The sequence below is a fragment of the Danio rerio genome, chromosome 11 (genome assembly GCF_049306965.1).
Source record: "Danio rerio strain Tuebingen ecotype United States chromosome 11, GRCz12tu, whole genome shotgun sequence".
NCBI lineage: Eukaryota > Metazoa > Chordata > Actinopteri > Cypriniformes > Danionidae > Danio > Danio rerio.
The window spans coordinates 11875096-11937129 of NC_133186.1; the positions used below are offsets into that span (position 1 = coordinate 11875096).

The 62034-nt window shown below is 37.0% G+C and overlaps 2 protein-coding genes across 3 annotated transcripts; one reads left to right on the plus strand and one right to left on the minus strand.

The window, feature by feature from the left end:
* The first annotated feature begins 19152 nt into the window (after positions 1-19152).
* krt98 (keratin 98) lies at positions 19153-33663 on the plus strand. 2 transcript variants are annotated; one of them, XM_005155731.6, is made up of 8 exons: positions 19153-24083; positions 26447-26529; positions 26615-26771; positions 30333-30491; positions 32342-32467; positions 32876-33093; positions 33209-33219; positions 33333-33663. In XM_005155731.6, the coding sequence occupies exons 1-8, from the start codon at positions 23760-23762 to the stop codon at positions 33428-33430; spliced, it is 1176 nt and encodes a 391-aa protein (XP_005155788.2). In that variant the 5' UTR covers positions 19153-23759; the 3' UTR covers positions 33431-33663.
* Positions 33664-35463: 1800 nt separating this feature from the next.
* On the minus strand, positions 35464-38157 carry krt15 (keratin 15). The gene is given in 7 exon segments (NM_213523.2): positions 35464-35681; positions 35766-35986; positions 36553-36678; positions 36791-36952; positions 37039-37195; positions 37288-37370; positions 37575-38157. Coding segments are annotated over 7 exon segments (1383 nt in total). The 5' UTR covers positions 38076-38157; the 3' UTR covers positions 35464-35548.
* Positions 38158-62034: the final 23877 nt, after the last annotated feature.

Sequence of the window (62034 nt, forward strand, 5' to 3'; positions counted from 1 at the left end):
AACTGTCCACTAGGCTATGAGCAATTGTGTGGTTTGTTCCCAACACTGTCAATCAATGTATGCAACATCTCAAAAGGATTGTGAAATTCCCAAATGCTTTGAATCGATTTTGTAATGTGACTTGTGTTGTTTGAATCATGTTCAGGAGCAGTATTTCAAAATATCTTTGCCTTCCGATCGCCACACTGTGTCAAAAAGTCAGTTTCACATCAGCCATTCATGTTTGTTGGACTACCCGTTTTGTCTCGCCTTGGATGTTGTTTATGACCTAGTCTGTTTTGACTACACTACTTTTAATAAAAACTGCATTTGGATCCTTAACTTTGTTTTTACACTGTACGTTACAAAAACATATTATCACAAGAATATTACAGGTATATTACATACTCAGTGGTGGAAAGAGTACTGAAAAATCATACTCAAGTAATAGTACCATTACTTGCCTAAAAATGTAGTGCAAGCAGAGTAAAAGGGTCTGTTGTAAATATTGAAAGTATGAGTAAAAAAAAGCCCTTTTAAAAGTACTTAAGAGTAGTGAGTACGATGTGAAAAGCTGATGCGTTTACAAGCAGTTTGTGCAGGGATGTGTAAACATAACATTCTGTAGAGCATTTAGTGATCTTCCTATATTCGTTCATTCCCTCCAATTTTACTTCTATTGTTTGTTTGTTTGTTTGTTTGTTCGTTCCTCCCTTCCTTCATTCTTTCTTCCTTCCTTCTTTCGTTTGTGTTTTTAATTCATTTGTTCCTTTCTTTGTACCTCTCTTCATTTGTTCGCTCATTCATTTGTTTGTTCATTTAGATTTTTGTTCCTACATTCATTCATTCATTCATTCATTCAGTCAGTCAGTCAGTCATTCATTCATTCAATCATTTATTCATTTATTCATTTGTTCCTTCGTTCCATCGTTAGTTTGTTCAGTCCTTTCTCGAATCTTTCCTCCGATTATTTTTTCCTTCTTTCATTCATTTGCTTAGTCATTCATTCATATTTTTTTCCTTTCTTCATTAGGACCTTTGTTCGGTTATTCATTCATTTGTTTGTCCTTCTTTTCTTTCTTGGTTTGTTAAGTCCTTTTTGTTCTTTCCTTCATCAGGTCCTTTGTTCGTTAATTCATTAATTTGTTCCTTCCTTCCTTCCTTCCTTCCTTCCTTCCTTCCTTCCTTCCTTCCTTAGTTTGTTTAATCCTTTCTTGAATCCTTCCTTCATTTATTTGGTCCTTTCTTCATTTGTTTGCTCATTCATTTATTTGTTCGTTCATTTCATATTTTGTTACTTTCTTCATCAGTAGGTCCCGTGTTTGTTCGTTCCATCCTTTCATCCTTCTTTAGCTTGTTTAGTGCTTCCTTGAATTCTTCATTCATTCGGTCCTTCATTCATTAGTTCAGCCCTTTTTTCGTTCAATTCTTCCTTCCATTCGTTTAGTCTTTCTTTCATTTGGCTCTTCCTTCCATTCCTTATTTGTTCCTTTTGGTGATTGTTTAGGCTGTTTGGTGATTTCAGTCATCATACAGTTGAGTTGACATCCTTCATTTTCTCATCAGTTACATGCAGTCTATAAAAAGTCATTGCGTGTAAAGATTTTGAACATCTTGGACATTTTAATGCCTCCAAAAGGTTTGCTGCAATTATATATCGCTCATGTCAGCATGAGGCAATTTACTTGTAAACTTTAAAGTGGTGGAGTAAAAGTACCGATCCTGCAGTAAAAATGTACTCAAGGGAAAGTTAAAAGTACACATTTAATAAAACTTATTTAGTAAATTACAATTCCTAAGAAAAACTACTCAATTACAGTAATTTGAGTATTTGTAATTTGTTACTTTACACCACTGTACATACTGTACAACAAAATCTTGTGGTAAAAATTAAAAACAATAACAACAACAACAAAATCAACAACAAGAGAGTACTACTCAATTATCATTGTGGTTTTGTGTGATACTTTTGATATTTCATGATATGATTACCACAGGCGACGCAATGGCACAGTAGTAGTCGTGCTGTCGCCTCACAGCACGAAGGTCGATGGGTCGCTGCTTTGAAACTCGGCTCAGTTGGCGTTTCTGTGTGGAGTTTGCATGTTCTCCCTGCATTCGCTCTGGATTTCCCCCACAATCCAAAGACATGTGGTACAGGTGAATTGGGTAGGCTAAATTGACCGTAGTGTGTGTGTGTGTGTGTGGATGTTTCCCAGAGATGGGATGCTGCTGAAAGGGCATCCACTGCAAAAAAATGTGCTGGCTGAGTAGGTGGTTCATTCCGCTGTTGCGACCCCGGGATTAATAAAGGGACTAAGCCAGTGGTTCTCAAACTTTTTTCATCAAGTACCACCTTAGCAAAAAATTGTCTCTCCAAGTACCACCAAAATGAGCAGTATTGAAATACAGTAGCGTAGTAGGCCCAGTAAAGCAGCTACAGCTCTGCACAGTTAAAAAACCTGGCAGATTACCTCAGAAATATAGCCTATATATAATATATGGCATATTATATACATCATTTTTAATAAATTTTGAATTATTTGTAGCATGTACATGAGATATTTCATTCCTCCATGTACCACTAGAAGGAAGCCCGCGTACCACTTGTGGTACACGTACCACAGTTTGAGAACCACTGGACTAAGCCAACAAGAAAATTAATAAATGAATGATTACCACAAGGCATTTTTGTGAGAAACTACCATTTCGGTTTTGTTCATTCTTGGTTGTGTGGCAGAACCTTGACACTTGTGTATTGTACTGTACATGTTTGGGTGTGTGGCTTGAAGTTTGCTCTGGTCTTGTCTAGTTTTGTTACAGTGTCTTTTGCTGCCAATACAGAGTAAGTGTTCAGATCCCCACAGTTGGCTTTGTTTTTGCTTGTACTTTACTGTCTCTTGTCCATCTAATTATTAGTTAATTGGCCCCACCTGTCGTTCTTAGTTTTGTGTCTGGGTTTTATTCTCTCACTGTGATCTGTGCCAAGCTGATTCAGTTTAAGCTCCCTGCTATTCAAAGTCAAGTCAAATCAAGTCAAATGTATTGTTAGTTTTTTACTGCACTGTAAAACAATCCTGGTTGCCAATATCGTTTTTTTAGGCCGAATCAAATTACCCTTATGAGTCATATGCTCTTTTTGGCTTAGTCCCTTTATTAATCTGGGCTTGCCACAGCAGAATGAACCGCCGACTTATCCAGCACATGTTTTACACAGTGGATGCCCTTCCACCTGCAACCCATCACTGGGAAACATCAATACATTCACATACATACACTACGGACAATTTACCTTACCCAATTCACCTGTATTACATGTCTTTGGACTTGTAGGGGAAACCAGAGCACCCAGAGAAAACCCACACGAAACAGGGAGAACATGCAAACTCCACACAGAAATGCCAACTGACAACTGACCCAGCCGAGGCTTGAACCAGCGACCTTCTAGATGTGAGGTGATCATGCTACACACTGTGCCACCGTGATGGCCACCTAATGAGTACATTGAACGTATATTATGTTAAACTTGTTATACTGCTTGCATAACTTTTAAAATTAAGTTAGAACATTATTAACTTAGTTTAATGTTACAGTGGTGGAAAGAGTATTGAAAATCATACTTAAGTAAAAGTATCATTACTTGCTTAAAAATGTCGTGAAAGTAGAGTAAAAGCATCTGTTGTAAATATTATTCAAAGTGTGAGTAAAAAGTAGCCCTTTTAAAAGTACTCAAGAGTAGTGAGTAGTGAGTATTACGCTGTAAAAGCTGATGCATTAACATGTCATTTGTGCATGCATGTAAACGTAACATTCTGTAGTGCATCTAGTAATTGCCCAGCAGGCACACAATGTCATAAGACATTAATATTAGGTTAGGTTTAGGGTGTGATGTCAGGTGACCAAAATTCAATGTCTAGTCAGCGTCTATAGACAACATTATTTTGATGTCCAATGACGACGTTGAGATTTGGATGATTTTGGGTTGTGTTAGTAAGTGACCAAAATTCAACGTCAAGCCAACATCTTAAGCAAACATCATTTTGACAATAAATACTGACATTTATTTGTTAGATATGGCAACCAAAATCCAACATCTAATAGACATCATAGTGGTAACGTCCCCACAACATCAAGTTGTAACATCCTTATTAGACATTGATATTTGGTTTTTAGGTTGGATGGTGGACATTGGTGTTGGCCTGATGTTGACTTCTGACATCAACTCGATTTTAATTTCCAAACATAATGCAACGTCCCCACAACGTTGGGGTACAACATCAATCTGACATCATGTTGACGTCTTGTGCCTGCTGGCTGTTTAAGGCCATATCGGTCAACTTACAGTAAACATCCGTCATCTTCTCATCAGTGATAGGCATCTAAACCGTCTCTGGGTCATTGCATGTGACGATCTTCTTGGACACTTTGTAAAGTTTATTCATAAACTAATTTCGAGAGGATCACGTGCTTATGATTTATCACGGCCGGTCTCGCATTTGCTAATCACTATCTTCCAATCATATGAGCCCTAAGCTACTATAAATAGCCACAGTTTTCAGTTCATTTTATCTTTGTTTGGAAGAAACCCCCCTCCTCCCCGATTCTTCTCCTTTACCTCTGATTGGGCGGCACGGCGGCCCAGTGGTTAGCACTATGAGCCCCACAGCAAGAACACTGCCAGCCCTGGTTCCACAGGACCGGTGGGTGTTTCTGTGAGGAGTTTGTATGTTCTCCCCGTGTCCGCGTGGGTTTTCCCCAGGTTCTCCGGTTTCCTCCCACCTTCCAAAGACATTCAACATACATAACAATCAAGCTTTATCTAACCCCTTGTGTTCCCTTAGCTACCGGAGCAAGGGAGTTCCGAGATCCACCGAGCTCAGGCTCCCCTCTCGCTCTGCCAACGGGAGGAAGCCCCGGGCTCGAAGAGCCCTTAAGCTCGGGGCTCTCTCCCGGGACAGCATGCCAAACAAGCTTTTATAAATCATCAGCTAAGTGTGAACTCTTGAATAATGCAACAGTTTTCTGCAATAATAAATCACCAATATCTTAGTTCATTATGATGTGGTTTATTTGATTGGACAGGAATCACAGGACTGATTTTTCTAATCCCCATAGACGGGAAAAAATAGTGACTGCAGGTTAAAGGGCCATGACACCCCCCACTTTCAGTTAAAGTCTACTTCAGAATTTTTTCAAAAGATGCATGATTAATGGGCGTGGAGCTCCGCGAGCATCGGGCAGGAGTGGGCGTGGCCAGCAGGGAAGAAGGGGAGCGAACGAAGCTAGCTCACAAAATGAGACAAACCGTGAGGAGACGCATGAGTTTATAGTTTACAAAGTTAAAATGCAAAGAAATAAACAGTGATTTAATGCCCTGCTACATTTGTTATTCGTAATTTCATATACACATAACCACAATTTATATAATTATAAAGATAAGTGTGTTCATGTAAACCGTATAAATGGGAACTTCTCCCTCAATCCCCTTATCCAGCAGACTCAGTGCAGCAGTTCTCCTGACCTGTCTATTTTAACCATTAGCCCTGCTTGTAATCTGGAGGATTTAGGCAAACACAGCAGCACAGTGATGTGTCTGAATGTGAACGAACTCCTGATAAAAGACAGCGTCCGCCATTCTCTAATTCTCGTGCTGCTCTCCCGACAAAAATGCTAGCAGCACACACACAGCTTTGCTGTATGATCGGCCCTGACAAGATCGCGGGGGAAAACATGCAACAAACCCCGTAGATCATGGAAACAAACGCATATGAGCCTTCATGAACGGCTAAATACTGTGTGCCCGTGGGTCCGTGACACAGCTCGTGCTTGACTCTGGCAGGTCTGGCAGGTCTCATGAATAATTAAGCAGCCGGCTCTTCTCATAGGATAAGAAAACTCCGCTATGAATAATAATGAGAAACCGACGCGTCATCATTGCACTTGCAGTTCTGCGCTGCGTCGCCGATTTTGATCCCGCCACAAAAATCATTTTAAAACCGGAAGCTGAAATTAGCTGACGAAAGCTCAAAATTATCCAGTTTTCCCCACAATTAAAGCTGACAGGTGCTAACATTGTCTTAACTGATGCTCAACACACACAAATCTGTTAATATAAAAAAAAAGTTCTCCAGGGTGTCCTGAACCTTTAAAGGAAAGTAGTGGAGTAAAAGTACAGATACTGCAGTAAAAATGTACTCAAGGGAAAGTAAAAGTACACATTTATAAAATTACTTACTAAATTACAATTTTTAAGAAAAACTACTTAATTACAGTATTTGAGTATTTGTAATTTGTTATTGTTATTTTTTCCCCAATTTCTGTTTAACGGAGAGCATATTTTTTCAACACATTTCTAAACATAATAGTTTTAATAACTCATCTCTAATAGATTCTAGATAGATTTTTCATATCTTTGCCATGATGACAGGTAATAATATTTGACAATATATTTTTCAGGAAACTTTTATGCAGCCTAAAGTGACATTAAAAGGCTTAACTAGGTTAATTAGGTTAACTAGGCAGGTTAGGGGAATTAGGCAAGTTATTATATAATGATGGTTTGTGCTTTAGACTATAAAGAAAAAAAATATAACTTAAATGGGCTAATAATTTCGTCCTTAAAATGGTGTTTAAAAATTAATAACTGCTTTTATTCTAAAGGAAATAAAACAAATACGATTTTTTCCAGAAGAAAAAAATATTATGAGTCATTCTTTGAAAATTTCCTTGCTCTGTTAAACATCATTTGGAAAATATTTAAAAAAGAAGAAAAAAGTTCGAAGGGGGCTGATAATTCCGACTTCAACTGTATGTCATTCATTATTCAATAGAAAGTAATCAAATAATCTATAGTTAAAACCACTCAACTTGAAGAAAAATCTACTGGTTATGGTTGTAAAATTTGTTTGTGCTTTTCTCAATATCAGCTGTTTGTTTATATTTAGTAATTTAGCATATGCTTTTGTCCAATGCAACTTACAAATGAGGAGGGATTAAGATATTCAACAGAAAGAAGCTATACACACAAGAAGTTGTACTTACGCAAAGGCTTAGAGAATTTTGTGCAAGAGTAGGGAGAAAGGAATTTATTGATTCATTTTATTTTCTGGAGTACTTAAGCGCTCATAAGAGAGATGGATTTTCAGTTGCCATTTGAATGATGGTTTTTTGAGAAAGCTCTGCCTTGCTTTCTTTCCAAAAAAAAATGAAAAGAAAGTCCTGTTAAATAGGTGGGTAAGACTTACACAGACAAGCCTTAAATCCATATTAATAATAGTTTGGTATTAACCGCAGATTACAGTGTGCATGGTTTAGGTTTATCTTTCTGCAAGAGCAAATGAAAACATTTCATTCCTATTGCTTGATCAATCTCTCATTTATCTCTGTTGTTTTTGCAGTTTATTTGGCCTACTGGATTGTTCCTTTTGTTCAAAACCACTTAGACACTGGACTAAATGCTTACCTTTGTGATTCATACAAACTTCATAACATGTATTCTGCTGTTTTTATTCATATTCTTTTTTTTTCTTATTATTTCTTTTATCACTATGAAGGGGTGAGATTTCAAATACAACCAAATGTTTACGGACCTATTGATACTTATTTTTGGAATACAAAAAAAAGATACAAAAGGTCTATTGCTGGCCTGAACAATCAACAACACATGGCGCCAATGAATGCCAGGAAATATGAAGTGTTACTCCCTCATTTCTGTTACCTCAGCTTTCCTTTCTGGACTGTAAGTGTGCATAATGAAAAATGCTTTATCTTCATTAATACTCTATGAAGGATTTTTTGGTGTTATTGTTGATAAATTTCTTGTTTTAAAGAAAGTTATTATGCATGATTACATACTTTTGTGTTTTGCATCTTGTTTGGTTGCAGATAAGCTTAAATTTATATGATACCTTTATGCTATAGGATCATGAATTACAAAGAAGCAACAACAAAATCTACATTTTTATCTAAAAACAAACAGCAACAAAAAGCATACTTCCATTCACAGAAATCCATGTAAAAAAAAAAAAAAAAAAAAAAAAAAAAATATATATATATATATATATATATATATATATATATATATATATATATATATATATATATATATATATATAAACAGAAATCTTTTTCTGAGACGTCACTGTGTCCAATGTGTACTTTAGTTGTTTTTTATGCATGTATTAGCATTCGCTCACCACACAGTTGAATGCACAAATCTTCCAAACTATACCCCATGTGATACGCTAGCTCAGATGCATGCACAATAGAAATATACTTGCTTGTTAGTGTTTCTCCATATAAAAGTTATGATTGATTAGACTGTCTCTTTATTCATTAAGGATTTGCTGATTTCTTTATGCCCTCACACATACATTCATCTTTGTGGACATCTGTTGGTTTTTCGTTGTGTTAAGTAGATATTGTAGTTCTTTTTGGTCTCCTCTGTTTATTTCCCAACTGTAAAACTACTGCTGAATGCCATGTCATGATTACTGTACAATCATGTTTTTAAATGGCTATATAAGTGCTCTAAAAATCGCTAAAAGTTGTAAATATGAGTTGTAGGAGGTTGTGAATGTTTTACGAGTTTCACTAGTCAGAATATTGTAATTATGGTAAAAACTGTTAGTGTTGCTATGGAAAAATCATGCTTCCATGTCAGAGGACATGAACAGCTTCAAGTAGAAAACTGCATGTTGTCATCTCGAAATTATGTTATTTGTTACATGGTATAAATGCAGCTGATGACCCAGTCCAGTGTTGGTGGCTTCTGAAAAAATAGCCAACAGCAAAATCAATTCAAAGTGCATGTAAGCTGTGTGTTACGATAACCAGCAATCGTTCTCCGGAGATCGCTGGTTTCCACTATAATCATGAACTTCACTTCCGCATTTCCCAGGACTACACATTCATACATGCACTTCTTCCAAACACGCACGCCTGCTCATTCATCTCGCTTGATTACACTCACCAGCTGAACCTTGTCAAAGACTGATAACACACCATACTTAAGCCATTCATGAACCCATCCAGTTTGCAGAGTCTTGTTTACTGTTAAGTGACATTACAACGCATTTCTCCCTGGGCCTGTTTCAGTAAGGAGGTTCAAACAACTCGGAGATTAAACTTGAACTCTGAGTTGATTTACCGAGAGATTAAAAACTCAGAGTTTTCGGTTTCAGAATAGCTGATCTGAGCTGGGTCAATCAACTTTGAGTAGACCAACTCAGAGTGAAGAGCGCACACCGTGACTATAAAAAGGCATTATCAATAGAGCGTAGATATTACGAGTGACTATGGCAACATCTTAAAAAAAGAGATCACCATTTCTTTCTCCAGCTGAACTTGATCTGCTCATGCAAAGTTATAGCAAATATGAGCGTATATATTTAAAAAGAAGCAACCATCAGTGAAACAGAGACAGTTAGCGTGGGAAAACAACTGCTCAAGTTAATGCGTAATTTTTAATTTTAAGTATTTAAACATTTAAGTATAATAAAATAAGTAATGTAATGTGTGACATTTATACTTTTTAAAAAACTTTTATACACTTTTATCGGTTTTAATAGATTTAACGGTGCACTTGTTGTGGGTCTGCTTTTTATTGATCAAGTGATAGAGGTTGATATAACATTAAGAAGGTAAGCAGTAATAAAATAATTTTTAGACAGAAGAATAATCCCATCAATCTAGTAACAGTACATGTCGAAGGTTAAGCTAATTATTTATGAAAAAAAGGACAAGCCTCATACGTGACTTTGTTCTGTGTGTGACAAAAATGTAGGCAATAGCTATGTTTCCATCAAAATATAGGCTATTACATAAATTTGTGCAAAACTGGAATAACGCCTAAAAATAAAGCAGCGTTTTTATCCAAAGATTCGAAGAGAACACAATCGTCACTTCCTGATTAACTTGCGCCAAATATCAACAGTAAAAACAGAATTTACTGTGGTAGAAGAAGCTGCGTCAATGATTTTTTATTTAATTAATGTACTTGCACCTCAGAAGACAATTGACACACAATGAACACGTGGGAAGTGTTTGAAGCCAGACGCGGAGATCTTGACACGCTCCAGACGCGAGGTAATTAATAATATACACTAATACTGAAACAGTTGGGGCATTTTAGAGTGACTAAAACAACATTTAAGGTGTTCCGCAGTGTGCTCAGTCTGCTGGTTTGTCCATTCACACACATTTTCATCATCATCTCTAACAAACCTTTTTTTAATGCACATACTGTAATTTGTTAAGTGCACTTAGTAGTTTATGTGCATCTTATCAAATAAAAGTTTGACCTACTCAGTTATGCACATGTTTTATTATGCGTATTTCAAAAGTTATGAGAATCATGACGTTTCCATCAATCATTTTTATGGGCATCTCCAAAATGAGCTCTAAAATAGGTGTGTGGAAACGTAAGGCTAAGGCCAGAAATACGCTTCATCTTTAAAAAAGGGGAGGAGACCAACAGAAACTCAGAGTTTAGAGAATAAAACCTGCTCCGGACCAGGTTAGATTCACAGAGTCAGTTACCACGGTAACTGACTCTGAGTTAAAGTTAGCTTTCTTTCAGAAACAGGTTTGACTTAACCTGATTTCTTGAGTTTGACAAACCTGCCATTTTGAAACGGAAAACCCAGAGTTTCTCTCATTTCAGGGTTAAAATACTCTGAGTTTTCACTTAACCTCCGTTCTGAAACAGGCCCCCTGTCTTGTTTCTCCGTGTTTGAACCTAGCTTTGTATCCTTGTTGTCTTGTTTAGCCGCCAGCCTTTCAACCTATTGCCTGTACCTTGATTACGACTCTGGATTTGCCCGCACATACCTGTTCATACCTGATTTTGACCATTGCTTGCCTGACTGTGAATAAACCTGCATTTGGATCCTACCTTCTGTTGTTGGTGTCACTCCCCGATGTTACACTGTGCATACTCTATACACAGTTACATAAATCCAAAATCTTTTTATGCACTGGCAATAGATCCATAATATAATGGATATATTTGGGAGGGTTTATCTAAAGTGCCAGTGACTTCACCAGGGGTGCGTTTCTAAAAAACCATCGTTAGCCAACTAAAGTTTGCAAGTTACAAACATAGTTTCACAAGTTCACACTAACAGATATTTGACTGAATAGAATATGCGTATTTGGCGTGCTGTCCGGGGAGATGGCTCATGAGCTTTTATCAGGATAAAGAGAGATAGGGTCCGAGCACAGTGTCTAGCCCGAATACAGAACGCTCCCCCCTCAGATTTAAAGAGGTATCTGGTTTAACAGTGTGGAGTTGGGGTGGTGGACAGACGCTGAAGTCGAGAGAAACGGAGGTATGACGTATTTGACTATTTATAGGGGTTTGCTCTTAAACTGATAGGATAATAGAATGATTGTGTGTAATGAACTAGCCTCGTCAAAGAGTGATCGTGATCCTCCCAAAATTTGATTATAAAACATCACTTGTTGATTTGGCGTTTCCCAAATCCATTGTTCTGAAAGCAAACTTTTTTTTTTATTTTTTATAAGTGTTTACTTTGCCTCTTTTATGAAAAAGACAGAATAATATAAAGCAATGAAATATTGGCACTGGCTTTCATCAGACAATAGGCCTATATCCGATGTAATAAATTAATAAATAAGCACACAAAATAAAATAAGGATGCTATAGCCTTCTGTAACTCAGAAGACCACAATATTTTCGATATTAGAAGCATGGATTTTAATTATATCCTATCATTAGTAGGGGTGTCACGATTTCGATCTTTAGTCGATCAAAATCGATCGAAATTTATGCACAATTTCGATTATCGAATCAAAAAATAGAGTCGTCGATGCTGCCACGCCCCCATGTCACGTCAGCTTGTCTTGCCAAGCGGGAAAAAACAGGCTTGTTGAAGTGCTTGTTGAACTGCAGATACAGGAGACCCGTCGACAGAGCTTAAATCCTCTCCTCTTTTAATGAAGTCGCCGGTGTGTAAGCATTTTGGATTTCCAGTGAGTTATGTTGACAACGTTTGTGTTGGCGACAAAAAAAAACACAGTTTTGCAAGCTCTGCTATGTACGTATTAGGGTTTGTCCGATAGACAACACCGACATTGCGATCCTCCGCCCGCCCCTATTGCAAAACCGCTCGCGAAAAGTACACACTCAGGCCCTGTTTACACTGTCTTTGTTTTTAAATGGCATTTTAGAACAACAACGATTTGACATCCACAGTGGCGTGTAGCATTTCGGAGCAGCCCTCCTTCCTCTCTACCTCTGACACACACAGACACAGACGCACACACACAGCCATGGGCTCGAGACAGCGGGTTCAGGCAGTCAGAGGATCAGTAGCGTAGACTAACCATTTTCCGTACACTTTTCGCTATTCAGCGCACTCAAACGACCACTCCTCCGTCATTCAAAGCCAGATAAGCATGCTTGTGTGTTTATTCTCTGGGGGAATACCTATTGCACAATTCAAATCTTGATTGATGTCTTTTGGACCAGTAGTTTTTGAGAAAAGATGGGACAAGTACCGCCTTCGCATGTGTATGGAAGATGATAAATATTAACGGTGTTCTGTACACGACTAAAATAGTGTTCCGTACAGGGCGCATAACTTTAATTTACTGGCAAAAATGGGCATTGTTTGAAGTCTTATTAAAATCTTATGTCAGAATATACTATTATTGTGTTTAACTTATAGTTAATGATAGAAGTTAAAGATATATTCAATAACTCTTTTATGAAACTTTGAAATGAAAGAGCCTCAAAATCATTTACTTTTTATATCATGTTTATTTTATTACAGCATGACAATTTAAAATATTAAAACATTAAATTTGTGCAGATTAACGCTAACTTGACAGACCTTTTATGAATATAAACATCATCACTGCAAAAGGAGGATCCAAACAGCGTTTGCAGCCTGTCTCTCAGGCAGAGAGTTGCGACATGCGGTCATCATCCACAACTGATGCTTAAACATTCCCATTTCAAAGCATTTATCCAACAAAAGATAATTTATTTAACAATTTGTAATAACATAATATTAATTCATAAGGACTGTAATACCATGTGATGCATAAATTAAATGCAAAAGCATATTGTCGGGGCTTTAAATGTCTCCCCTCCCAGGCGACACTCGCACTTTAAGCTTGCCCACTTTCTATTTTCAAGCGCATTAGGTGGACGTAGCAAACTTACTGATTTTACTCGGAAACATATAGTAGGAATGTCTCTGTTGTGGTTGGAGCTGAAAGAGTGAGAATTAAAGATTACACAGATATATAGCTTGTCTACTACCCTTAAGTATTTATACAGAGATTAACGTTAAAAGGTCATCTGTACGGAACATCGTTGTGTACGGAATATGGTTAGTCTACGTTAGACTGCTTCAATCTTTCACTCGCTTGTACTTAGTCATTTTAGCAAACACCTCAGACACTCTTGGCTGGTTCCTGTTGGTTGTGCCTCTTTTATTCACGAGTCCTGCAGAAAAAGTGATTGACAGGTGGTAATTATGTGCGTAACTTATCTTTATTCATTTACTGTATTATTTGTTTATGGGTAAAACAAAGACCATGCAAGTCAGGTAGTTTAAACGGTAGGCTACAAATAATTAATTGGTCATTAATTAGTTAATTATTCATAAACGGAAATCGAATCGAATTGTGCCTTTAGAATCGAAAATGTAATCCAATCGAGGATTTGGAAGATCGTGACACCCTTAATCATTAGGGATTTAAAATTTCTAAAGAACCTTTTAAAGGTAAACCCCTATTTAAAGCATTCATTATAAAGCACTAAGTTAGGAAAAAATGCAAGTGTTTTTGTTTTGCTGATTTTGGCAGCCTGTTTGAACTTTAAAGTTCATATTATGTCATTATTGAATTTGTATAACCTACTTGCATGCCTAGTTTAATAAAATAGAAAAATATATATATAATAAATATAAATCAAATGGTGGAAAATTAGATAATAATATTAATTTGTAAATTATTAATAATACTAATATTAATAACAAGAACAACAATGAACAACAAATTATATAATTCATTTAATGAATTAATTAATTTATTTTTTGTGAGGTAAAAAAATAAAAGGGGGCATTTGGATTTGCTATAGCCCCAGGGCCCAAAGTGTTTTTAATTCGACCCTGAGCATCAGCCAATGAAATTAGTCAGCAATAGGCCACTGTCTGAGCTGGTGTATTTGCATACAGCAACCTAATTAGCTGAGGCTTCCGTTGGCGCTTGAAAAGTTGAGCAAGTCCCAACTTTTGCAGCAAGCAATGCCTCTGAATCGGATGCAGTTCGGCTACGCCTGACGTCACCCATTTAAAGTGAATGGGAAGAGTTGAAGCTGACGCCCCGTGTGAATGGGGCGTAACATATTCTAAAGAATGATTCAAATAATATTTGCCACAGCCATATCACCCTGCAGCACAAGAGCGATTAGTCACTGAAGCTATGTGGGGCTGCCTTCAGTACCTGGATGGTAGACCACATGGGAAACTAGGTTGCTGTTAGAAGTGGTGTTAATGAGGCCTGCAGGGAGCACTCAACCTGTGGTCTGTTTGAGTCCTAATGCCCCAGTATTCAATTCTCCTTTATTTCTATAGCGCTTTTGCTATATAGATTGTGTCAAAGCAGCTTCACATAAAAGATTATAGTGATTTGATACAGTGTCAGTTCAGTTTTCATTGTTTAAGTTCAGTTCAGTTTAGCTCAGTTCAGTGTGGTTTAATATTCACTGCTGAGAGTCCAAACACTAAAGAGCAAATCAATCGATGCGCAGCTCTACAGGTCTCGAACCAAGCAAGCCAAGCAAGGAAAAAACTTCACCAATTGACGAAACCAGGCTCTGTTGGGCACAATTATTTCTCCTATGGCCAAACGTCTTGTGCAGAGCTGCAGTCTTGGCGCCGGAGGCTGGACAACGATGGACGTCAGTGAAGACTCGTCTGTCTCTGGAACGTCACAGGAATCAGTCTCATGCTCTCCACTCCTCCATGACCACCACAGCAGCTGCTCAGGATACGGCCTGGTTCAGGATTATAGAAATCTTGGGGTCATCTTGACACAGATCTTGCATCAGTGGCACTGCATAGTCTCTGGGGGCCTCAGGATGAGGATCATCAGGTGAAAATAGAGAATAAAGAAAATAATTAGTGTGGCTGCTGTTCATAGTGTATATATACGAGATCCAAAAACCTGCGTGGAGCACATTCATGCGTCATACCGGTAAGTGATGCACTGAGTGTATGCTTTACTAAAAAGATAGGTCTTTAATCTAGTTTTGAATTGCGAGAGTGTGTCTGAGCCTTGGACATTATCAGGAAGGCTATTCCAGAGTTTAGGAGCCATAAATGAGAAGGCTTGACCTCCTTTACTTGACTTTTCTTTCAGTATAGCAAAGGGGACACTATACTGTCAGTTAGTCTTTCGGATGAGACTCTCTTTGTAACCCATGGCCAAATACCCTCCATTGGCCCTCACCCATAATGGCCTACCAATCATTCCAACCCGGGCTCATTGTGGAAACGTAGCCCCGCGGACGTTTCTGCGGACCGCGATTTACGTCCCGGGAGGTACGTATTCGAGGGTTTTTTGTTTTCGCGGATCCGCGAGAGGCCGCTGTGCGCGCTTTTTCGCGTCTCGGGCGCCTCTCGGGAGAACGCCCATGCCATTCTCGCGCGAAAAGCCGCCGGATCGGCCGACTCGGCCGCCCTTCTCTTCCCCCTCTCCTCCTCCTTCCCTAAACCCGAGCGACGGTTCGCAAACGCCGTCCAGAAAAAAAAAAGCAAAAGCCCTCGTCTTCGATTTCAACCGCGTTTTTGGATCCCGCCGCATTCTCGCCCTTATTTTTCGTATTCCGTTTTTCGTCTTACCTGATTTCCGGAACCTGCTGTTCCTCGGACTCGATCCCGGTTGTCGTCCCCACGGCCGGCTCCTCCTTCTCCGGGGCCTCCGCTCCGCCGACGCAACGCTGTGAGCTAAGCGGACAAACTGGTTGCATCGGGAAAGCCCTCCACTTGGAGGCGAGCCGTCGGCCGGCGAGCGCGAAGAGGAGGGGCGGAGCGGCGCCACACCGCCCCGCAGCGTTCGCTTGAAAAAAACTAAACCGTAAATCGCGGTCTCCAGAAACGTCCGCGGGGCTACGTTTCCAGAATGAGCTTGGGTTGAATCATTCCCATCCACTGAACTGGCTTTATTATTGTCTCTCCACTCCATCAATAGCTAGTGTGTGGTGAGAGCACTAGCGCTGTTGTCCTGTGGCTGTCGTCACATCATTCAAGTGGATGCTGCACACTGGTAGTGATGTGAAGAGACCCCATCCCTCATGATTGTGAAGTGCTTTGGTTTATGGCCAAACATGATAAATGCACTATATAAATACACACATTACAATACTTTAAATTACATAATATGACCCGACATGAACCCAATAAAGCATTTTTTATTCAACTTGGAAAAGCAGACTCACACTGCACAACCACTCTGCAATGTATGGAAACCAGAGCTCCTGATGTTGATATCAGAGTACTAAATAAGACCTATTGCCACCTCACAAAAAACAATGCCTTGTTTTATTACTGCTGTTTTGTGGACCACAGGTTTTACTGCTTTTTAGGTGGCCATAATGATATGTCTGATTAGTGTTTTGTTAGAAAAAAATATTTTATTATTATTTTCCATAAATTCTATTTATATTCTTTTTTTATACATGTATACCTTAAAGGGAACCCAAAGTTAATTTTATCAATGTATGTGCTTCTTAATATAATCACATGCTCAACTGTAGTTTTCAATCAGTTAAATGGCTGGAATGTGCCAGTAGCAGTAATATTGTGCTGCCAGTTGAGTATGATCAATAGGATTATGCTAAAAAAGATTTAGACCAAAGATAAAAGGCAATACTTCATCATCTGTTTGTAAGCCTATATAAAACTGGCCTCGAAGGACTGTTCCTGGAGCAACCAGAAAAAAAAATCTTTCTGTGCTTTTTCTGTATTGTTCCCTTGCTGCAACATTAGATATTTGAAAATTAATCTTCCTGGGTCTTGGGATAATTTTTGCTCCTGACATGTATTCATATACACTGTGATATCTTCATTTTAGTCTGTTCAGAATAACTGGTTACTCAAAAAATCTATTTAAGAAAGGTTAATTTCAAACCTTGAATATAACATTATAAGCATCCTTTAGGCTTTCATTGTCAACAATGTTGTTTTCAGATAACTCCCTCCATTAGCTGCGCAACACCCCTCAGTGCTTGTGCGAGCATCACACTATTCAATAGCAGTCACAAAGTGGATGTTAACACCCATGTTGTCCTCAGAGACCGTGGCTTGAACTTGTCTGTGTGTGTAATCATCTCCTATTCATACACTAATACCATGACAACAAGGTAAAGTGTAAACATTAGCTTGTGGATTTTTGCTTGGTGTGTAACATCTGATTTCTTCTATCTGCAACAGTCCCCCTCTTATTGTTTCATTCTGGATATGTCAGATTCCTGGTTTACGGGTTTCTGTCATATGTCTTATTGCATCAGAGATGGCTGGCATGCAGACAGATACTGTGTACCGTTCTCACGATGCCAAACGTCTGATGACTTTTATCTGCAACCATGTTATCACCTGTTGTGGAAGGTGTGACTACTGATGGGAGTGTGATGTGAAAAGACAAAGGTTGTCTTGTTCTCTGTAGCTGGCAGCACTTACTGTAGTAGCCTAGTGCACATGCACTGTGTGTTTTTATTATTGTAGTGAGAGAGACTTTTTATAGCTATATCCTGTTGGCTGACAAATTAGTATATCCCCTGAGGAGACAGACAGTTACATTGTCTCTTTATTTTGCTGTGGTTAATGCCTTTTATTTGTTCTGAATTAGTACCAATAGAAGCCAAGAATGGATTGATGTCTGTATAATTGGTTCAATGCTTTTGAAAAAAAAAAAAAAAAAAAAAAGAATTAACTTAAATTTAAATGTAGTTTATTTCTTGGATAGCAAAGCTAAAGTTTTCAACTCTAATCTTCAGTTTTAAGTGATCCTGCTGAATAAATATTTGTAACTAACTGCAAAAAATTATTTTCTTATTTAGATCTTTAGTCCAAATACCTAAAAATTCTTAAATCAAGAAGAATTTTCTAGACAAGCTAAACTTATTGTTATGTTTTAAGAAGTAATATGCCAAAATTGAGTTTTTCTTAAAACAAGCAAAATAATTTGCCAATGGGGTAAGCAAAATAATCTTAAGGAAGAACAACAAACTTTTAATTTTTTTATTTTTAGATATTTGGACTACAAATGAGACAAAAAAAAACTAAGTAAGAAAAGCATTTTTTTTGCAGTGTCCTTAATGTTATATTTCTTCAATAATTTATTTATTCATTTTCCTTTAGCTTAGTCTTAGTCTATTTTAGAGGTCGCCACAGCAGACCACTGAGCCAAGCCGCCTATAGTTAACATAATTTATTTTAAAAGAATTTTGATAAGTTTATGCAATCATATACCTTAAACCTTTTAATGGCAGTCTACATACACTTTAATTTACTATAGTTTATTCAATATTTATATATATATATGTATAAAAAAGATTCCAGCTGCATGTTTACTTTCTTATATAAAGGTGTTCAAAAGCCAGCAGAGCTGTTTTCATAGTAAAGAAAATTAGAACTTTTAGGGTGTATTTCTCTTCATATGTAAAAGCATGTCAAAATTAAGACAAACTAGTCAAAGCACCTCTAGCAAAATATTAAGATTAAACAGACAGTTTTTTAAAAGCCACTCTTATAGCCACCCCTGTGTGATATTAATATCTTAAACTAAAACTATATGTTTATATATATATATATATATATATATATATATATATATATATATATATATATATATATATATATATATATATATTCTAAGCATACCTATTTTTACTCTTTTAATTGGATGGACTAATTTTTTTTTTCCTATATTGTTTCATTCTGACCCAGTTTCAGAGACAAATGAAATATTACTTCAAATATTCTAAAAATACACTTAATATACACATAAATTCACTTAAAGATCAAATTAAATACATCATATAAACTACTTGTGCATTTAAAGTTTACTAATGTTACTTATAGTTATAGTACACTTAGATTAATTGTACTATATACTAAAAGTGGGATTTAGTCCCAAGTAGTAATCAGTTAGTACACTGACAATATTGAATACTTACTTAGGCAGTAAAAACTTTAATATTACTTCAGTATATTTTTTTCGTAAGGGCATCAATGACCAAAAATATTCAATGATAAAATCTCAAGAGCGTAGATTCGCTCTTGACATTGGTGGGGCCATACATTCCCAGAGCGCATGCATTTAACAGCAGAAATTCAGTTTTGCACTTAAAAACATGAATAAAGAACTTAATATTATAAAATAAACGCTTCCTAATATAAATAACAATCACGTCCCATGCTGCAATAGTCAAGTTGATTTGACTGCAGTCGGGCTTTGAGGAGGTAAGAATGTTGAGAAATTTAGAGAGGTGTGTGACGCAATTTAACAGTTTTATCTCGATTGTTGATTTTCATAATTATGGAGGCCAAAATCAAAACCGAATTTAGATTAGTTGATTAATAGTATTATAATGAACTCGTAGTGAACTTGACTTTGTGCACGTGTAGGTTACTAAGGGTTAACGGAGTCATTTAAGTCAATTAATTATTGGTAGGGACATTCAGTAATTGGTGGTTATTGGTGGGGAAATGTCCCCTCGGTCCATGCCAATTCTACGCCCTTGATAAACCTCTTTTAGTGATATACCAAATTTGACCCCAGAAGCCAAAGTTTTGCTGCTTAGTATGTTTTAGTGTGGTATATTTGCATTGCATTCTAACAGCAACAGAAATTATATTTTCCAGCAGCGACACTCTCCATCAGGTCAGTGTTTGAATTTAAGCAGGAAAATAAATGATTGTGACATAGCATCACCTGGTGGCTAAACACCTTTACTGTGGCATCAGCCACTTCAACACAAACATTTTACACTGTTCACAATCTGTGGATTTAAGCCTGTTTTTCCCCTTTTGTCTTAAGCTTTATATGCTGGATTTTCAGTTCCTTTTATTGTTTCTCATTATTCATAACTGAATAGTTGTTTGATCAAAGCTGACAGAAGAGGCATTTTTATCGAAACACACCCAGTATGTGGCATCCACCTTAAATCCTAGAATGAATCACAGTGACACCTCAAATACACTCCGGTTCATGATCAATGATCTGTGTGTATGACCTGTTCATGCTGAACTAGATTTGTTGTTCTTTCTTGACACTTGTTTAAAGGTATAGTTAATATGATGGCATAATTCACTCAGACAGATAAAAATTACTTGCTTTGTTTTGTGGAATACAAAATGAAAAATATTGAATGAAGGTCTTTTTAACCCAAAGATTTTACCCAAATTTGGCTGGAAACAACCCAGTGTTGTATGGTAAATAAAGTTAAAAGCTTAATGAACCTTTGTTTTAAAGAGTGTGCTAGCTGAAACAGCTGCTGTATGGTTTCGTCATACATGAAAACTGAACGTAACCTGGCTTTTTGAGCTCCAAAACTGGCTTACAACAATGTAAAAAATAAAAATCTGAATAAAAAAATAGCATAGCATAGAAAAGATGTTCATATTGGTCAACTTAAGAATAAAGCATGTCACATCATATTATGCATGTAACGTCATATTATGTTTAAGATGATTATTATTATGGCCATTTTTACAGACAACTGTGCATTTTATTAACTTTACCATACTAATGCGCTATACTGTTTTTAAATTTAAAACCACATATGAAAGTGGCACAAATCAGAATTAAAAAGATTATATTCAATGCTTGTTCACACTGTCTTGACAAAAACAGACGGGATGTGAGCAAAAAAAAAAATTGTTGTCAAATGGCGGATTGTTAAAAACAGTAGACGTACATGACAAATAATAATGTCAGATTCACAGTATTACCCAGATGAGCTATGACTGAATTGGACACACAATGGATTTCTCAAAGACAGTAGAAGCAACACAACACTGGTAGGTAACATGATAGTGATGGATATTATTACGTATATTTGGAATTCATTCTCATCTTCATACAAGATCATAGCATTTTTGTATTTTTAAACTATGTACATATTCAAAATGAGTACCTATGAAGTGTGTAAATTTAGACAGAGCCTTTATTCTAAGCAATTGCTTTGTTTTTCAATGCTTTGTTTTTGTTTCCTAAGTTTTGTTTGTTGTCATAGTTACTGATTAAGTAGCACAGCTGTTTCTTGTTGAGTGTGGTTTTCTTAGCTCAGTGTCAGGTATTTATCTTTGCATGTGTTCGAAAATCATAAATCTCTTGCATTTTACTCTTCCAGTTATCCGTTTAACATGTAGCCATCATTCTCCACAAAAGACTACAGTGCCAAGCCCAGGTACAGCATGTTTAGGTCTAATCTTTTCAGTCATCTAAATCGTATGTTTGCTCTCTCATATAAATGTTCTCGAGCTCTTGCAACATATATTCTAGCAAAAAAAAATACGTCAAGATGAGATGATAAATCTGGAAAAGCAGCATTCTGATGTACAAGCCACCTTACAAAAAGCAGTTTTAATGTTTTGTTTTATTTTCAGATTAAAAGTGAAACTAACTTGGTTAATAAGATTGTACATTATGAAGAATTCAAAAATACACATTTCACATGTTTAAAAAAAACAAGAAATAACAGAGAATAGAGTAAACTGATAAGCATGTTACATGAGGAGAAAATTAGTTTGTTGTTGTCATATTGAACACTGTGAACTTCTGGTGTGAGAGTCATTCTACACATCTCATTAGAAACACACACTTGTTTACCTACTGGTGTCAGTTGTTCAGGTATTTCTTTCACATAAAACTTGTCACATCAAGGAGACATCATACATCGATATAAAAGTAACTAAAACCTTGTTTTTATGCCATGTGACTTTCACAGCTCTATGCTCCTAAGATGTTCATAAAAACAGCCTATAGACAAGACGGCCACTTTATTAGGTACACCTGTCCAACTGCCTATTAACACGATTTTCTAATCAGCCATTCACGTGGCAAAAACTCAATGCATTTAGGCATATAGACATGGTCAAGATGATCTGCTGCAGTTCCAACCAAGCATCAGAATGGGGAAGAAAGGTGATTTTAGTGACTTTGTTGGTACCATACGAGCTGGTATGGGAATTTTAGAAACCACTGATCCATCTCTAGGGTTTACAGAGAATAGTCCAAAAAAGAAAAAGTATCTAGTGAGTGGCAGGTCTGTGGGCACAAATGCCTTGTTGGAGAATGGGGAGAATGGCCAGACTGGTTCGAGCTGATAAAAAGGCAACAGCTACTCAAATAACCATTCGTTACAGCCAAGGAATGCAGAAGAGCTTCTCCGATTGCACAACATATTGAACCTTGAGGCAGAGGGGCTACAGCAGCAGAAGACCACACCGGGTGCCACTCATGTCAACTAACAGGAAACTGGGGCTACAATTCACACAGGCTCACCAAAATTGGTCAATAGAAGATTGGAAAAACGTTGCCTCGTCTGATAAGTCTCGATTTCTGCTGCAACATTCGGCTGCTAGGGTCAGAATTTGGCGTCATCAACATGAAAGCATGGATCCATCCTGCCTTGTATCAACAGTTCAGGCTGCTGCTGGTGGAGTAATGGTGTGGGGAATATTTTCTTGTCACTCTTTGGGCCCATTAGTACCAACTGAGCATCCTGTCAATACTACAGCCTACCTGAGTATTGTTGCTGACCATGTCCATCCCTTTATGACCACAGTGGACCCATTTTCTGATGGCTAGTTCCAGCAGGATAATGCACCATGTCATAAAGCATGAATCATCGTAGACTGGATACTTTAACATGACAATGAGTTTACTATACTCAAATGGCCTCTACAATCACCAGATCTCAATCTAGTAGAGCACTTTTGGGATGTAGAATGGGAGATTTGCATCATGGATGTTCAGCCGACAAATCTGCAGCAACTGTGTGATGCTATGATTTTAATATGGACCAAAATCTCTGATGAATATTTCTGGTACCTTGTTAAATCTATGCAATGAAGGATTAAGGCAGTTCTTAAGGCAAAAGGGGGTTCAACCAGGTACTAGTAAGTTGCACCCAATAAAGTGGCCGGTTTGTATTGTTGCTTAGATGTGTTTTGAATTGCACATTGTATTTATTTATTTATTTTTTATCTAATTTTGACAGAAATGTCTGTGATTTCAACAAAAAATACATGGATGGAAGATTTGTAATTTTTCTACTAAATTATTTACTTGCACAACTACTTAGAGTAAGATGCCATTGCTAATTACAGGGCATAATTCAAGTAAAAGTCCTTCACTAATTCTCTAGGCCACAACAGATATCTAATTTGTTGACGCACAACAAGACATTTGACCGAGTCCCACACCTGGGTGTGTTTGTTTTAGAGAAGCATTTGATTTTCCGATAAATAAAAATGCGATGATAAGAATTCTTGATAACTCAGTCCAGGGCAGGAAATGTCACAGTTTGATTCTAAAGAGCATAAAAATGTTGCCATTCGGGTTCTGAAGGACAAGCGTTCATACCCACCTGTTCCTGGGAAACAAAATGTCCTCTCCCCTCCCCCAAAGACTGGCAGGTATTTATAGATTTTTGAAATCTGACAAAGTCACAGTCAAAAGCTTGAGTCGTTTACTTGTCTCCCACTTTGGCGTTTCAGTTTGACCAGGACAAAACCATGTCTTTCACTTCTAACTCCAAAACTCTCAGCGTGTATGGAGGAGCTGGTGGTCGGGGAACCCGAATCTCATCCCCCGCCGGGTTTCTTAATTCTTCTCCAAGAGGCTTTAATCTGGTTGATGGCTTAGACTTATCTGCTGATAAAAAGGCCACCATGCAGAATCTGAATACTCGTCTGGCCTCCTACTTGGAGAAGGTACGCTCACTGGAGAAAGCCAATACTGAGCTAGAGCAGAAGATCAGTGACTGGTATGATAGTCACGATGACGTCACATTCGACCACACAAACTTCCAGGACACCATCCAGGATCTGAGGAATGAGGTTAGTTATTATAAAACTTTCTTCCACCATGCATTCATATCTGCAACTGATCATCAAAGCTGGAAAAGCCGTTGCTAACTCAAAAACGTCACTTTAGAACTTAGTATTTTAATTATTTCAATGCTCTGTATTGTCTTTATTTTGTCTGTTTACTTTGCCACATCCACAAACCAAATATTGCCTTTAGATGTACCAAAAAATTAATGATATTGCACATATAACTAGAGACATCTATCAGACTCCAAAATACTGACATTAGGCACGGTTTCCTTAAATCAACCCCAAGCTAAATTGTCCCCCTCCCCTCTACCCCGATGGCCCACACTCACCCTGCATTTATACCTTCCAGCCTGAGAATTCTTACATCATAGAGGATGCAACTGTTTAGTTAAACAGAAATGGAAGTGCTCTCACTCACTCACTTGTTTTGCATCATTTTAAGTCGCTTGGGATGCACATATTAGGAGGTTTGCTGAAGTTGGCAGATGAAGTGCAGCATGACTCTATAACTGTTTGTGTTACTTGAAACTAAGAATGAGTAATAAATCAATATGAAGCAGTCCTTAAACATCGTGTTGTTTCTTCAGTTTTATGATTGGGCAAAGTCAACAAAACCATGCCTTGGCCATTTAAAAAGCAGGTAGCACATTTTGATGACCAGATTTTGCTACCAGTATAAATTTTATTGACCTACCTAATGCCTAACCCCAACCTCAGACCCATTCAAATACAGTGTTGATAGCATAATCAGATAAGTAGGATAAAATGTCAGGACACCTGCTAATCAAAGCACTCACAATTGGAAGATGAACCAGGATTTGGGGATTAAACATAAATGGATCAGATAACCAAGTGTGTGTACACCCAAGTTTCCATCAGAAGGGTCCTTATGCTACGCACAGATGAAGAAGCTGCAACAGTGCTGATACTTGTTGAATACTCGTGGCCAATCAGATTTGAAAAACAGAAAGAATTGTTGTGTGTACATATACACAACCTGACAAAAGTCTTGTTGTCGATCATAGTTGAAAGAGAAAGGTTGATCATTTGGAAACATAGCAGAATGTGGATTTTTCCAATAAATCATGTTAAACTGCACCCAAATAATCGCAAATACTGCAAAAGACCTATTGGAACCCACATGGACCAAAGATTCTCGCAGAAATCAGTCAAGTTGGTGAAGGAAAAATCATGGATTGGGGTTACATTCAGTATGGGGCGTGCAAGATATCTGCAGAGTGGATGGCAACATCAACAGCCTGAGGTATCAAGACATTTGTGCTGCCCATTACATTACAAACCACAGAAGAGGGCAAATTTTTCAGCAGGTCAGCAGTCCTTCTCATACTTCAGCCTCCACATCAAAGTTCCTGAAAGCAAAGAAGGTCAAGGTGCTCAGGGATTGGCCAGCCCAGTCACCAGACATGAACATTATTGAGCATGTCTGGGGTAAGATGGAGGAAGAATTGAAGATGAATCCAAAGAATCTTGATGAAATCTGGGAGTCCTGCAAGAACGCTTTCTTTGCCATTCCAGATGACTTTATTAATAAGTTATTTGAGTCATTGCAGAGATGTATGGATGTAGTCCTCTAAGCTCATGGGAGTCATACACAATATTTATCACTTTATTTTCTATACTGGACATTATTTCTTTTACGTGATAAGACTTTTGTCTAAGCAAAGTCAGGCCTTGCTGTCCTATCTAAATAATTAAAAATCAAGACATGATCATGCTTTATTTAATTTCATATAAGCTACTTTTGATACCAAATGATCAACTAAGTTATTATTTGTTTTTCTAAAACTTGGACTTTTGTCAGGTAGTGTATATCAGCATCAATGCCAGTTCCTTGAAGAACCTTACATTGGAGAGGTTTTAACACAAATTTTTTTATGATCTGAAGAACTTTTAGATTATAAAAAATTCCTTTTGTGGATTAAAAAATGCCAAATAATACTACATTTTTAAGAGTACAGCACAATATATAGAATACTGCTTTATATGCTTAGTATGACTAAAACTATGAAGCAAAGTAACGTAATAGCTTATTAAGTACATACAGTATTTTTTACTTGGCAAACATGTTCAGAAACAGACTGAACAAGATTTTATCAGGTTTGTGGCCTATGCTGAATTCCACAGACACACAGAAAACTGCTCTGAAAATAAAACAACTCTAGGTGCCAGATAATTTATTGCGTAACAAGACAAGTCATTAGGAATTCAATGTTGCGGGGGCATATTTTCTGTAAACTCCCAAAAAGACTGACAAGTCCTTGGCACATGCTGTTTAGAGTATGTAGAATCATTTGTGTTAGGCAGTAAATATCCTTTTACTATATTTATATTTTACCTGGCAGTTTAACACACGTTCCCAAGACAATGCCAAACTCATCCTGGAAGTGGATAATGCCAAACTGGCTGCTGATGACTTCAAACGAAAGTGAGAAACTGAATATTCATGTCTTGGAATTGATTTAACTGATCATTAATTGGTAAATAAAATTATGAATCATCATCATTCTTAGATATGAAAATGAACTGGCCATGCGTCGGGAAATTGAAGCTGATACTGGAAATCTGAGGAAAATCCTGGATGAGTTTAGTTTGAGTCGTTCGGATCTGGAGTTGCAGATTGAGGCTCTGAAAGAGGAATTCATCGTACTGAAGAAAAACCACAAGGAGGTACGATATATCACACTTATTTCCCATCTTAACCTGCATCTGTGAAGAAACATCAGTGGGGCTTTATGGTTCAATTTGTAAAAACTCTTTTTTTAATTTCATCCAATTACACATAAGTCACTTGACTGGTGTTTAGATCAACAGTGTTTTATTATATACTCTTTAAAAAGAAAAATCTAGCACTTATGTTACCATGACAGGAATTCTATTCGGGGCATTGAACATGAGCATGGTCATTCAGATATTCCACCCACAAATTGATTCCTGTTTTACACAAAGCTGTTATGTAAGCCCAAAGACGGAAACATTTCCACTGCACTGTATACAGTAAATATCACCATGGTGAAGTGGTTTGGTGATGTGGTTTGTGTGTAAACAAAGCATATTTTGTGTCTTTCTTTCCATTACATTAAAACTAACAAGTTTGCCAACCTTTTTATTATTCATTTTTTTTCCCTGACTAAAGTATATTTTAAATATAGAGTTAAAGGCAAGATTATAAGCCTTCCTTTGGAATTTGGATTATTTTTAAAATACGATGTTAACATAGTAAGAAAATTTGCAAAGTATTACTATAATATTGTTTATTCGGAAAAACAATGGTTGCTCATAGTTTGGCTGGGGGGGGGGGGGGTGACTGAAAAAACTGAATCAATATTTAAAGGGAGTATTGTTAAACCCCTTGGGTTGGCTACAGCAGGGGTCCCAAACACGACACCTAAAATAGCAATGCCAGTGACTCCCGACCCCCAATATCTTCTGAGGGGGTTATAAATACAGAAACCTTGCATGCAATGGCGCGCACACACCAATAGCCCCAAGTCTATTTTTCGTTGAGTTTTTTTGTAATATGTGAGTGCTGTAGATGTGCCAGACATTTTAACCTGGTGTTATAAAATCAATCTGCTTCAACTGACGCTATTGCTTTGTCTTTAATATAATGTAATTACCCCAGGGGTTGCAATCCAAAAGAACAAGTAACTACAAGCTATAGTAACTATATACAGGAGTGTATTGTAACTATAAATGACTATTTTTTCTTTTCAGTAGGTTATGGATAAAATATTGTAATTATTATGGTTTAATAAAAATAAATAGATTTTTAGTAATCACCAGGCAACCACCCCCCCCCCCCCCCTCATTGTCCTGCGACCCCTCGGGGGGTCCCGACCCCCACTTTGAGAACCTCTGGGCTACTGAACAGTCTAAAGATTTGCCTAGTTATAATCTAACTTGCATAGTTAATCTAATTAACCTAGTTAAGCACTTTAATTACACTTTAATCAAGCAAAATAACTAGAAAATATTATATACTATCATCATGGCAAAGACTAAATTAATTAGTTGATAGAAATTAGTTTTTGGCACTCTTGTGAATATGAATATGTGAATGTTGTTGAATAAATGTCACTGTTAAACATCATTCGGCAAATGTTTTTTAAAGTATACAAATTTCACAGGAAGGCTAATAATTTGTACTTCAACTGTATGCTATTATATATAATATTTTGTAACTGTAAGGGTCAATAAAATAAATTTTTAAATAAAATAATTTCACATAATAAATATTTTTTTCTAAATATGTTTTAGTGTATGCTTAAGATGAAAATATGTTAAAGGTTTTGATTTAGAAGAAACAAGTTGAGAAATAGCTTACAGAACAGAGCAGCATAAATGTAACTAATATATAACTTTTCAAATAAAGCTGAGATTTTTGTCTAGATGTGTGACAATATTTGTTTTTCGCTTGTTTAAAGTAGACAGTTTAGAATCCAAATAAAGATTTTCCTAAAGGATCTTAAATATATGTTAAAGTATTTTCTTAGAAAAATGTAGGCAAATCCATTCTAAAGGCTTTTAAATATTATTGTTAAAATATATTTTAAAAAATACAAAAAGAGCAAAAATGTGCTTGTTAAAATTTTTTACGGTATTTGCAACATATTCAGTTTTATTTTATTTTATTTTAAAAGAAATATTTAAAAATATATTTTTTGCTCTAATGGATTGTTTTATGTTGTTACTTATCTATCATAATTATCCAAATTACTTTTCACAGCTACAAATGGTCGTTTTAAATATTATGTTTATGAATTGCTACATTAGCATTCGTGATCCATGAAATTTTCTACAAGGGGATACAAAGTAGCACAAGGCTGATCTTGGAGTTTGTACTTTTGAAAAGTGACATTCAGTTGCTTTGTCATGACAAATTAGTTCCCATAGACAACACTCAGCAGATAGCAGTACTGCTCAGAGGGAGTTTATACCTTCTGAAAAATCTCAACTCAACTGAAAAGTAAAGTTATGGATCGTTTCCTAAAGTGAGAACTCCTCAAATACCAGCCCTCCAACAAACAGACAGAAACACACCCACACAGAACACAGGACAAATCCTCCGGAAATTACAGACTCGTAACTGATATCTAAGTACAATATTGACTCATATTGATACACAATATTGATAACAGTAGCACTCAATCTTTAAAGCTGATACTTTTAGATTTCAGTGAATGCTGCTAAAGCACAGATAAAAGTGTAAGGAGTCCTTCAACAGTTCAAAAGAGGCTTTTTTGCTGTTGTTTTTAGAATTCACATACACATTTCAAAAAAAAAAAAAAGATTTTGTACAAGAGTATTTCTCTAAACCTGCTGTAGATGGAAAGAACATTTATTTTTCTCCCCTTATAAAAACATGTGAAAGACAGATTGGTTAAGGTTAAGTTACTATAGCGGCCCATTCTGTTAGTGGCCTTTTCAGAGATAAGAGTTTCCACACCAGAAAAACACACACACAGGGTCATTAAGAGTGTTTCTTCCTTCCTTCGATTTTCCCTTTTTCCTTTGGTTCTGCTGCTGCTGCTCTGCTGGGGATTTCCGTTCCATTACATCATTATAAACTAAACAGTATTATCACTTGAGCTTCACGGGTCTACAAAAGGTCATCCATCATTCATGTATAAACAAAATTAGACACATACACATAAAACTAAAAAGCTTGATTTAATTGCCAATGTATGGAATTCTTCTATAAAATCAACAAATAGTGATATTGTTAAATTACACTTAAAGGGATAGATCACCTGAAAATGAAAATTTACTTACATATTTACTCTTCTTCAAGTGGTTCCAAACCTTTGTGAGTTTTCTTTTCTTCAGTTGAACATAAAAGAAAATATTTTGAAGGTAAATAAAAACCTGTAGCCATTGACTTTCATAGAAGGAAAAGCAAATATATAAAAACTCAATGGTAACATTTTTCAAAATATCTTCTTTTGATGTTAGAAGAAATAAACTCACAAAAGTTCGAAACAAGTGCGAGTAAATGATGACAAATTTTGGGTGAACTATTCCTTTAAAATCTCACTTGAAGTAAAGATTAGATTTCACTCTTCTGAAATTGTTCAAACATGTTCGGGATTAAAAGACTAGCTCATCCCACCACTCCCATGGCTTTTAAATTGATTTTAATCTAAAGATAGAACATTAGTAGCATGTCTGCATCATATTACAATCCATCTCAGAGCCAAATCACACACTTTCTGACTTGTGCTTTTACAGAATATCACCTTGACTATTGAGACTGGCGGTCAGGTGAATGTCTCTGTGGACGCAGCGCCCTCTATGGATCTGAATCAGGCCATTGATGAGATCCGACAACACTATGAGACTGTGACACAGAAAAACCGTGAAGAGCTGGAGTCCTGGTATGAAAGCAAGGTGAAGTAAAAAAAAAAAAAAAACTCTTGCACTCAACTAGTTTGAATTTTTTTTTACTACTACTACTTACTACTATTTAATACTAGTATTTGGTTTTACCACTGCTACTGCAAAAAGTTTTTAATTAAACCATGTCAACCACAAATGAACCACTGATAATTAAATGTATAATTTAACCATGGTGCTTGTAGTAAAAGGTATGGTTATACAATTTTTGTTTGTTTGTTTTTTTTAGCAATTGTTATTATTGTTATGCAAAGAAAGAACACTTTTACAAAAAAAAAAAAAAAAAACTACATCAGGAACAAAGAGGGTTAAATAAGTTCAAATCACAGGAAAGGATGTACGTTTATAAGACTTACCCCCCAAAAGGACTCTTAATATGCAATAGAATTTTGAAAATTTCATAGAATTCACATACACATCAAAATCTATTCTGAGAATAAAAATTTGTTTTTTGTGTGTGTGTGTGAAATTTTAAGGTAAAATTTAGTAAGACAAGGCAATAAATTAATAATATGTTAATAATGAGAAGTGTCTAGTTTCAATATAGGCATATATATAGAAGTTGGAAGTTAGAAGACTAACTTTTTTTGTATAAATATAAAATGCTTCACACTGTTTTCCCACTATAAGTTCCATACTTTCTCCATTAAATCAAAGTTCAATACCCATTATTTTACTTAAGTCTATTAAACTACAGGTGTGAAAATAATAGATTTGCTGAATTTGAGTTTTCAGTTTAACCCCATAGATTTAGTCACTCATCCATGATTAATAAAATAAAATGGCTTTGTAGCCCTGCAAAAAAAAAAAAAAAGCACCTTCTTACTTTGAGTTTTTGTCTTATTTCTCATCCAAATATCTAATATCTGATCATTCTTAAGTGAAGAAGTATTTTCCAGACTAGCAAAATAATCTCTTGAGTAATAAATCAATAATAAATCAAAATGAATTGATTTTTATCTTAAAACAAGCAAAATAATCAGCCAGTGGGATAAGCAAAATAGTTTCTTGTTTTTCCTTTGAAATAATATTATTTTGCTTACCCATCAATGGATTGTTTTGCTTGTTTTAAGTAAAAACGTACCTCATTTTGTCTTAATATTTCAGAAACAGACAAAACAATTAACTTTTCAAGAAATGCTTCTTGATTTAAGAATTTTTACATATTTGGACTAAAAACCAGACAAAAACAAGCATGGGAAGCATGTTTTTTTTTTTTTTTTTTGCAGTGAGTGGAATGCAGTGCACATGTTATTATACAGTTAGAAGTCAGAATTATTAGCCCCCTTTGAATATTTTTTCTTTTTTAAATATTTTTCCAAATGATATTTAATATAGCAAGGACATTTTCACAGTCTGATAATATGTTTTCTTCTGTAGAAAGTCGTATTTGTTGTATTTCGGCTAGAATAAAAGCAGTTTTTATTTTTTTAAAAACCAGTTTAAGGTCAAAATTATTAGCCCCTTTAAGCTAAATATTTTTCGATAGTCTTCAGAACAAACCCTCATTATACAATAACTTGCTTAATTACCCTAACCTGCCTATAGTTATCCTAATTAACCTAAGCCTTTAAATGTCAATTTAAGCTGTATAGTAGTGCCTTGAAAAAATATCTAGTCAAATATTATTAACGGTCATGATGACAAAGATCAAATAAATCAGTTATTTTTTAATTACTCATTTAATCAATGAGTAATTAAAACTAATATGTTCAGAAATATGCTGAAAAAAACCTCTCAGTTAAACAGAAATTAAGGGAAAAAATAACAGGGACTAATAATTCAGGGGGTTAATAGTTCTGATTACAACTTTAGTTTTTTTATCATTTTTATATTAACCACAGATGGCACCAATGCAACAGGAGGTGAGCAATCATAATGAAGAGCTTCAGGACAGCAGAACTGAGCTAAAGGACTTAACAAGCACCTTACAAAGACTGCAGATTGAGCTGCAAACCCATCAGAGCATGGTAAACCTGTACACACTTACAAACACACAATTGATTTTATTGCAAAAGAAGAAGAAGAAGAAGCAATGCAGCATGGTTAAAAGTCTGTGGCAACATGTCTAGGCAGAACGTACTGTGCCAGGCTGTTTCAACTGTCCGTGAGTTCCAGCCTCACCCCTTTTAGTTCGCCAACCAGAACTTTGCCAGCTGTACAGCAGTCAGGGGAAATGTGTTGTAATTTCCTTTGCTTACTCATTTGGAAGGACAAGAGATAGACTGTTCAAACAGGAGATAGTGTCTACAAAAATATCTGTTTTACAGTTGCACCAAATAACATTAAACAATGCTGCGTGTGAATTTTGCTCAGTAAATTACAAATCATTCATTATTATTATCAATCTAAATATATGCATGTATATAAATTCACAGAAGTCAAACCTTGATGGGCAACTAGAGGACACAGAGGCCCGCTATGGGAACCAGTTGGCTGGGCTTCAGACCACTGTTTCCAATCTGGAGGACCAGCTTAGCCAGTTTCACGCTAACATTGCTAACAACAAAGAAGAGTACGAAACCCTGCTGGACGTAAAGACCAGACTGGAACGTGAGATTGCAGAATACAGGAGACTGCTGGATGGAGAAAAGAGGTGATGCTTGCGATATTCATTCATAATAATCTTATGATTTAATGGATGCTGACTTTTGTGGAAAGACATGTTTAATTAATGCTTTACTAATACTATCTCACAATCTGTTTTTCAGTGAGAACCACAGTAAGTGAATATCTATAGTGAGTAAAACAATGATAAACAAGGTATGAATGCATTATCTGACTGTGAAGCATTGGAGTGCACTGCTAATTAGACGTTTTCTCACTGTCTTTTAGAACTTCTCACCAAAACCATCACAGTGATGGAAACCGTTGTGGATGGGAGGATTGTGGAGAGCAGCGAGACTGTGGATGTTCATGAACTTGATGACTAATCTAGACTAATCTTTTCAAAAACGCAGTTCAAATGAGGACATCATTTGTATTACTAATCCTTTCTGTTCAAACCCAGGGTGCTTCAGCTGTTGCAGAAGACATACCCTTCACTGACACTGAACTGACACTGTTTTAATTCACTATAATCTTCTATGTGAAGCTGCTTTGACACAACTACATTGTAAAACTGCTATAGAAATAAAGATTAATTCAATTGAATTGAACAAAGGTCCAGGATTTGTCCCATAATGAGCTCATTTGTCCTATTTTAACTGCTATGCCATCATAAATAGTAAAAATAACCCATCAAAAAAGAACAAGCGGAATCCTATGTTGGCTGTGATTTCAGTTAATTAGATTTGGTCAATGCTAATAAATATTTGTATGAGTCCAACATCCAACTGTCTTTCGCTACTGTATTTTAAAATAGATGAAGCATTTTACAAGTAACTTTTATTCTAAATTTCTTAGCAATATTTTTTATTGAAATGGCCAAATTCCGACTGAGGAAAGTTGAATGTGCTGGTCAGTTTGTTATTTTGTTTAATAACTGACAATAGGCCGCAGTTTTTAATTTAAAACTTTTTTTCTAATGATATATGATAATAAATTTGTATTTTAAAAATAAGTATTTTATATATTTTTTTACATGTCTTTATTCTAAATGTTTAGGAAATATTTTTATACTTTTATATTATATCAACAAATGTGGTTATGATGACCATCCAACAAGCCAAGCCAATCACACAAAATTAGGAAGAAACCGGAAACTGAAAAGATGCGTGTACATGATAATTTAAGAGCGTTTTGGACGTTAAGATGAAATGTTAAGTTTTACATTGTTGAAAACAGTTATTCAAAAGTATATATTAAATGTGAAATATTTTTATTTGTGAATATATAGTCAGTGAAACATTTTTCAGTGTTTATTTAACTCATTTGCTCATTATCTCATTCATTCATTCATTTTCTTGTCGACTTAGTCCCATTATTAATCCGGGGTCGCCACAGCAAAATGAACAGCCAACTTATCCAGCAACTTTACGCAGCAGATGCTCTTCCAGCCACAACCCATCTCTGGGAAATATCCACACACACACATTCACACACACACACACACTACGGACAGTTAGCCTACCCAATTCACCTGTACCACATGTCTTTGAACTGTGAGGGAAACTGGAGCACCCGGAGGAAACCCACACAAGGGCAGGGAGAACATGCAAACTCCACACAGAAACACCAACTGAGCCGAGGTTCAAACCAGCAACCCAGCAACCTTCTTGCTATGAGGCGACAGTACTACCTACTGCGCCACTGCCTCACCCTTGCTCATTATCTGTTTTCTTTTAAAGTCTTTAAATTTGATATTAAGACTTGAAGGGCAAATAATTAATTTAATGTATAGGGCATATCATTCAATAAATATAATTCAATAAATATCACCTAATTAATTACATAAATTAACATCTGCACTGAACAAAATGTTTAGCTCAGCCTTGTTTGCTTAATTTGAACAAGAAAAAAAAATCATTCTAAAACATTAAATAAATGTTATAGAAAGCAAAACTTTTACTTTCTTAAGCATCAACAAGTTGTTAAAACACCAATTATTTTTTTGTGATTGTATTTCTTTACAAATAATGCTTCAGTTAATGATCTGCCAGATAGAACCACATAATTCTAGGTAGAAAATGACTTTTTAGAAGTAAAAGTTTCTTTCTGCATTTGCCTTGTTTTTTTTTAACCCAATTTGTATATTTAAGGGAATTTGGATAATTTACATTTAGAGTACATTTAGGGTCTCTGTCATGTTAATGTTTGAAAGAGAACTGTTGGACGCATATTGTTTGCTGTATGGAATGCAAAACTTAAAGGTCAACATCTTAAAATCATTTAGAATGCAGACAGAACCTTATGATTCCAGGGCGATAATATGTCAAATGAAATGTATTGCATCACAATTTGTATTCAAGAAATGTGAATCAAGAATGTTCATACTGGCTTAAAGCAGTAAAAACACCCACAACCATTTTTTGTGCCATCACTGATTTTATTCTCAACATCAGTCCCTGAAGACTGGTGAGACAGGTGAAGAGCAGTGTTTGATTTGGTGTTTATTTTTTACTACTTGACACCACTTGTCCATCGACAATATCTTCCACTATGGTCTTCACAGTGATGCTTTTGGTAGAGCTGCTGCTGGTGCTGCTGCTGCCACCACCACCACCTCCACCAGTACTTATCATGCTGAAAAAAATAAATAAAAAGTCTGTTATTGTATGTTTCGCACAAGCACACTCACATAAATATCCATCTTCCAACATCTCCTACCTGCTTGCTCCCCCATCCAGCAGTCTTCTGTACTCCGCAATCTCCATCTCCAGTCGGGTCTTGATATCCAGCAGCATTTTGTACTCTTGGCCCTGTCTGTCCATGTCGGCTCTGAGCTGAACAATCTGCTCCTCCAGATTTGTTACTTGAGTCTGCAGGTTCATCAGCTGCCTGGAGAACCGCGCTTCAGTGTCCGCAAGAGTTCCCTCCAGAGATGCTTTCTGTAGAATAGAAAGGAGGTGGCAGGTATGTATTACTGTAAAGTGAGAGATAGTGACCATATTTGGTGGAAGTTGTACATGTTCAATCAATCAGCTGGTAAATAAACAGCTTAAATCAGTCTGAGATGGCTCTGCTGCTTCTATCAGGTCAATTGATTAAGATTATCTTCAATTATATATCTAAAATATGGCCTTTGTGTTATTTGTTTCTTATGTGATGTTTGAAAATGCACGCAAACAAGGGGAATCAGCTTGAATAAGTGAAGACCTGCAAATTTGCTTAGTATGGTTTAGAAAAGGGGTGTTCAAACTTGGTCCTGGAGTGTGCTGTAGAGTTTTGCTTCAATCCTCATCAAACACACTTGAACCAGCTAATCAAGCTCTTACTAGATATACTAGAAACTTCATGTCAGGTGTGTTGAAGCAAGTTAGAGCTAAACTCAGCAGGACACCGGCCTTTCAGGACTGAGTTTGAACACCCCTGGTTTAGACTGTTTATTTCAGCTGTGGTTTTAAGGAAACCATCTTGACTCAAGATGTTTCCTGACACACTCACACATACTTACCTTGCTGAGTTCTGACTGTAATTCAATCTCCAGGCCTTGAAGGGTGCGTCTGAGCTCAGTGAGCTCAGTTTTGGACACTTGAATTGTTTCTGTACTGGCAGCAACCTCCTTAGTCAATGTTTCTGACTGCAAATAAAGAACATTTATACATTAGTCAGCCATCACTTATGGTCACAGTTTGAAGGATGGATTGCTCCAGTTTTGTTCAAAGAACACAGATTTATTTGCCCTTATCTACCTTGGTTTGGAACCAGTTCTCTAGGTCACGCTGGTTTTTGGCAGCAACATTCTCATACTGCTCACGGATCTCAGCCATCACATGATTCAGATCTACCTGTGGAGCTGCATCCACCTCTACATTCACTGATCCTGACATCTGAGAGCGCATGGCTGCCAGTTCCTACAGAGAATAGAATTTTAGGATGACATGCTTCTGAGAATAATAGTGCCTTATGTTTGACTACCTTTTCAGCTGAGAGATTTTACCTCCTCATGGTTCTTCTTGAGGAAGATAAGCTCCTCCTTTAAGCCCTCAATCTGCATCTCCAGGTCAGATCTGGCCAGCGTCAGCTCATCCAGGAGTCTCTTCAGCCCTGCAATGTCTGCTTCCACAGATTGACGCATGGTCAACTCATTCTCGTACCTGAACGAAGCAAAACAGAACGATTTATCTGTGACATTTACCTTCATTGTGAGACACAAAAATCATTTTCAACAAAGTATGTTTTTATTTACTTGGTCTTGAAGTCATCTGCAGCCAGTTTCGCATTATCAACTGCCAAGTAGACTCCTCCGTTCACACGGGTGGCATCTTGGATCTGTCAAAGATAATGAGACTTTTTTTAAACAAATCTGTCAAATTTTAAATCATGCAGTACATATTCAAATATTGTCTTATTTATGTCACATGCAACCACTGAACATCAACAAAAGAGCACACACAATGAGGACAGGACCACACCCATAATCCTGCAGCTATGAAAACAATGCCTTGTGCAAGAGATGTTTTAAAGTAGCATTACCTTGTCCTGCAGGTCCTTGATTGTGGCCTGGTAGGCAGAGTAATCTCTCGCAGCAGGGGAGGTTTTGCTCTCCAGAAACTGTCTGATCTTCAGCTCGAGATCTGCGTTGGCCTTCTCCAGCGAGCGCACCTTGTCCAGGTAAGTTGCAAGACGGTCGTTCAGGTTTTGCATGGTTGCTTTCTCATTGACGGTCACGTTGAGGTCCATATCACCTCCTCCAAAGCCTCCTCCGGCACCACCACCGAACCCGAAACCTCCTCCACCACCAGCACCTCCACCAAAGCCAAAACCTGCTCCTCCGCCACCGCCAGCTGCAGAGGAGATACGGACCCCACAGCCTCCTGCACCCCCATATACACTACCAGCACGCATGGAGCTAATACGGCTTCCTCCACCCATCATTGAAGAGGAAGACATGCCTCCAAGAGAAGCACCCCGCAGGGAGCCTCCACCGAAGCCCCCTCCAGAGGACACATAACTACGGCTGCTGAAGGATGTCATTGCTGCGGTGCGGAGGAGAGTTTCTTTTTTGCTGGAGGGAGAGGGAATGCGGCGCACAGACCAGGCTGATTGATTTTTATATGTTTGTGAGATGAGGTAAGGGGTGGGTGGAGGTGGAGATGGAGGAGGGGGTGAGGGGAGAATATGAACACAAAACTTTACTCTCCGCCCAATGCATGCCCAGAGGCAGAGGATCTGGCAGGTGAGGTTATTGTTGAAATGAAATCTTAAGAGCTCATAGCCCAGGGATATGTGCAGAACAGATGACAAATGCATGCAGTAACTGAAAATATGCATGCATATATCACTTGACAACATTTGTCATATAGGACGTGTGATTGTTTTGATTTGTGAACTTGATTTTCCCATGCATGTCGACAGAATAGCTTGTGCTACAGCTGGCTGTGTTACTGACTTCATAACATGTGTGCTGACAGGATGACCTGCGCTTGCCAGCGGTGTCTCCAGGACAACGGAGTGCTGGATGTGATAAACACTTATAAACAGCAGGCTAAAAGCACACAGTGAAATGGGCTCTTGCACATGGAATGCAGCCAGCTTCCCCAAAACAGACCTCCCTTTGTCTTTTCAAACATGAACAGAACAAAAAAAAAATAGCAAGAGAGAGAAACATTTTCCAAAGTGAACTTTTACAGTTGACAAGAGGCATCTGGAGACTTATAGCATGGTGCATGGTACTAACAGCTTGCGTAACAATTTTTTTTCTTCTGAGAGCTTGAGCCATGACTCAGATGCACCGCTTAGAAACACAGAAAAACTGTCTTGTGTGCAACAGAAATTCTCTTATTTGCTAGAAACTTTCATCTGAGGGGTTAAAGGAGTAGATCACTTCCAGAATGATTGGTCATCATTGGTTATGTTTCCATCCACTTACTTTTTTTGTGCATTTTGGAATAATGCTGGTAACATTTTACAATAACAGTACATGAATAATGGCATATTAATATGTAAACTAAACATTACTTTATTATGATTTAATGATGAGTTAAGGCACACACTAATCATGAACTAAATTTAACAACAACATGATTCACATGAGTTCATGTGTAAATAATGGCTACCTAATTACCTTTTAGTACATTTTGTTATTAATGTACTAATTACATTTAAGCACAAGCTAAGTGTAACCAACATGACCTCATGAGCCATTAATGTACATTTACGTCATGACTTTACTTAAAGGGGCACAAAAGGGACTCTGTTTAAACTGTTGATGTTGTTGTTGCTGTTGCTGTTATTAATGTTTTAATTAACATTTAAGTTTAAGCTAAATGTATGTAATATGAACTCATGAGCTGTTAATGTATAATTATGTCATGACTTTACTTGGAGGGGCATATCATCATTAACTCATCAATGACTACTCATGAACTCCTGTTTTATAACTATTCATGTTGTCAATCGATGTATTAATTAACATTTAAGTTTAAGCTAAATGTATCTAACATGAACTCATGAGCCGTTAATGTATAATTATGTCATGACTTTACTTGAAGGGGCACATCATCATTAACTCATCCTGATTTACACATGAAGTCTTTTGTTTAAACTGCTGATGTTGTTAAATAATGTATTAATTAACTTTCAAGTTTAAGCTAAATGTAACCAACATGATCTCATGAGCTGTTAATGCAAAAATACAGTTGAAATCAGAATTATTAGCCCCCTTTTGATTTTTATTTTCTTTTTTAAATATTAACCAAATTATTTTTAACAGAACAAGGAAATTTTTACAGTATGTTTGATAATATTTTTACTTCTGGAAAAAGTCTTATTTGTTTAATTTTGGCTAGAATAAAAGCAGTTATTAATTTTTTAAAAACCATTTTTGGGAAAAAATTATTAGCCCCTTTAAGCTAATTTTTTTTTCGATAATCAACAGAACAAATCATCATTATACAATAACTTGACTAATTACCCTAACCTGCCTAGTTCACCTTATTAAGCTAGTTAAGCCTTTAAATGTCACTTTAACCTGTATAGAAGTGTCTTGAAAAATATCAAGTAAAATATTATTTAGTGTCATCATGGCAAAGATAAAATAAATCAGTTATTAGAAATAAGTTATTAAAACGATTATGCTTAGAAATGTGCTGAAACAATCTTCCCTCCATTAAACAGAAATTGGGGGAAAAATAAACAGTGGCGCTAATAATTCAGGGGGGCTAATAATTCTGACTTCAACTGAATGTCATGACTTTACTTAGAGGGGTACATCACCATTAACTCATCCTTAGGTACTCATGAACTCCTGTGTTTTAACTGTTCAGGTTGTTATTTATTATATTAAGTAATTGATTAATGTATTAATTAACCTTTAAGTTAAATGTAACCAACATGAACTGACATGAGCTTTTAATGTACAATTATGTCATTACTTTACTTGGAGGGGCATATCATCATTAACTCATCATTAACTACTCATGAACTCCTGTTTTTTAACTGTTCATGTTGTTAATCGATGTATTAATTAACATTTAAGTTTAAGCTAAATGGAAGAAACATGAACTCATGAGCCGTTAATGTATAATTATGTCATGACTTTACTTGAAGGGGCACATCATCATTAGCTCATCCTAATCTACACATGAATTCTTGTGTTTAAACTGCTGATGTTTTTAATTGATGTATTAATTAACATTTAGGTTTCAGCTAAATGTAACCAACATGAACTCATGAGTTGTTAATGTATAATTATGTTATAACTACTTGGAGTAGCACGTCACCATCAACTCATCCTTAACTACTCATGAAATCTTGTTTAAACTATTGTTAAATAATGTATTAATTAACATTTAAGTTTAAGCTAAATGTAACCAACATGAACTCATGAGCTGTTAATGCAAAAGTATGTCATGACCTTACTTAGAGGGGCACATCACCATTAACTCATCATTAAGTACTCATGAACTCATGTGTTTTAACTGTTCATGTTGTTATTTATTATATTAAGTAATTGATTAATGTATTCATTAACCTTTAAATTAAATATTACCAACATGAACACATGAGCTGTTAATGTATAATTATGACATGACTTTACTTGGAGGGGCACATAACCATTGTTTCATCCTTAACTACCCATGAACCCCTGTGTTTAAACTGCTGATGTTGTTAATTAATGCATTAATTAACATTTAAGTTTAAGCTAAATATTACAAACATGAACTCATGAGCTGGTAATGCAAAATGATGTCATGACTTTACTTAGAGGGGCACATCACCATAAACTCATCCTTAAGTACTCATGAACTCCTGTGTTTTAACTGTTCATGTTGTTAATTAATATATTATGTAATTGATTAATATGTTTATTAAACTTTAATTTAAATGTAACTAACATGAACTCATGAGCTGTTAATGTATATTTTTGTCATGACTTTACTTGGAGGGGCACATCATCATTAACTTATCCTTAACTACTCATGAACATGTTGATGTTGACACTTTTCTATTGTTATGCACATTAACGCACTAGTTGAACGTGCATAAGAATGGGTTAATGATGATGTGCCCCTCCAAATAAAGTCACGACATAATTATATATAAACAGCTCATGAGTGTGATGGTAAAATTAAGCATAAACTAATGTGGAAAATAATACATTATTTAACAAGCAATCATGTACTAACAAGTAAATAAGGTAGGCGTTAATTACACATGAACTCATTTGAATCATGTTGTATTAAAGTTAGTTCATGATTAGCGCATACCTTAACTCATCATTAATACGTAATAAAGTAATGTTTAGTTTACATATTAACACATCATTATTCATGTTCTGTTATTGTAAAGTATTTCCAAAATGCTTAATCGAAATGACCAGATGCACATATACTTTGAAAATGCGCATATAAGGATAACCTTTTTATCTGATAAGAAGAAATATGCATAAACTCAGATGGAAACACATGAATAAATTACAGCAAGCACATCAAAATAGTGATTGGATTTTGTTTTAAAAGTTTATATGATAACAAAAATGGGCGTGATGGCATAGCATTATTGACAAACCAGCTCAGCAACAATATTTTACAAAGTCTGATATGTTGTTTTGCTCATTCTAAAATGACTTAGCCAAAATCTGTCATCATAGTGGATCCTTATTATTATCTTACATTACCTCCCAGAACTTTGTTGAGCAATCTGCGCTCTCAAAGATCAGTTTCAAGCATTTTAAAGCCACTGCGCATTCAAATTTCTTTTTTCTTTTTCTTTTTAATGTTTGGCACCAGTTTATCCAACCTGATCTCACGAGAAAACGTAAGTATTTTACGTTTTGTCAGATTAGTGGCTACTTCGTACGAATTCTTACGAGTTCAGTCAAACAAAATTGTAAAATTTTTAAAAGAAGGCGTGGCAACCCACCACTAAACCCAACCGTCATTGGGTGATGAGCAAATTATACTAAATTGTACGAATTAGACCGTACGAATTCAAACAAATTAGCCACTAAATTAAAAAGTTACGAATTGCTGTGAGTTTCGTGTTGGTTTATCACAACTATCACAGCTTTGTTTGCAAATATTTTATGCAGTATTCCAGTTTTGCACAGAAATCTAATTCAGAAACATAACTATTAATGGGCGACATGGTGACTTAATGGTTAGCACTGTTGCCTCACAGCAAGAAGGTTGCTGGTTCGAGTCCTGGCTGGCTGGCCTGGAGTTTGCATTTTCTCTCTGTGTTGGCATGGCTTGGCTCTGTAGGTTTTCCCCCACAGTCTGAAGACATGCGCTATAGATCAATTAAATTATCTAAACTGACTGTAGTGTATGATTGTATATGCAGGAGTGTATCAGTGCTTCCCAGCGCTGGGTTGTGGATGGAAGGGCATCCGCTGCTAAAACATATGGTGGATAAGTTGGCAGTATATTCCCCTTTGACGACCCCTGATAAACTTAGGGACTAAGCTGATGGAAAATAAAAAATTAATGAATAAATAGCTATTGACTTCCAGTTGTTGTTCACCATTGAATTCTATGGAATTTTTCCCCACTCTGCAAGTCAGTTGGGCGCATCAGCTATTCATTTACCAACATTTTTCTAAATAGCTTTTGTGTTTAGAAAGAAATTTAGGTCTAAGTGGAGTCTGAGTAAATGATAAGAGATTTGTCCTCCTGGAATTGAACTACTTTAAGTTTTAATTTAGAAAGCATGATGAATTAATTTATTTCCATCATCACTTATTGAAGTGCCACTGCATGAAGAAACAGGCATCAGTAGTGTAATTCCTAGTTTGATCAGATTTACAAAGGCTACATTGTACTTTTGTTTAGCTGTCATTACACAATCAAATGAAAACAATGGTGCAAAAAGAGTACCGTACACAGTTCTAGTGTATCTATCAAATCATTCATCAAGTTGAACTGAGTGAATGTGCCTGAGGTTAAGAGGTGTAGAATGATGTGAACTCCATGAGACACTGAATGACAAGATGAATATGATCCATGTGCTGGTTCCAAGCAAGCTCTTACCTGCTTTATTTTTAATTGCAAATTCAATGAATGTCCTACCCAGATTAAAAGATCACGTTGTTACTACAAGACCGCCAGCTTATTGATTTACAAGACGTATTTATGTGTGTGCTTTTGGGAGCACACCATGCTGGCATTAATCTATTAATCTCTCTAGTCTTAGGTAGCCTTTTATTTTCACTCTGAAATTTACTGCTGTTAAAAGCAGTGAACTATAAATGTGACAAAACAAAGCACAAACATTTTGCTTACCAAAATATTGCAGTATAAAATCTAGTTTACCTCTCACCTCTCAAAATTTATTGTGGTGATAATATAATATATCATGAAATGTGTGAACTCTTATTAAACTACAGTAGTGGTTCATACAGTAGTTTTATATTACAAGTCTATTTGCAAGTGTTCTATTAGTGTACTGTTAGTTAAACACTAGTTTTCTAGTGTTATACATCAAGTGAACTTCACACATTTTTTCACTAAGATAAGCTTGCGTAAAATTAGGGAACTTACAGTGCATTCAGAAAGTATTCATAGCGCTTCACTTTTTTTTCTACATTTTTTTATGCTACAGTCTTATTCCAAAATAGATTAAATTCATTTATTTCCTCAAAATTCTACACACAATACCCCATAATGACAATGTGAAAAAAAAGATTTTATGAAATAAAAAAATATATATTTAAAAAGAAATTATTAAAAATAAAAAACCTGAAAAATCATATGCACAAAATTATTCACAGTTTTTGCTCAATACTTTGTTGATGCACCTTTGGCGGCATATACAGCCTCAAGTCTTTTTTAAAATATAACACTACAAGCTTGGCACATCTGTCTTTGGAAAGTTTTGCCCATTCCTGGGTCCATGCCCATCAGTTTGGATGGGAAGCAATTTTCAGATCTCTCCAAAGATGTTCAATAGGATTTAGGTCTGGGCTCTGGCTGGGCCACTTAAGGACATTCGCCGAGTTGTTGAGAAGCTACTCCATAGATATTTTGATGGTGTGCTTTGGGTCACTGTCCTGCTAAAAAATGAAAAGTTGCCCCAGGTCAAGAGTACTCTTAAGCAGGTTTTCATTCAGGATGTCTCTGTACATTGCTGCATTCATCTTTCCCTCTATCCTGACTAGTCTTCCAGTTCCTGCTGCTAAAAAACATCTCCACTGCATGATGTTGCCACCACCATGCTTCACTGTAAGGATGGTATTAGCCTGGTGTTGAGTGGAGCCTGGTTTTCTCCAAACGTAACTTCTGGCATTCACTCCAATGAGTTCAATTTTAGTCTCATCAGACTAGAGAATTTTATTTCTTATGGTCTGAGAGTTCATCAGATGCTTTTTGGCAAATTCCAGGCGGGGAGTGGCTTCTTTCTGGCCACTTTACCATAGAGGCCAGATTGGTGGATTGCTGCACAGATGGTTGTCCTTCTGTAAAGTTCTCCTCTCTCCACAAAAGAACGCTGGAGCTCAGACTGTCATGATTGCCATCAATCTATGTTGGAAAAGGTCACTGGTGAACTACAGACCCATAATGAACTACAATTACCTACATTCCACTTTACACACACTGGACTCTATTTCCATTAATCATACATACACACACACACACACACACACAAACACACACACACACACACACACACACACACACACACACACACACACACACACACACACACACACACACACACACACACACACTCAGCTGAAACCCGTTATCATAAATTGTTTGGACTATAAATACATCTTAAGTATCTGAGTTCATTATGGAGTTTCTGTATGTCATGTGGATGTTCTGTTAGGTTGATGTTCCAGAGCCTGAGTCTTGTTTGAGTTTTGTTTGTTTTTTCTGTTTATTTATTTGATCCTTTGTAAGACTTCACGAAGCCTGTGTCATTAAAACTGCACTTGAATCCTACCTTTTCGTCTCATCATCACACCGAGACACAGACAGAGTGACCATAGGGTTATTGATCAGCTTCCTGACTAAGGCCCTTCTCCCCCGATCACTCAGCTTAGATGGCCGGCCAGGGAAGTCGGTCTAGGAAGAGTCCTGGGGCCTCATGTACTAAGACCTGCGTGGAAATCATACTAAAACATTGCGTACGCACAAAGCTGTAAATGTGCGTATGCAGAAAAAAATTCAGATGCATGAAACACTGTGCACGCCGAATCTCACGCATATTCTTTTGTACATACGAATGAACGTGAAACTGAGCGCAACATGCACGAGTGCAAAACCCCTCCCTGCCTCCTCCCCCGTATGAATATGCTAATGACTCTACTTTGGCAAAACCCAACGAAAAAGCAAAGGCAAAAGCAAGCAAGAAGAGAAACTTTGAACAGAATGTGAATTGGAGGTGCTGCTTTCGGAGGTAGACCGGAGAAAAGCGGTGTTATTTGCAAATTTGTCCTCCGGAATTAACAAAAAAAAAAAAAAATAGAGTGGGAGAGTTTAGCTGATGCGATTAACACAGTTGGGTCTGAACATCGCACTGAGTGAATTAAAAAGAAATAGTGTGATTTATAGGTGTAAAATGTTGCAGTACACTTAACAGTCTCAGTGGCGCAGCTTGTAAAACACATGTTAACATGTTCAAATCCAGCGTCTGATGAAGTCATTCTTTTTTCCCCCGCTACATATCAGATTTTGCCAACTATTTATCACAAGAAAGACAAGTTGGAATCATTAATAAGTCTGTGCATCATATTTTATTTGCACATTTATTGAATGGAAATGTTTCTGATGCACGCATGCAAATTCATCTTCAGATAGTGTCTTTATAACAATGTGCGTGCAGTAGATAGCTCAGATTACATTGGGAAAACAGGAGACCGCTGCAATTTGCGCTTTAATGTTTGGCTGGTAACTGTATGGTATGGAAACCTTATATACCTGCTAAATGAACCTGTCTCATTCAGCTGCCATTGCAAGGCTCAAAGACACTTTGTAGAGTGCAATTTAACACAACTGCCTCTAGGAGTCGCCAATAGAAATAAAACAGACATGCACAAAAAAAGTGCGTACGCCAGCCATAAAGCTGGCATGGAGCTGCGCACATTCCTACGTTCAGTTCATCGTTATTAAATCCAAACATGAGCGATTCTGAGCGTAAAACCTGGCGTACGCAAAGTTTTTGTGCGTACGCAGCGTTGATACATGAGGCCCCAGGTGGTTCCAAACATCTTCCACTTACGGATGATGGAGGCCATTGTGCTCATTGGAACTTTCAGAGCAACATAAATGTTTCTTTAACCTTCCTCAGCCTTGTGCCTCAAGACAATCCTGTCTCGGAGGTCTACAAACAACTCTTTGTCTTCATGCTTGTTTTGTGCTGTGACATGCACTATCAACCCTGGGACCTTATATAGACAGGTGTATGCCTTTTCAAATCATGTCCAATCAACTAAATTTACCACAAGTGCACTCAAATGAAGCTGCTGAAACATCTCAAGAATGATCAGTGGAAACAGAATGTACATGAGCTCAATTGAGAGCTTCACGGCAAAGGCTGTGAATACTTATGTACATGTGATTTTTCAGGCTTTTTATTTTTAATAAATTTGCAACACTTTAAAAAAAATCTTTTCACACATTGTCATTATGGGGTATTGTGTGTAGAATCTTGATGAAATAAATTAATTTAATAAGGTTGTAAAAATGTGGAAAAAGTTAAGCGGTATGAATACTTTTTGGATGCACTGTACTGTAAGCAGCTTTTATAAAAAATAAAAATAAATAAATAAAAAGAACAATAATAATGTATCGAATGTACATTTCTTTAAAGTGCTTTAAAAGTAGACAAAAAGTATACTTCCTTATTTTTAAAGTTAACTTTCTTATTTTTTTAAGTATATGAATAGCACACTTGAATAAACTTCTTTTTCATGAGGGCTTTCTAGCTTTTCAGCTGCTTACTGAATGTGTTAACAGAAGCCTCTTATTACAGGGTGTGGCAGAATCACAACTCTGTTTCATATTAGCATCAGCATATCAGATGCTTATTATTTTCCTTTTTTTTATTCTGACTCTGCAATTGCAATCACGAAAAATATTTTTGTTTAACAGTGAAGACGTCCTTATTAATGAGACACTAATTACGTATTAGAATTAAAATAGAAGTAAAATATTCATAGGTTCAGTAAGAAAAAAAGGTTAAAGCAAGTATTTTAATGATGTTAAAGTATACAGGATCCTAAACTTATATAAACATTGTTTCAAAGCTGATAATAAAAAGTGTCATTGTACATATACTGTCATTCCAAACTCAAACTTCAGAGAACTGAACTGGTTTTTCTTCTCTCGTAATAGCAAATCAAAGTAGCAAAACAAACAGAAACTCCATGAAAGAACAGTATATTGTTATACATGTTTTTTACAGGGGCACCTCTCTGATCTATTTGATAGTTCTCCAGTTTACAAAGCTCTTTAAAGTCTATCCTGCTGTAAAGAAATAGCAAAAAACAAACAGACACACTGTGTAAACCGCTGAGGTTACCACATGAGATAAATCTTATACTGCAAGAATTCTTCTGCATGGGTGTCCTGGATTGCAGTTATGCACTTATACTCAATACCAATCAGTAAAAACTGCTACTATTGTTTTAAGATTAAAACTGTAAGAAACAACTGTTGTATGACAGTAAATGATAGTTTGATGTGTTCAAATTGTGAACAGATTTTACAACAGAACATTCACTCACTTTCTTTCTGGCACATGTTTTACGCAGTGGATGCCCTTCCAGTTGCAACCCATCACTGGGAAACAAAATATACATATTTTTATAGTTAAAAGTGTATGTGAATGATATTTATAGATCAAGCAAACGTGGATGAAAAAAGCTTGAATTAGCTGCAGGTTAAAAAAAGCACATGCAAATTGAAAAAGACTAACAAACAGAGAAAACATCTTCATTAAGGCAAATTCTGCAAACACATGAAAATGCAGAAAAACACGGCAAATAGCGCAGACCAAAAATGAGAAGAACACGGTCAGTGTTGTTGTCAGAGATCTAATATCTGAGGTCTCAGTGTGACATCCATGCAAAGTACACATTCATACACATTCATTTAAAGCAGGATAGACTGTAAAGAACTTTGTAAACTGGAGGCCCATCAAATAGTTCATAGAGGTGCCCTTGTAAAAAGCACACATAACAATATATTGTTCTTTTATGGAGTTTCTGTTTGTTTTGCTACTATGAATTGCTATTATGAGAGAAGAAAAACCAGTTCTGTTCCCTAAAGCAGGGGTTCCCAAACTTTAAAGCTTGCGACCCCCAAATCCTCTGAGGTATTTATTAATATATAAACCTTCCACACAACAGCGCACACAAACCAATACGCCCAAGTCTATTCATCATTTAATTTTGGAGAACACCACTCAGAGACCATCCTCCATGGTCAGTTGTAGCCTGTATTTATTTTAAATGTGCGTGAGTGCCGTAAAGGCTTGGGCGTGGTAGTGGGGGGGAAAGTGGACCTGACTACCCAGGGCCCCGTATAGGGAGAGGGCCCTTTGAAATCCCACCAATTTTTTTTATAAAAAAAAATTTTGTAGCCTACTTCGAATTAGTTGGCCCCTCTAATTGATGTCAACGTCATTATTTATTTCAAATTATATTAATAACCCCCCCCTCCCCCGAAATGGTTTAGTCCGCCCATAGACGGCAGCCGGCGGCCAACAAGTAACGCAGTGAGTAGAGCCTGATCATGCTGCGCAAAAAGCCCAAATCGGCAGAATGAGGGGAAGCAGCTGATGACTGCTTTCTTTTCAAAAGGTGAACTGAGTTTGCTTGTTATGAAACTACATTTAATTAAAGTTAACATAGTCAACTCTAGACAGCTGCTGCTAATGCAGGGCTCGAAATTGCGACCATTTGGGTCACATACAGTATAATGCTGATTTGTGTACAGTCATTACTAGGGAAACCGTAATATTTCAGCGCTCCTAAAGCGCTCCCTTGTGACAGAGAATGAATTTTTATTTCCAATAATTTTTTTCAGCTGTTTATGGTCAAATTATTGCAATTATCGATCCATGTGTAAATGTGAAAGAAGTTAATGTGCCTTTTAAAAATCTAAACAATTAAGTAATACTAATATAAGAAATTATATACTTGATTTATCTCTTTTAATGGTATAAAGGTTGAAATGCCATTGTATTAGATATTTTGTGTCTGTATACGTCTGCAAGATGTCTGTTAAAGATCTCTTGATCTGGAAAGCACCTGCTGTATACAAACGTCTGGCAGACGTCTGTATGATGTCAGTTTTACACACATTCTGAATCGCAAACATCTGAAAGATGTCTAATAGAAGTCTACTTCACATCTGATAGGAAACGTCTTGTAGATGTCTTGCAGATGTGAATGCAGACGTCAAAAGACTCGTCAGTGGGAATTTATTGGGATGTAGATTACATCTCATTTGACTTTTATTTATTTTTTGATAGTTGACGATTTGTTTTATGGCAGGCTTAGCTTATTTGATTTGTTTCTGAGGGTACAGTTGTCTCGTGTTCTCCTGTTCAAAAATAAATGTTGCATCAGTATCATGGATCAAAATGTCAGTACACAAACCCGATGTAGCCTATGGTTTAAAGGTATTTGAGCACAAGTAGGCCAAATGCATCAATTTGGTGGTGAATGAAAGAACCAGTCATTATTATAATCTGATTTCATTATAGATTAAAACACTATTTGTGCATGTTTATATTCAAATAATAAAAAAAAATGTGTAGGGGGCCCACTGACATTGAGAGGGTACAGGGCCCAGAATTTGGTGCTACACCCCTGCGTAAAGGTGTCAGAAATTTTAACCTGGTGCTATAAAATCAATGTGCTGTGTCTTTAATATAACATTATCACCCAAGAGGTCAAAAAAAATTTTAAGGTTGGTGGCTTTTTACTTGCATGTTGTTTTTTCAATATAACTATTAACTACAATTTTTTTCTTTTGTGGGTTATGGATAAAATATGGTAATTCTAATAGTTGAATAAAAATAATTCGATTTTTGGAAATCACCAAGACACCCCCTCTCATTGTCCCGCGACCCGCCTGGGGGTCCCAACCCCAACTTTGAGAACCACTGCTCTAAAGTTTGAGTTTCGAATGACAGTATATGTACAATGACAGTTTTCTGGTACTAACTCACCTCAACTAACTCACTTCAGGAAGTGGTGTTAGTGAGGCCAGCAGGGGGCACTTAACCTGCGGTCTGTGTCCAAATGAGTCCTAATGCCCCAGTAAAGTGAAGAGGATGCTATACTGTCCTTGGGTGCCGTCTTTCGGATAAAACGTTAAACTGAGGTCCTGACTCTCTGTGGTCATTAAAAATCCCATGGCACTTTTCATAAAGTGTAGGGGTGCAACCCCCATGTCCTGGCCAAATTCAATCTATCAGCCCTAACCCATCATGGCCTCCCAATCATCCCCATCCACCGAATTGGCTCTATCACTGTCTCACTGTCGCTCCACTCCACCAATAGCTAGTATGTGGTGACTGGTGGCATTGTCCTGTGGCTGCCAATGTATCATTCAAGTAGATGCTGCACACTGATGGTGGTGTGAAGAGCCCCACTGAAGAGTCACTGACATTGCACAATAGTTTATTTCCATTGAATTTCTCCCATTGATTTAGAAATAATAGGACACATAATGGTATATATAATTATCTATTATAGATCAGTTACTCCGCCACGTTACTGACTGAATTGTCCACAACTTGGAAACTCTGGGCTCGCCAAGTGAGTTTTCCACTAACAACTTAGTAGTGGCATTCATTTGCATTCATCTCAAAAAACCGATTTATCCAACATGACTTAAACCAACCCAGGCTCATTCTGAAAACGTAGTCTCGCGGACATTTCTGGAGACCGCAAAATATGTCCCGGGAGGTACGTATTTGTGCAGTTTTTGTTTTCCCGACTCCGCGAGAGGCTGCTGTGTGTGCTTTTTCGCATCTTGAATGTCTCTCACAAGCGCCGTTTGCACCTGGGCTGTTCTGCACCGTTTGCACCAGAGGCTGCTGTCGAGTGACTGACTGACTGAATGATTGACTGGGCAACTGGCCAATCGACCGACCCACCTTCCTTCTCCTCCTATCTAAACCCAACTGGTTTTACCGATTGACCCGCCCGCCTGCCCACCTCCCTGCTTGCTTTCCTAAACCCAAGCAACGATTTACAAAAGCCGCCCAGAAATAGAAAAGCCCTTGTCTGATTTTGATCATGATTTCAGATTTCACCACATTCTCGCCCTGTTATGAACTTGTTCACTTTATTTTTTGGATTCTGTTTTTGTCTGTTTTTGATTTCTGGAACTATTATTCCCCGGACTTGAACCCTGTTGTCACCATCGTCGCAGTCAGCTCCCCTCCGGGTCTCGACTCTGCCGACGTACATGATGAGCTAACCAGACAAACTGGTTGCAGTGGGAAAGCCCTCCTCACAGAGGTAAGCTGTCAGCCAGCAAGCGTGTGGAGGAGTGGCATCAAACCGCCCTGTAGCGTTCACTTAAAAAAATGAAATCCAGCCATACGTACCTCCTGCTACGTAAATCTCGGTTTCCAGAAACGTCCTACATTTTCAGAATGAGCTTGGGTTGACTTAAACACACCATAAGCAATATGGTGCTATGAGCTAATTGTGAAGCATTGCCAGTTCCCTCTGCATGTTTATACCCAGCAGATTTCATTTTTATGTTTTATACTTACGCCTTGAGACGAAGCCTGACGAAGCATTGAATCTTTTCAGCCAAGTGATTTACGAAAGCTTTTGTTTGTGAGCCTTCATTTGTTTAAAAAACTACCTAGTTTGAAAATCAATTTCTACATAATGTTTTCTGGTGGTATACAATTATGCTCGAGTATAATATAAAGAGGCTTCTCTTATAATGTTGTTGCTTCGAAAAGATACAAGGCTATATACGTGCTTTACTAAAGCTTGAGGAGTTTCTGGACACAGATCATAACATCACAACAGTTTGGATTTGTCTGCTTTTTGGATTGTCATTCTGTATTTTCGACCTCTGCCTGTACCCTGAATTCTTAACTTCTGCCCATTGTATTCAATTAGATTTTTGCCTTAGATTTTAACTTCTGCTAAAGGATTAACAAACCTCTTCCAGTTTGGGTCAGTTAAATAGTTAAACAATTTGTTCAGCTTGCTAGTTTTTTTTTATTTGTTGTGTTTTTTTTAACTTGCAGTTTGTTTAAAGGGTCATGAAACACCAAAACACATTTTTTGAGCTGTTGACAGTCGTATATGTGTCCCACACTGCTAAAAACACTATTAGGACACCTATATTTCACTAAAAAGTGTAAATTGGTTGTTTTTGCGTTATTTCAAGCAAATTCGTACTTCCGGTTTGAAACAAATTTTTGAAGCTGCATCACGGTCATGACATAATAGCGTTGTATTCCAGCGTGCAGACTGGGCGTCTGTGCCAGAGTGAGTCTTATTACGTCTTACAGTGTGATACATTAATGCATGAGTAAAGCTTGGTTCAAACCAATCAGCGCGCTCTATTGTGCAACTTCATTAATATTCATTACTGTCACCGTGTTTACACGACAGAGACGCCACGTTGTGTTGGAAAACAAGTGTGAAGTGTTGCTTTTATAGTTTGCTGCCATTAAGTTTCGTTTTCATTTTCTCTCTGTGAGAGCTCATCTGGAGTCACGTGTGGATTACAGTGTACGCGACGCTCGACAACAATAACTTACGTGTCAAAGGAGGATTATTGTTTACCTGAGAGCTGTTCTCATCTGCAACACTGAGATCTGGATTCGCTTGTAGTCTTCTATTAATAAAGACGCGGCTCTAGTTGCTGGTGATTGTCCTGTCTCTACAGATTTGGTAAGTGAGCGACCAGTGCTTTTTTTTACTCAGTTTGTTCGTATCGAACTAAGTTAACTATTGCACAAAGTGTAAACATGTTAGCACCACAACCAAACTTTAACCTCGTGTAGGGTTTTTACCGCATTTTGTGACCGGAATAAAACACACGGCTTTCTGACACTACCTGCCGTGTGCATCTAAGTTTCCGGGAAATGCGGAGGTTTTTTTTCTCTCATTCGCCGTGCGGTATCAAACATTGCATGAAAAATACACGCTTAGAGCAGATCCTCGAATCAAATATCTCGTTTGTCGCAAGGGGCATGAATGAATTCCCTGAATGAAAGAGCCAAACTGCAGTTAAAGTCCAATATTTAATAATTTGGCAAATAATTCGACTACAGATGTCCATTTAGGTTAAACACCATCACTTTCTCCTGTTTGTGTGTATTTTGACTCTGAAACTCGTGCGTGCCCAAATAGACACTCCCACACCCCCCACTTTAGTTCCTCCGACACTCCCCCCTAAACAGAGCTGGACACGCCCACTTTTCTGACTTTTTCCAAAGTAGAGGTGTGAAAACACCCTGCTGAAACGAGGGGGTTTCATGGCCCTTTAAGCTTTCTTGGTTGCCGTATCAAACACATTTGGTGTGATAAGAAACTGTACTTGTTGTATAGTGCATTTAGCCAGTTAAAAATATCTTAAAAATTGGAAAAATATTTATTTATTTATTCATTATTGTTATATACTATTTTGGCTGAATAGTCAAATCAATAAAAAAAAAAGTGATGCTTTGCAATAGTATTGGTGCTACTGTAGGTCAGAAAACCAGTTTGAAGATATTTGAACAGTTCAAATATCTCTTCTAAGAGCTCAATATGAAATATGATTCTCGCTCTGCCCTGCCCTGAATGAAGCACCGGTGCCTAGAATTACACATATCTAGGATTCTGTGGTGTGAATGACAACTCTGTCCTTTGTTGAAGAATCCACCCTATTATTGCCTACAGGATGCTAAAGTTCGTGACTCAATGCAGACTCAGGCTTCCTGTTTTGTTCACCCAGCAGAGTTCATGCCAGAGCTCGTAGTTTTCTGCAGGACTGGCAAACATCTGTGCCAATTAATTTCATACCCACATTCATGGGATTTTAAGGCGTGAATCACACATGGAGGTAATTCAATTTAGCATGAAAAGTACAATCTAGAAATAGATAGGTACACATTTGTACTTTTTTAGGCACTAATGTGACATTTTAATGCATCAATATGGACTCTTTAGTTATAATATGTGTACCCAGTGACAGCTTTTGTACATTTTCTGAGGCTTTAATAATCAACTACTATAGAATTGGCCTTTTTTGCACAATGATAAGGATATTACAACACAGTTCATTCATTCATTTTCCTTCGGCTTAGTCCCTTATTTATCAGGGGTTGCCACAGCGGAATGAACCAAGCATATGTTTTACACAGCGGATGCCCTTCCAGCCAAAACCGAGTACTGGGAAACACCTAAACACTCTCGCATTCACACATAAAGTCTTACACTATGGCCAATTTAGTTCATTTAATTCACTTTTATCACATGTCTTTTGACTGTGGGGGACACCGGAGCACCCAAAGGAAACCCACGTGATCAGGGAAAACATGCAAACTCCACACCCAGCTGGCCCAGCTGGGACTCAAACCATCAACTTTCTTGTTGTGACAGTGCTAACCACTAAGCCATCGTGCCGCCCATATCACAATTCATCTGTACATAAAATATATTACTAATGCAGATGTAGATGATCACTAAGAAACATAGGTGTTATAATATTGAGGTCATATTGAGTCCCTGAGGAGAGTTAGAAAGGGATTTGAATACATCAAATATTTGATGGGTCAGTGGGGCTGCTCTTCACTGTATCTTTTCTGTTTACAGTGACATTCCTATTACATTGAACTGAATCAATTTTAAACAAGAACTACACTATCGATCTACTAGTACTATATACTGTCGAGCCTCAAATTATTCACACCCCGTTATACCATCTTTCTGATATACTAACTGAATGTTCCACACAACAATATTCCTTGTAAAGTGGCGTTGACATAATCTACATTATATAAAGTGCTACAGAAGCAAAAGTGACTTGACTTAGTGTAACGGAGGTCAGCTAGTAAGTGCTGTGCAGGTAAACCTCACTCCTTTGGGTTGGGTGGTGTAGGACCGGCGGGGTTACATTGGCACAGGGTCCCATGCCAGTGGTGGAGCAGCATAGTGCAGACTTAGAGTTTGTGGTAGGTCTATGTCTTAAACTTAAAGGGGACCTATTATGCCCCTTTTTACAAAATGTAAAATACTTTTTTTATGTCCCTAGAGTGTGTATGTAAAGATTCAGCTCAAAATGGGGCCTTTTAGGCCTTGGTACAAATTGTGCTGTTTTAGTGACTGTCACTTTAAATTCAAATGAGATTGTGCTCTATTCAAAAAAGGCAGAGCTACAAATGTCTATGCATCAGCATAGTGGCAGATTCAAAAGAAGGAGAGTTTGTCACTAATGGGCAGGCCTTTTCTCCTCTGATGACACGTACAAAGAGAAAATGTTAATCAAAGTTTTTCTGCAGACTTTTTTAAACAAGTGTGATTATAAAAATATTTATACATTTTTACCATTAGAAGCTGGTTATATTCCCAGACTGTTGCCAGACAACTGTGTTTAAACTCCTTATAAAAGCATTTTTTAACATAAAAAGTATGATTTAAAGCTTATCACTTTTGGATTCAGAGATTATGACCGGATGTGTTTCCTACAGCAGCCTTGGATTCTGTATAGTCTAGTGGGAGGTTGCTTCATTTTCTCCCTTTAAGTGGTCAGGAGTCCTTCAACAAGTTGTTAGATGTGGTGGTGACTCACATTGTGGATAAGCCGGGGCTGTACTAGAACATTGTGTTGGCCTGGCCTTAATCGCAATACAAGCTAGAGAGCTTTCATTTTCCTTGCAGGCTGATCCACTTTTTCTAGATCTCCAGCAGAAGGTGTAGAGGTCTTGGAAGCAGCCTTTCTATGGAACAGTTTACAGATGCTTTTGCACTGTTAACAGTATAGTGAAGGCATTTGAAGTTGTCAGAAGTTGAGGAGTCACTCCCAACTCATCTTATGCCAGCTTTAGCCCCCTGGTTTACATGGCTGCCGATGGTATATCCAGTAGAAATGCTGAAGTAGATAGTTCAGAGCAAATGATAGGTAAATCATCTGTAGTCCATTTCTCTTCAGCATTTTATTTGGAAGCAGAGGGTCAAGATGATTAATATAGTTCAGCCTAGAATAAATTGGCATCCTAGAGCTTGTCCTGTGTCTCATCAATGTCCATGGAGATGAATTGATCTATAGACAATGGCAAAGACCTCTAGTCTTTAGGCTGGATCACAAGATAATCTGTCTGATTTTGAACCAATTTCTCTTGATCTGACAATCTTAGGTAATGTCCCAATTATCTTGGTGGTCCTAAAAATGATCTTATCAGATTTTCCTGTGGTGTTCAGAGTGACTTAATCTGCCAGGAAGCATTGGAGGTACTTCGATTGTAAATAAATTATAAATACTGACATGTGGGGAACTCCAAGGACATTCGAACCAGAGATTACTTTGTGAAACTACAAAATATTTAGTGGGAAAACGAGCTGACAGAAGACAAAAGCGTAACAAAGACAATCATGGTTCAGTTCAAAGTGAAATAGTCGGACAGGGAGAGTAGAGATGGAGGATCAGCTTGGTGCTGTCTTTGTCACTTTACGGCACAACACCGACCACACACAGAGGAACAGTTTTAAATTCAAAAACCTTATGTTTGTGGTCTCTCTTAGTGTGTAGTGTGTACCCAGCCCTAAGAGCTTTTAAGTTCCTCCTTATTTCTGGTTTGACAATGCAGTTCCAGCGCCAAATTGTAGTGCAATTCTCCTGCAGTTTCTTCATCTTGTTCCACCACCGTCTTGGTAGGAGTTCTATCTCTTATGCACAACTGGTAAATGGGGTTTTCCCTGTCTGTGAATTGCATTATGCCACCTCACATCGCAGACTTGCCTCAGGGTGCTATGCACTCTGTTCTGCTTTTCTCGCCCCTTACAACACCCCTGTCAGTAACTTTTTGCATCAGACGGATCTGGCTCTGACTTCCCTGTCTATGATATTTTCTAGTCTTTTTTAAATGACTATGTATGCCATCCCAATTCAGAGAAGCATCTAACAAAATGCCACAGACTGTGATGGACATCCAACCCAGCCCACATCCTGGTGTCCCATCAGATACCACTACCTCCTCGCTGCAAGCTCAATGGCATACTGGATCATGTCCAGTCATTTGTATAATATTCACAATTACCCATTAAATTGTAGGTGTAGATGTTAACTACACCTACACCAACCCCAACCCTAAAACTAAGTTATTAACATCTACACCAACCCACCCCTAAACCATATCCTCACATACACATTTCAATGTCTGAAGTGACACATGGATGTGGGCAAACTTGGATGTCCACTGCAGGCTGCAGCAAGGCTTACTTGCCCCTTTAGGACAGTGCTCAACAGAGGCCCCAGAGGCACTGACCCACAGTTCTTGTTTAATAGTTTTTGTATTTTGTAATGCATGATCTTATTTAGGAATGTTGGTCTAAAAAAAAAAAACACTTCTAAATTTCAACATTTATTTCTGACATCAGTGGATTTCAGCTGAAGCATGCCTAAGCAGTTGTGTCACCTTCAGGGTGTTCACCCAGACCCCTCTGATGAGATTACAGCTTCTGCCAATAAATCCTGTTTGTTCTGCACCATTAGTCTAGTGGTTAAGTGGGCCAACATATAGCACTGAGCGGCTAACAAAAAAGGTTTATACAATAAAGGTGAAAAACCACTGAAACAATAAAATCGTGTTGGGCTTTACAAACCATACAACAGTTTTGGTGTGGTCTGCCTCATTTTGTCAAAATTAATATTGTTAATTAAAAATGTTTTTCTTATCTGGAGAAGAGGGCCAGTTTTCTTCTATGACTTGCATTATATCTGTACTTGTGCCACAAGAGACTTATATCAACGTCTAGTTACCATTAATCTGAAAAAAAGCATATATTTATATCTAGATTGTTCAGAGACTCAATAAACTCCTCATGTTTTCAAGAAATAGACTTTTTTGTCTGTTGAGTCCCCAGTACATTTTAAATGAAATTGAAGAATGAACCTAAAAGACATAATTTTAAACAAAATTCACCTGAAACAAAATTTGTTTTTGCAAGTTTTCGAAACAGCTAACAAAAATGAACTTTTAGGGGAGTTTGTTTTGACTCCTAAATATCTTTAAACTACCATTGGTGCGTTGCATTTACGGAATTGGACAATGTGTCTTTGGGGAACTCTGCATTCTTTGTCTTGCGATTCCTTCCCGCATTTGTTTTCATCATGGTGCCTTTATGGTGGTCATAAGATCATTGATGTTAATGGCTTCAGTAGCATGCAGATTTTGTTGCTTTTAGTCTCTGCTTTCATTGCATCAGCTACTGTCCAAAAGGATCAGTGTGCTTAAGCTGGATTTATACTTTCGCCTGGCGCCACATTGTGCACCTCCGCTGAGTGTGCACGCACCTCACTAAATGGATGAAGCTTTTATACTTGCCGCTTTCGCTGTTTTGATATTCTTTAAAACGACAGGGGGAAAGAGAAACTGACCGTAAAGTCAGATGGATAAACAAAGAAGTGGCAAGTTTACATAACTACCTCCTATCATTAATATTATTCAATATTTTTAACTAATTATGTTTTATTATTTTTATAAATTATTTTAATGATTATAATGATTTTTATAACCATTTAAGATTTTTTTTTTAATCAAACTTTGATGCATCACTTGCTTTTGTTCATATGTCGGACAGTTTTACCAATTAAAGTTTGTTAAAGTATTAATGGCAGAAAACAAAAGTTGCTCTACAAATATATATATTTTTTATTATGGCAAGAATAAAAGCAAAAAAAAAAAAAAAAAAGACTTACACTTACTAAAAAAAACAAACAGATTTTTTAGATTTAGCCCGCTCAACAATTCACACATTATTGACTGGCTACTTTCTATCCTCTTCTAAAAAAGGAATAATGGTCTAACATTCCTGACTATTATCACCAATAAAGTCTAAAGACATGGCATATCAGTATACCGATATAGGTTCAAATATTATTTTCCAGTTATCAAATAAATAATTTGTTAAGTATAGTGTAACTACCCGCCGGTTATTAAACAGTCCACGCTTCCAAATACTCATGTCCACCATGCATTTCATTTATTAAACACCGTAAAAACCAAAAGATAAACAAATAAACAAACCAAATGTTTCACAAAAACATCAAAATCAAACAAACATCAAAATAAACAAATAATATATAAAACAATTTTAGTTTACCGTGGTGGTCTGATAACCAGCTGTAGAATAAGCAAAAGCATTTAACAGGTGCTTGCATTAAGATCTCACTATCTTGAGTGACCATACAAACTCTCGCAGGTTAAATCAATCAATGAGAATCATGTGACTTCCCACTCAAGCCAACCGGAAGCAAAGAAATTAGTAACATAAACGAATACACATTCAAATAATGAAATACAAAACAATAAACAAAATTACAAGCTGACCAATCAGCGTCAGCTACATATAGTTTTGCAACTATTAATATGTTTTAAAGTCAAATTGTAACATATACATCAGTGTAAAATCTATAAATAGTTGAAAAATATATTTCTGGAATTGTTAATTTCTGTAACCCAGGTCTCCACTTTTGCCATGGCCTCTTTTGGCTTTAACAAACTTAACCTTTTCCTCCTTTCCCACAGCTGTTACAATTTCTAGCCAAGAATATCGATCATCTGGTTATCTCTTTGATCACGGATCATAAAGATGTCTGTACAGTTGTACTGTTTCAAACAAAATATCTTCAAAGTATTTCTTATTCAACTCAAATCAAACAAGGAATCTCAAAAAAAAAAAAAAAAAGTGCCAAAATCATGTTGCGCACACCCATAGCAAACCTCAGCAAACACATCGATGACATCACATTCACAGTGTGCACTTTACGCTTTACGCTTTACGATGTGTTAGTATTTCGTTCCCTAAATAAAAAAATGCTAATTTCTGTATTGCCTCCTTCTCAGAAAATCTGCAAGCTCAATCAACCAATGAGATGGCGTCATTCTCTGATTGCTTTAGAACAGGGGTCACCAATCCTGGTCCTGGAGGGCCGGTGTCCCTGCAGGGTTTAGCTCCAACTTGCCTCAACACACCTGCTTGGATGTTTCAAGTATACCAAATAAGACCTTGATTAGCTTGTTCAGGTGTGTTTGATTAGGGTTGGAGCTAAAATCTGCAGGACACCGGCCCTCCAGGAACAAGTTTGGTGACCACTGATTTAGAAAATGATCATACCTTGCAAGTGTTACTGTAGCATCAAGTACTGCCACAATATCTTTTTCCCTACCCAGGAAACCACAACATAAGTAACCAGGACATTTTATTTTGCAAAAGTATTACATTACACTGGGAAACTTTTCCTCCCCCCTCATATAGTTTCCATTTTCAGTAAATTCAAAGGCCCCATGAGAGATTATTTCAGTACCTCAGCAAATGAATCAAAGATCCACTTAGAAGTACACAATATGGCCAAAAGTAAGTGGATATCCAACCACCACACCCTTATCTGATTTTCTGAACATGGGCAAGTGTTGCTCTTTATTAATAGCTTTCTGTCTTCTGCAAATGCTTAACAGCAGATGCAGATTCTAGGCACAGTCAATGACATTTCAGACAAGTTCAGACATTGTTTTTTTGCATTGATTTTAGGACAGTTTGTTGTTTGGAGCATAACGTTTTAACCCAAATGTGAGCAGTGTTGACAAATTCAATAAATCGAGCATGTGGATATGATTTACTGCAGCTGGTCCCGCATTAGCTAATGCATGATCCACCAATCAAATAATTCCTAAATCGCAATAAATAACCAGAGTATCTTACCTTAGCCATCTTTGTCTTGAAGAATCCTCCCTTTCACCCCTACTCCTCCCCTCCACTTCCCTTGACAGGGCAGCACTGTGGCCTCACAGCAAAAATGTCACTGGTTTAAGTCTTTACCTGGCCAAGTTGACTTTTCTGTGTGGAGTTTACATGTTCTCCCTGTGTTTGTGGGGGTTTCCCCTGGGCTCTCTGGTTTCCTCCAACAAGCCAAAAGACAAGTAACATAAGTAAATTGACCAAACCAAATCAACACCCTTGACGAGCGCTTAATCAGCCATATTTCTTTCCACACACTCTAAAAATATTGTTTAGACTAAACAAAACAAATTAATGCAACAGTTTGCATTAATATATTAAAGTTACGACAACATCTAACAATATGAAGTTCAGACAACAAACTTTATTATGTTAGCTAAATATTTTCCTCTTCAATCAGAGGCATTTTTACATAGCAAAAACCTCAAATCAATGAGTTGAGTACTCAAAAATGTTGTTTCAATTAGTTTTTTTTTTTTATTTTAAGATTAAAAACAAATCCAGTGTTATGTACTTAATTACATGCACATTTTCAAGTTTAGAACCCCAAATAAA

Bases quoted from the DNA above. Each gene is read 5' to 3' on its own strand.
- krt98 (XM_005155731.6), top strand. From the start codon at position 23,760: ATGTCTTTCACTTCTAACTCCAAAACTCTCAGCGTGTATGGAGGAGCT. The intron at 24,084-26,446 runs GTTAGTTATTAT...TTTACCTGGCAG, and splicing joins TCCAGGATCTGAGGAATGAG to TTTAACACACGTTCCCAAGA. The intron at 26,772-30,332 runs GTACGATATATC...GTGCTTTTACAG, and splicing joins TGAAGAAAAACCACAAGGAG to AATATCACCTTGACTATTGA.